The 71,864-nt window shown below is 45.4% G+C and overlaps 4 protein-coding genes across 5 annotated transcripts; 3 read left to right on the forward strand and 1 right to left on the reverse strand.

Moving 5' to 3' along the window:
* Positions 1-6,710: 6,710 nt before the first annotated feature.
* Positions 6,711-11,717, forward strand: LOC144121381 (uncharacterized). Its single transcript, XM_077654577.1, has 3 exons — positions 6,711-6,768; positions 7,855-11,161; positions 11,573-11,717. Coding segments are annotated over exons 1-3 (3,312 nt in total). The 5' UTR covers positions 6,711-6,765; the 3' UTR covers positions 11,575-11,717.
* Positions 11,718-31,768: 20,051 nt separating this feature from the next.
* Positions 31,769-34,224, forward strand: LOC144121384 (uncharacterized). The gene is made up of 3 exons (XM_077654580.1): positions 31,769-31,925; positions 32,765-33,770; positions 34,106-34,224. Coding segments are annotated over exons 1-3 (1,011 nt in total). The 5' UTR covers positions 31,769-31,922; the 3' UTR covers positions 34,108-34,224.
* A 13,776-nt stretch (positions 34,225-48,000) lies between these two features.
* On the reverse strand, positions 48,001-51,093 carry LOC144121383 (uncharacterized). The gene is made up of 2 exons (XM_077654579.1): positions 50,989-51,093; positions 48,001-49,468 (listed from the first exon to the last, which is right to left on the reverse strand). The coding sequence occupies exons 1-2, from the start codon at positions 50,989-50,991 to the stop codon at positions 48,272-48,274; spliced, it is 1,200 nt and encodes a 399-aa protein (XP_077510705.1). The 5' UTR covers positions 50,992-51,093; the 3' UTR covers positions 48,001-48,271.
* An 818-nt stretch (positions 51,094-51,911) lies between these two features.
* Positions 51,912-61,146, forward strand: LOC144121380 (uncharacterized). Of its 2 annotated transcripts, none has more exons than XM_077654576.1 (4): positions 51,912-52,174; positions 52,621-52,713; positions 56,528-59,674; positions 60,794-61,146. In XM_077654576.1, the coding sequence occupies exons 2-4, from the start codon at positions 52,678-52,680 to the stop codon at positions 60,980-60,982; spliced, it is 3,372 nt and encodes a 1,123-aa protein (XP_077510702.1). In that variant the 5' UTR covers positions 51,912-52,174; positions 52,621-52,677; the 3' UTR covers positions 60,983-61,146. The 2 variants fall into 2 exon arrangements, with proteins under 2 accessions (XP_077510702.1, XP_077510701.1); XM_077654575.1 differs by lacking the exon at positions 51,912-52,174 and adding an exon at positions 52,285-52,449.
* The last annotated feature ends 10,718 nt before the right edge of the window (positions 61,147-71,864 follow it).

The following is a 71,864-nucleotide window of genomic DNA, read 5'->3' on the forward strand; positions in this document are numbered from 1 at the left end:
GCAGCCTCAGGGTGGTAGCGCAGTCACCACCAAGGTGCCGCCACGATGAAGGCTCGAAATGCTACCATAATGTAGCTATCACTACAAAAAAGGAACAAAGAGATGCCGTTTTGGATGTCTCCGGATAATTTAGACCACCTTGGGATGTTTAATGTGCACAGATATCGCACCGCACACGGACTACCGATTTCGGCGATCTTTGTCTGAATCCTGCTTGACCTTGAAAACCAAGTTTCTAATCGAAACCGAAGTGAAAACCGAATTGCTAGCGCACCTGTTTCGCATCTGCCGTAGCCAGGCTAAATTGTCCGTCAATTTCTTTTTACATCCCACTTTTTACCCTGAATAATGTTTTTGCACACAGAGTTGTTAATCTCTAAATGTTTAGGTGACCTTAAAACTTTCGGAACCCGGAAGACTAAAAAATGTCTTACTTTCTCGAGGACGTGAATCGTGGCCCGAGACTTCCGAGTACGCTCTGCAGTTAGTGCTGGAAAGTGCAGTGCGCAAACACTTCAGTTCTTGACTGCATGTTTCAGAGCAGCCAGATTAAACTATTCCTGACTTCCATGTTCCAGAACCTTTAATCCGATACCAACACCAAAATTTATTGAAATTATGTATAGGCTTGCCTAGCGGCTGTTGTCCTCCAAAAAGAAACTGTGAAAATCACAACCAGGAGGCTTGCCATGCCAGGCGACACCATCTTACCGCTGTTCTTCACCTTGTGTTTACATTATTTATTTATAAAATAGAAGTGGGGATACTAGAGGCTGAAAGGTAATGCAGAATACATTAGCGACCACTTATTTTCGATTACGTTGCCCTCTTGAATTACTCAAGAGAAGAATTGCAGATCATATCAAGGACCTGCAAAGGCAGAGTCTAAAAAGTAAAAATAAGAAAACTACGGTGCTGTTCACCTGGTGTCAAAATGAAAACCGTCTGCGGTAGGCAGCGAAGCGTTGAAGGTGGTAAATAAATACGGCTACTTAGGGCAAGCAGTTACGGCAGAACCGGGACACGAGAGTTAATGGCTGGAAGAATGGAATGGGGTGAATTGCATTTCATAGGCACTCTCATGCCATGAATAACGACTTACACGTATCCCTCAAATGTAAACCTTATAATTGTTGTATGTTACGTTTGCTTTAAAATGGAGCAGAAACATGAAGGTTAATGAACAGACTTGAAATCAAACTGACGATAGCCCACGGGCTATGAAAAAAAAAATGTTGGTGTAAAAAGGGAAAAGAAGAGATCACAAGGGGTTAGAGAAACACCGTGATTTATTGGCACCGCAGCTAACATCAGGAAGAAGAAACTGGGATCGACAGAGCACATGCATGTAATTCGGAGAGCACGTAACCGATGGTTGTTTAGGATAATGGAGTGGATTCCAAAGGAAGGGAAGTGCAGCCGCGGGCTAGAGAGGCTCTGGTATACTGTGATGATGACAAATATAAGAAAAACGGAGAAATTTAGTGCATCAACTAAGTGGTTTATTTTCAAATCCTTAAGAGCTTTTTAATTAGGAGGAGAACCATATTCAGGAAATAAAATTATTACATGATCTTTTGTTCTGTTATAAACGTGTATATGGAGGACTTGTGTTTTAAGCAGGGCTCTTTGAGCCTTTCGAGTTTCTTTTCAGGAAACCGTTCTCTTTAGGCCGCATTCTTCCAGCAGTAGACTTGTGACTAATAATGAAGATCATAACTGAAGTTCTGATATGTATGAAGTTCTGATATAAATTGGAAGCACAGCAACCAAACCCTAATATCAAAGCCGTTATAGTCGACCCAGAATAATTAATCGCCTGATTTCAAACCAGAGCGTCGCCCGTGTTACGGTATTACTGCACCCTGTGTCTTTTTTTTTTTCTATTTCGAACGTTAAGTCGGCCGTTCCTGGGAAGGAATATTGCCTGATATAGTGCAGTGTACCGGTGCGATTTCTTTCGGAACTTCAAACTAGCTGCATCTGTAGATTAAGCGCGCGTAGTCATACCAAGCAATTCTGGACAAAAGCATTTTTGAGCAGGAAATTGTTTATCATGCAATTTTTTCACACATTGTAAGATATCGCTATATCAATCAATATAGCGTCAGATAACCCGACGGCAGTAAAGAATTGATTTTCTACTAACATTTTTGCTATCGTCAAAAGCGTTCTCCATTGGTTTTCTCTGGCAGACTTAACAGTTCGATGCGATCGATGAAAACACTTAAAAAAAAATTGTTACATATCGGAATAATGGGAAATTACCTTCAATATTTCCACAACTATATCTTACCAATTTATAATTTCTAAAGTTTTTTTCCGCGATTGTTGGACATGAATAAAGCCTACTGCGGCGAAATATAACCCCACGGTTTTGCAAGAAATTTTTCAAGGCCCGAATCTGGGCCCCAGCGGGTTGGTACGTTGGTGTATGCGTGCGCACTGTTCTTGTTTACCTGTAGAGAAAGGACGAAAGTTCTTCACGGCGTACCACGCCATGCCATTCCGTTGCCGTCACAACTGTCCAAATATCAACTGTTTTCCCCATCTGAAGTTGCGTCCTCGGGCAACACCTGGAGAACATGGAAGATAGCAATGACGGAAGCTTCGTGCGAAGAGTCAGGCTTTCGTGCCTTTGTGTCTGTCGCGGTCTATGGATAGTCTGAGTGCTGGGGCAGCAATTAACGGCCTTGTGCCCGCCTCCAAGACCACAAGGCATGTCTGGAATATGTTAGCCCGAAAGTCATTTTATTTGGAGCCGCTGTGCATCTGTAGACGACCCCTAGGCACATCGGCAGCTTTATCTTTCATCTCGTTTCTATTCCGAGCTGCTAACACCGATTAGATTGCAAATAACTCTTGCAGGCGCAATGCGAGTCCCCTCAGCGATGTGGACAACCGATAGGGCTTCTTTCGGAGAAAAAAATTAGCCAGGCAAAAAAAAAGCCTTCCCTATAGGCCGCTTTCAAGATTTCGCGTGTGGTTTGGGTAAGTCTGGCACTGTACCCGGACGCTGAGCGATGAGAACTGCGCGATACGTGTGGCGCATCAGTAGTGTAGACACCACATGTTTGCTGGAGCAGGAAGCTACGACGGAGATAGACACCAGCGCTATCCAAAAAGTTTATTCTGGCGCGATCCTCTCATGTGAAGAGGAGAATGAGAATTTGAGACAAACGAAGCTTTAGGCCATGAAAACCCCAATGACCTTGTGTAGCTATCACAACACCGGTGTGCCTGGCGTCAAAAATAAAGTTTTTTCGTTGGTGTACAGAGCTGTAATGCAATAAGGCTAAATTGTTTTCTCTATTGTCTCACGTATATTAGAAGCACCGCACCAAACCCGCCCTTCACTCTCTTTTCGGGTTTTTAAAGCGTGTTTTGATGTTTGAGTTTTCTGATATGGCTTTTGGGGAGGCGGAATTAAGTGTGGTCGTCTGTTGCCTTCATACCACAATCAAGCTATCGCGCACGTGAGGGTACAACAACTGCGATTTTTTTTTTTGTATTGCTCAGGATCGAAGTCAACTGATAATATTTCAACCTCGCAGGTTAATCTTTAGGCTCTAAACATTGAAACAACTCCAATGTGCCTGCAAAGCAATTGCGCAACTCTAGGTTTTCTCTGCAGATTTTACATTTAAAAATATCGCACTTTATTTAATATTTGGATGTTAGCCAATTGGTTTTAGCAAATTAGGAACATTTAAAGGTATGCTGGCTTGGTGAAGATGCCTGCATAAACTCTGCATATGTAGAGTGCTCCTAAAGCGCATTGTCATTTCTTAAAGTTTCTTATAATGGACCGTCGCTTAGTTGCTTTCCTGCATGCGCTGCTAGAGTCGATTAATATGTTGTAAAAATGTCTCTATTAAAGTCAGTTAAACATATTATTCCTGAAGGCTGATGTGGCATGGCAAATTGTGCCATGGATGAGTAATCAAGCCAATGAGTGAGTAGGCACGTGCCTAGTTACGCATGTGTCACAGCCCATACACATTATATCAGAATTGATTCATGTTTTCTTTTTAGAAAGTGACATGGATACTGGTATCCACTTTATTTGTGTCAGTTGAATTCGAAGTGACTTGCAACGCGACGTGCTAATTGCGATGAAGTGCTTCACAGAGTGGTAGGAAGATATTTCAGAAGCAGGAACCATTCAGTAGAAAGCCAGCGACATTAATCATAACGAATCTGAATAGAACAGTAGCCAGTGAGAAGGAAGAGCATCAAAGAAGAATTAGAAGCGTCCCGAACGAGATAATGAAATAAAATCAAACGCGGACGCAAAAAAAATCGCCTTCATATAATATAAAACGCCCCACCTCCCTTTCATTTATTTGAAGAATATGAACCCTGTGAACCACAGACAAACTTACTTACGCACAGTGAAATAAAGGAAGCTCATCAAGTAATTTTCAGTAGTCGGAACTTGTATTTGTCCTGATGTGGAATGTAGCACAATGAAAAGCGTGACCGGGGGGCCAGCCTACTTCAGATTTCTCAGGAGCGGAAGAACTGGAACAATACAGAGTATACAGGCTCTTATCTTCGCGAAGAAACATGCCACGAATTCTTTAATACCTTTAGGACAATTTGCTTGGGTGCAGTCGCTAACCTAGCGTGCGTAGAATAACACGCCGTCTTGAGGCAAACTTCGCGCGAGCATATCCTGCATATCAAGCAATCACAGCAAACTGGTATTGAAAGATGCAACCACATTGCCAGTAATGGAAACTCGTTCAGTCAAGTGGCATGGTCCCTTCATCAACGCTACATTTTGTGGTTTGAAATATAAACGAATAACATTTTTAATGTGATGTGGTCCACAAATCTCAAAGCAAAAAGATGGCGTCTGGGGTAGCATTTGGCAACAGTACATAGAAAAGTCATTGAATATCTAAATAATTTTTCATTTTTGCTTAACGGGGTGGCAGAGGGGGGTGGGTATAATTTATTAGCGCTTTGTTTGGGGAAACGCTGGGTGCGGACTGCGTCCCGGAAACCTAACACTTCCGTGTAAATTCCGATCATGTATGTATATTACCGAAAATACAAATTTTGACTTTGCCATTTGATCGAATATTTAACGCAAAAAAATGAGCTGCCATGCACGAAGAATTAGTATGATCATACGGCACGAAAGCCGTTCGAGCATATGAGTGCGAATGTTTTACTTAGGTTGCTTCATTGACAAATCAAATGAAACCTTAGTATTTTCCTATTTGTGTAACCCTTTTCATTATGGGCGAAGGAATCAGAGGCGAATTAATTTCACTTCAATAGGCCCGTTCGAAACTGCTTACCAAAATGCCGTTAATATAAGTATTTGAACAGCATTGCCTTGCATGCCATGGACACCTTTCCAAACTGTATTTTGGGGCAGCTTAGTATCGAAAGGGGTCAGGACTCTTCTCATGCTTCTCAGCTCTTAAAGGTTTTAAGAAAGAGTTTTTTTTTCAAATATTTTCAGAACGAACGAGCAGATGTACACCAGTAACACCCATTTAATTATGTACAGAATATATGGGGTTCAGCTTTGTATTCAATCGAACTTTAAATAATAGCTCGGGGATTCCAATCTACGCAAGCAGGTTAAATTAATCTCCCACTAGTTGCCGCACAGCAGAAGGAAATCAATTCCTTCGGCCCATGCGCTATGGAGGATGAAAGGCTGTAGTATTGAAGAAAATAAAACAATAAACGGGAGATTCGAGCGTTACTGCAGCACCATCATAAATCATGAAAAAGCACGTTCGCGAAATGCACATGGACTAGTTGATTATACGGGCTATGTCTGGCATCCAGCATGTGACTCTGGACATTTCAATCTGCAGAGAGAAATTTTTGCCGGCCATGAACACACCCTACAAGCGTGCACATCTTTTATCAACATTCTTAAAACCGCTGGAATGTTTGACCGGCCTCTAAGCAGGATGTTTTTCCTCACAAAGTTCGAGGAATGCCTGTACACCCTCAGCCACGAACGAGCTTAGGCGAACAAAGGGCATCGCACATTCCTTAAATGAACCGGTGGAGTATTACGGAGAAAAATCTGCGCATGCCTGAACCAAGGCTTGGTCCATTGGCCTAGGATAGACAGGCACTGACTACTGCTTGCGAAAAATGGAGTGCAGGGAGAGTGTGAAGCGTGCATCCGCGTGTGTGCGTGAGCAGTTTTCCTGTAAGGACCGATTAAAATCGTGTTTCGGGCATTCTGTCTCACACTGTAATATCTTCTTTCCGCCTACAGTGTCAGCGGAGGCTCATTCCGAAAGCGTCATGCGAGTGCAGGAGAAATTATAAAGCTAGGCACTTGAATGGGAGGAAAAAAAACGCCTTTTAGCTGCCACATGTATAAAAAAACGAAGGCAATTCAACGCCAGCTACAGAATGTTAGCGCCGATGACCTTGAATCAATGAAGAGAAAAAAACTGGAGTTAAGGGCGTGCGCATCTTTCCATTCATTGCGCTGACTAGCGTTGCTTAAGGATTGGAAGTCTCTTAGCAGGCCGTTTTGAATCGATCACAGTGCGGGATAAACCTTCTAACCGGATGCTGGTCCGTTAAGCACGCAGTCTGCGTAGGGCGCATGTGTTGCTTACGTACCCGAGAGCGTTCGCGAAAATTCATGTCAGAAGACTCGCCCTCCCGGTGCGGTTCTTTCCTTTACGCCAAGAAGCGGTATAAAACGACGGCAAAAGTGTCGCACCCCTTCAGCAGGACCTGGTTCTCTCCACGGCTCTGCCAACAAAAGAAATGGTGAGTGCCCGGAGATTAAACCTAAGACGGAACAGTGCTTCATTGTTATACGTGACCGAGCTGGCACATAGAGTAATAACGACAAGGTTTTGGCTCGTGGTCTTCATGACGGATTTCGTTATTCTGTTGTCGCTACGTTCTCAAATTTCCTTTAAGCATGTGGGTGCCAGTGATATCCATCATATGTAAGTTAAATGAAAAGAGAATGCGGAGGGTTAATGTACTGAGAAAAATAAAGCAGAAGATAATAACTCATCTAGTATATTCTTGCTAAAAATCTATGTTACTAATTTAAGGAAAAAAATGCAGTATACACGTCAGGAACTTAACAAGGGGCGTTTATGCCTTACACCCTGAAAGTGCTGCACACATTCACGTCCGGCAGCAAGCCAGAAACATATATAACAAAACAGAAAATATCTAAGAAAGAATGAGATTGCGAGCAATGGGTACAACAATCAATTAAATGTCAGGAGCCCGTGTCTTTAAACGAAGGCACAATTTATGAAAAGTATGATCAGTCAGTCATTTACACGCTGCAGGTGGACTTATTCCGCATGTCTCTGGCTTTTGCAGGAATCATACAGCCATGTTTGCTTATTTTTTTGTCAATAAGCTACATAAAAACAGAGACGTAAGAGCCAAATGTATAAAAAAGAGCTTATTGTTCTAAAAACTTTACTAGCGCTGAACACTGATCTTTTTTTCCGCACAGATTCGTTACCCGGCGACAAATGTTTCAGCACAGCAAACATTTTATACCCGTCCAATTAAATAGCCTTAACAAACTTCAGTAAAGTTAGACTAATTTGGATTGTTAAACACAATATGTTCGTCCGAATGACCATCTTCACCTGTCCTCACTTAGCCTTGCACTGACGTCTCATGAATAAACACAAAGTACCGAAATGCACAAAGAAAGACGAGAAGCCTTAAAACTGTATACCAACTACAAAAATGAGCACAGTTGTCACCAGTAGTCATGCTGTCTATTCTGGACAATGCTCTCTCACTGCTACGGCCCTTTGAAATATTTATGCGCTGTTGCTGAAAAAATTTTATTTATTATCTTGCGCTTGCCCGTAGGTCCGCGCTTGTGTACTGCTGGCATTGGCCGCCAGCGCCATCGCTGGCTACGTCCCTGATGGCTACGGCCTCGGCTACAGTGGTTATGCCCTGAGTCATGGCATTGGCTACTCCGGCCTGACCGGTTTTGGCATTGGTCATGGATTGAGCTATGCCCCAACTGCCAGCTACGCTGTCGCTACCCCAGCCGTAAGCCGTACAATCTCCACTTCCTACCACGCTGCTCCAGCCGTGACTGCTGTTCACGCTGCTCCAGCCGTCGCCACCTACGCCGCTGCTCCAGCAGTTGCCTATGCTGCGGCCCCAGCGGTGGCTAAAGTTGCTACGACCTATCACACTGCCCCCGCTGTTGCCACATACTCGACTGCTCCAGTCGCTACCATCGCGGCTGCCCCAGCCGTTTCCCGTGTCACCACCTACCAGGCTGCTCCTGTTTTGACGAAAGTTTATCAATCTGCTCCCATTGTGGCGGCTGCCCCAGCTGCGGCCAAGGTAGCCACCACCTACCACGCTGCTCCAGCTGTGACCAGAGTTTATCAGTCTGCCCCAGTCGTGTCTGCTGCCCCTGCCTTCACCACGTATGCGGCTCCAGCTGTAGCTAAGGTTGCCACAACATACACCACAGCCCCAGCTGTCACAAGAGTCTACCAATCTGCCCCAGCCGTGACCAGGATATATCAGTCTGCTCCAGTTGTGGCTGCCGCCCCAGCTGTAACCTCTTACTCGGCTCCAGCTATCTCTAAGCTTGCCACCACCACCTACCACGCGGCCCCAGCCGTGACCAGGGTGTACCAGTCAGCTCCAGTTGTGGCCACCGCCCCGGCTGTTACAGCCTATACGGCTCCAGCCATAGCAAAGGTTGCAACTACTTACGCAGCAGCCCCAGCCGTCACCAGGGTGTACCAGACGGCCCCTGCCCTGACGAGGGTCTACCAGTCTGCTCCAGTGGTTGCGGCCGCTCCAGCTATTACCAGCTACGCCGCTCCAGCTGTCTCTAAGGTCGCTACCACAACCTACCACGCAGCCCCAGCAGTGACAAGGGTGTACCAGTCTGCTCCAGTTGTGGCTGCCGCCCCTGCTGTCACTACCTATACGGCTCCAGCAGCCGCCAAGGTTGCCACTACCTACTCCGCAACCCCAGCTATCACCAGAGTGTACCAGTCTGCCCCGGCCTTTACTAGGGTCTACCAGTCTGCTCCAGTGGTTGCTGCCGCTCCGGCTGTTGCCACTTACGCCGCCCCAGCCATCTCTAAGGTCTCCACTACCACCTACCACGCAGCCCCAGCCGTGACCAGGGTCTACCAGTCTGCACCAGTTCTGGCCACCGGCCCAGCCGTTACGACTTACGCGGCTCCGGCCATTTCCAAGATTCCGGCCACCTACGCAGCCGCTCCTGCTATCACCAGAGTCTACCAGTCAGCACCAGCCTTTTCCAGGATCTACCACTCTCCTCCAGTGGTTGCTGCCACTCCAGCTGTTACCACCTACGCCGCTCCAGCCGTCTCTAAGGTTGCCACTACCACCTACCACGCTACCCCAGCAGTTACCAGGGTGTACCAGTCAGCTCCAGTTGTGGCCGCCGCCCCAGCCGTCACGACTTACGCGGCTCCAGCTATTGCCAAGATTCCGGCCACCTACGCAGCCGCCCCTGCTATCACCAGGGTCTACCAGTCAGCACCAGCCTTTTCCAGGATCTACCACTCTCCTCCAGTGGTTGCTGCCGCTCCGGCTGTTACCACCTACGCCGCTCCAGCCGTCTCTAAGGTTGCCACTACCACCTACCACGCTACCCCCGCAGTGACCAGGGTGTACCAGTCAGCTCCAGTTGTGGCCGTACCCCCGGCCGTCACGACTTACGCGGCTCCAGCTATTGCGAAGATACCGGCCACCTACGCAGCCGCTCCTGCTATCACCCGGGTCTACCAGTCAGCACCAGCCTTTTCCAGGATCTACCACTCCACTCCAGTTGTTGCTGCCGCTCCGGCTGTTACCACCTACGCAGCTCCATCCGTCTCAAAGGTTGCCACTACCACATACCACGCCACCCCAGCCGTGACCAGGGTCTACCAGCCTGCTCCAGTTGTGGCCGCCGCCCCAGCCGTCACGACTTACGCGGCACCAGCCATTGCCAAGATTCCGGCCACCTACGCAACCGCTCCTGCTATAACTAGGGTGTACCAGTCATCACCAGCCTTTTCTAGGATCTACCACTCCGCTCCGGTGGTGGCTGCCGCTCCGGCTGTTGCCGCCTACGCCTCTCCGGCTGTCTCTAAGGTTTCTACCACCACCACCTACCACGCCACACCAGCTGTTGCCACAGTTGCTGCTCCAGTAGCCACTGTTTCCGCGACGCCAGCTGTCTCTACCACCACTTACCACGCCGCCCCGGCTGTCACCACCTACGCGGCTCCAACCGTCGCCAAGATTCCAGCGGTTTACGCAGCTGCTCCAGCTATCACGAGGGTATACCAATCAGCTCCAGCCTTTGGTAGGTTCTACCAGAGTGCCCCAGTGATTGCTGCAGCTCCGGCTGTTGCCACCTACGTCGCTCCGTCTGTCTCTAAGGTGTCCACCACCACTTACCACGCCGCCCCAGCTGTTGCCACCGTTCCTGCTGCTCCAGTAGCCACTGTTTCCACGGCGCCAGCTGTCTCCACAGCCACTTACCACGCCGCGCCAGCTGTTAGCACAGTGGCTGCTGCTCCAGTCGCCACGGTTGCCACGGCGCCAGCTGTCTCCACCACCACTTACCACGCCGCACCGGCTGTCACCGCCTACGCGGCCCCAGTCGTCTCCAGGATCCCTTCCATCTATGCAACTGCCCCAGCTATCACCAGGGTGTACCAGTCAGCTCCCGCATTTTCTAGGATCTACCAGTCTGCTCCCGTCGTTGCCGCCGCTCCGGCTGTTGCCGCCTACGCCGCTCCATCCGTCTCTAAGGTCTCCACCATTACTTATCACGCTACCCCAGCTGTTTCCACCGTTGCTGCTGCTCCAGTAGCCACTGTTGCCACGGCACCAGGTGTATCCACCACCACTTACCACGCCACTCCAGCTATTGCCGCTGCCACCCCAGCTGTCACGGCTGTTCACGCTGCCCCTGCCGTTTCCACCACCACTGTGCACCACGCCCCAGCTTTTGCCACCTTAGCCGAAGGCGCTCCAGTTTACGGTTATGGCGTTGGCGCCCTCGGCTACGGTGTTGGCCACTACGACTTCGGTCACGGTCTTGGCGCTTACGGTCTCAACTACGGCTATGGCCTGGGCACACCCTTCGACTACGCCACTCTGCTTCGAAAGAAGAAATGTAAGTATTCCTTGGTGCATAGCAGGGTGTGAAAAGGGAGTTGTACGGGTGGTCAGGTAGAGCTTGCTTAGTGACGGACAGCAGGTGTGAAAAAGAGGTATAGATCGTGCGAATACATACTCGGATAGATGGTCCCGTGTTGAGTATGGTAAAAAAATGCCGAACTGATTTCACCAAAAAAACTGGTGTAATTTTAGCAAACAGTATTTCGAAAAATAGACTGCATGGTTTTGCGTAACTCAAGCAGGAAGCAAACCTTTTATTGAATGTTGTCATTTATTAGCATACAGTGTGCCACCTCACACTGGCGACAACTTTTCGCGCATCATAGATAGCAATATTAAGCTGACAAATATACATTTACAAATTAATGAGAAGCACTCATGTATTTGCTGTTTTCTTTTTTTGCAGGAACTCCTTTTCTAGTCTAGAAATTCAAGAGCTACCACCTCGCGACCGTCGTCGACAAGAAATAGCTGGATTTATTTCTAGCGACGATGACACTTCTTGTATATTAAACCATATTTCCCACATATGCCTGAATTTCTCATAATACCCCGCGGTTCTACCGAGCAAGACACTCGCGACTCCGAAAGCGCCGTTTCTGAAATTTGCTCTGAGCGGAAAAGAAACATTTGAGCAAACTACTCTTAGTGCAGTTGAATAAAAATTGCACTTTTACAGAAACCACCATTTAAGATTTGCTCTCTTTGTGATCAAATTCTTAGCTATGCATTTAAACATAATGAAGTTTTTTGGCGCTCTTAATACAAAAAAACCCTTCAAATAATAAGTCATAAACCATTTCTTCTGATCTGTTTAATAATAGTAATTTTAGTTTCCAAGTGTTTCCAAGTGGTAATTAAAGTGTCTCAAAAATTGTACATGTGTGTTCAACTGCACCAACGGAGTCATCTAAGGATTAACCGTTTCAGAAGGTGTGCATTTTTCCTGTAGCCCGCAAGCGGCCACTATTCGGCACAGATTCGACAAATTCCCGCCAGGTGACTGAAAATATAAAACGTGCTGCAGTATATGAGGTCAATTGTTTGATTTTTTTCTGCGGATGATGTTCTGGTGCCTAAGGCCTTCAGCGAAGCTTGGCAGTATTTGTGAAATAAATAAATAAACAAATAAATAAATGAATATATACATAAATAAATAGTGTAATTAATAATTAATGACGCCGGTGAGTTTATAGTTCGAGCAATGTGTTTATGCAGCAGATTGCAGATTTGTTTTTCTATTTTGAACAGTTACAAAGGAAAGGTAAAAATCTATCAGGCTCTTCGCCGTAGGGAAAATAATTCTTTCAATATAATTGTTCCGAAATCCGCAACCCCTTAAGTCTGTTGATTCACAACTCAAGATGCGATATAGATAAGTAGCGTCAAATTAAAACACTACTTACGACTCTTACAGTGAAGAAAGTACGGCCACGAAAAAGAATGCATGTGCTTTCGATAAGTTGTTTCGCCGCTCTCGACCCTGCATAAATTCAAGCTGAGAGCGAACTTTCCAGATAAAGCATGGAAAGTTACTAGAACATTCCGGAACAACGTAGAATCAGCTCCTCCTGGCTGGGATCAATTGAGATAGATCCGGTCGCGTCTTGCATCGCAAACAAAGCGATAAAGCAGCGTGCCGGCAGCTTTGAAGAAAGAACAAAGAAACAATGCAAAGATTCGCGCAAATATTACTTAACCAGAATTCTAGTCAGTTCGTCTTAACTGTATACTGATGCGCTACACCACTGACAGTGCTATGCCCAAAAAAGCGCCCTCTTAACGTTAAAAGCCTGTTATCGTAAGTAAAGCACCCGGTGCAAACTTCCACAGAATTGATCAAGACACTCTGGCTTCTGCAGTGCTCAAATCCCAAACTTCCCAGAATAGCCACGGTCTCAGCCAGTGTTACCTATGCCAATGATATAACCGCACATGCATCTTGATAAATTGAAAGTGTCGACTCGCACATAGCCACGTTCGAAGTGTCGTTATTTTGTTTATTAAAAACCGCTTTCTGAGCCTATAGATCGCAAAGAGGTTCCTCCAGATCATGAGACGGGAAGTAGCTATGGCTGGGTCTTCCACGTTCTAGGCGCGTTATCAAATGTGCGTTACAAATTTCCATGTACTATAAAGTAATGCGAATCACTCTGCAACGGCTCCTCTGGCAGCTCATGCTCTCCTGTCGGTGCTTAAAAGCCATATTCCCGCACCATTGCTTCATTGTTCTACGCGTCCTTATATGCCAGTAGAAGCGAAAACTGTTAGTCAGCTACTCTTTGAATATCTTCTCATTTTAATTCATGAGCAGCGCCATTTTCACTCCGCGAAAGCGCCAGTATGTGTGATTGAAGCCACTCACCTCTGTCGTCACCCTCGGTCCACCTGCTCCTTCCCTGCACGTCCTCCATCCACCCAACTCTATCCTCCGGAAGCGCCATACACCGCCAGCCTACCGACGCCCTTCATCCTCAAGGCCCCCATTTAATAGAAGCCCACACACCAGGGAAACAAACAAGCGGTGGGAAATCTAATTAGAAATGGCAGTGCGAAATTGAGATGCCCTCCAGAAGCACCAAACACCTCCCCACCTCACACTCCTAGCGGTAGTTGGCTGGCCACTTCACTTCCGCCCCTGCACGATGTCCCCCCTATGCAGCAAATGCAAGAAAATCTAAAAACATGTAAGTATTTGCTGGCCATGAAAGCCAGCCAATATAAAACTGATATTATTGGGCAAAACATTCAGAGAATCTATAAGCGGGAACGGAGTAAGATCGAAAAGCATAAAAGCTAAAAGCACCTTCCTAAAAATTCAACTTGTTTGCGCAGTTAATCGCGTCAGACCCTCTTAGGGTCTATCACTATTTGTTGACATTCTAAGAGCACTTGCTGCTGGGCTAGTTGGTTTTGGTTCTCTAATCTGGTTAGTAAGGGTTGAATCCCTTCTAAAGTCGGGTTATCCGGACACCACAAGAAACAAGGGAATGTCGACGGAAGCCATTGTGTCGTACTGCAGAAGAAATCAACTGCGTCTACTACAAGCAGATAAGGAGGGCGGATTTGTAGTTATCTCGGACGATGACTACTCAGCGAGAACAACTCAAGTGGTTAGAAAGAATTTCGTTCCAATATCTAAAAAATCTACAAAAGTGAAATCGGCCTCGATGGCCTTGTGTGATGGTCTGGGGTTGAGCACCCTTACTAACCAGATTAGAGATAGCAAAAAGAGCGCGCTCAAAGTTTTCTTTTCTGTCAAAACTCACAAGCAAAGCATGCCGTTTAGAACTATCGTAACCGAAAAACGCACGTGGCAGAAAAATCTTAGCATGTATTTGACTAAGCACCTGTCCAAGCTGCATGTAAATGGTCCTTTTTGGCAAAACGGTCAAATGATATTTGTGAATTTTTTGAAACCAACCCTGATGTTGGGAGTGCTTTTTCAGTAGATGTTGTAGATTTGTTCTATTCAGTCCCTCATGGCCCCTTGTTCTCCGCTGTTAGGGAATGTATTGAGGAAAATGACCCGATTTCTTTTCAGAACTCAGCCGGTATTTCCTTAGATGACTTTTTAACCTTATTACAGTTTTACCTGGAATCTACTTTTATCACTTTTGACCAGCAGTTTTTTTCTGCAGAAATCAGGCATATGCATTGGGTCCTGTGTGGCACCGGTGCTATGTTACATCTTTTTATCTCATACTGACCAAGCTCTGCAGCAAGTTTTACCCATTGACAAGGTTTTTAAAGTATTTAGGTATGTTGATGATTTTATGATTGTTTTAACTATAGAAGGTTTTTACAACCTTAAGAAAACGGTGGACAGTGTTTTATCTGCCTTTAGAGAGCATAGAAAAGGTCTGGAGTTCCCACACGAACTACCTGCTCATGATTCATTACAGTTTTTAGACTTGAAAATTTAGTTCTGTGGTGATCGGGTCTGTTGGTCTTACTTTCCGCGTGCAAAGAAGCAGCTGCTACCTTTTGACTCCTGCCATTCCAAACTTGTTAAACGCGGGATTGCTTCGCTTTGCCTTGAATCCGCTCTCAAAAAGTCATGCCCTCACAAAATACGGGACAGTTTTTATAACCAATTGGCTAGGCTTTTTGCAGCCGGGTTCCCCCGTTCGCTCGTGACTGCGGTGGTTGAATGTCTCCTAAACAAGACAAAGAATGGTACTGGTAGAGCTAGGCCAGAGGTCCCTCGAGAAGAGTTAAGACCAGTGGTGGTGCCATACGTGCATCGTGTGGCCCATAATTTGAAAAAGGTTGCCAGCCGCCATGCTGTACGGCTCGCCTTTTCGGCACCGAGAAAGCTAGGTGGCCTTTGCTCCCGTACTGATAAAGAGAACAACAAGGAACGAGGCTGCGGAACAAAGCACAGGAGACCGTTCGTAAAATGTGCTGAAGGGGTGGTCTACGAAATCCCCCTGTCTTGCGGGCACTCCTACATAGGCCAGACTGGCAGGTGCCTGAATGAGCGAACGAGGGAACATGAGAGAAACGTAGAGCAGAAAAAGGAAGGCACACATCTAACTAAGCACCTTAGTAAGTGCCCGTCCTGCAATTGTGAGCCTTGCTTCACTGATGTGCGCATTCTGGGCAAAAGCTGGAATACTAATGCTAGGGAGTTGATAGAAGCGTTTTTAATCAAAAAGAAAGGCGACCTGTGCGTAAGTGACACATCGATAGTATTGTACGACTGTGAAAAGAAATTCCTGGAGCGCGCCTTATCAAGTTGTACTTGAGCTTTAGGTGACCCATCTGCACATGTGACGACAAGCTATTTAAGTACGTTTCACGCATGCAATAAAATCAGTTGGAAGTTGGCGCTTCGTCCTGTCACCTACCCTATGTGTCTTGTCCTTTTTTGCGCCTAAGAACTATTGTTGACATTGTTCGATATTCAGTCCGCTGCCAATAATAATTACGACGACCGGTAAAAAAAAGCAAGAAACACTGGCTGGCTGATGTGACCGCTCCGTGGGACAAGTTAACGTGCTCACTAAAGAGAGGAGATAGCCAAACTTAGCTTGGATTCGTTATTTTTTTTTTCCAGCGTCCATCTGAAACGCGCGAGATTAGTCCGGCACATGGGTGAACTGCTGCTTTCTACTCCTTCCACGGTAACCACCATCTGGTTGTGCACTTCTCAAACTCACCATACCCTCCTCCTTCTAAGGTAACCACCCTTCGGATGGTTTCAGGGGTAACCAGCCACCGGTTACGTTTACCTCCGATATCGTCATGCCCTCCTCCTTCAACGCTAAACACTCTTCAGCTGGTTCCCGTGGTGAGCGTCTTCCCGTTACGCATAATTTCTCGCTCTTCATACCCTCGTTTTCTCCATGGAAACCACTCGCTGGTTGGAGATTCCTCCGATCTCGTGATACTCTCCTTCTTCCACGGTAACTACACTCCTGGTGGTTTGCATGGCCACCACCCCTCTGTTGCGCTGTGAAACAGAGGAATAGGTGCTTAACAGCTTTCCTTTAAAAAACGATTTGCAAAAACAATATTAACAATATAACAGAACTGTGAACAACCATTACGATCATCGTGCGGAGATGACGGGCCGCACGCTATTTTTGCGCCCCGCAGATTGCACTTAGCCAGTCACCATATACAATCGCTGAGCAGACTTTCTAAGGAACGTGAGTAATCAATGTGCGTCTAATCAAGGCCCTTTTATGGCCGTTTTAAAAGATAAAAACGGCTCTGTGCTCCTGTTACGCATCACTGCACACTGCACTCCCGTTCTTGCTCCCGATGCCCAGATTCTTCACTTACCACCTGCTGCCTTTTTATCCTGAAAACAAGGACGCTTCGGCCCCCGCCTATGCTCGGTTTGACGCAGCTGTGACGCGTACTACACTGCGTCTTGATGGATGGAGTGTCACGCATTCTGAAGCACGTTCTGCGCCTTCGAATAAAGTATCGCACTTTGCACACCGGGAAGCATTCTTCTAAAGTTATCATCAACCAAACGAATACCTCTGGAACCACAAGAAAGTAAAGGGATACTCGACATTTCAATAACTTTCCTTATCTGTGCGGCCTCCTGAAGCACTGGATCCGCGCTGTACTCTTCATAACCAGAATAATTTACCGGCGCCGTTCTGGCATGTTTACTGTCTGCTTCATTATTTTTATGTTTTCGGCTATATTTCTAGTTTTCCTTCGTTTCTTTGAGGTACATTGCCTTTTCGCTAGTCCCAGATGCTACAAATCCCCGTAATTTGCTTCCGGAACAGCATTGAAAACTATCTTCGCGGTACGACTACTAAAAGCCGAGTTGAGCCAAAAGCCAATATGTTAAGGCAAGAATTCTGCGCCATTTATAAATAAACCTAAAGTGTATGAAATACGAGAACGTGTTCAAGAGAAATCCCTAGAATGTAAATAACATGTGCAATTTTATGTCGCACAGCAAAACTTAGGTTGAATTTCTTTGACTGAACGTGGGCATAGTGTGACACAGCTGACTATCAGAGTCTGGATTTCTCAAATATTTCAGAAAACCATTGACACAGACATTGTTGTTTTGCACGTATGTTTTAAAGAATGGAGGGCAAAACAATATTTAATTATTGGCGTCTTTCTCCTAATTACAAACATCAACAGTGCACTTATTTTACATTATTTTACATTTTACATTTGCATTACGTGCGAAACTCGGACGTGGTCAAATTCGCGGACTATTTTATGTGGCAGAATATTCTTCGAACGCGCCCGCCGCGATGCCGTAATGACTATGTTGTTCAGCCGCTAAGACGAAGATTACAATACTGTATCTTGACGCCAGCAGCCGGATTTAGCAGCAGCAGAAATGCAAAATCGCCCCTGTGTTGCGTGATGCCTGCGGGTGTAATGAACACCAAGTGGTCGAACTAATCTTTGACCCTCTACTGCGGTGCTTATCATTTTCTTTGTGCCGTTTTTTTTGGAATGTTAGACCCCACAAGCCGTCCCACAGTACTCCTGGTAAGCTATTGTTCTGACACACTGGTCTCCAGATCTCTAACCAAAGCTGCGTAGTTACGCATGGAAAGCGGTGATGATCGGTGACGAAATATAACATCTTGTTACGAAGTTGAGGCGTATGACTTTTCTAAATGATTAAAACTAGAAAAGGAAGCTGTAATGAAATAGCACTTGCCGAGTAAAACAATACAAAAAATCTTAAGCAGCACCTGCGCAGGTAGAGCACTCATCGTAAATCATCTTTCGCGTTACGATATACCGTCAAGGGCTTGCAACTAAGACGCTTCTGTAAATATATTCTCGAATAGCTTTCATATAATCATCTTGAAACGATGAAATCTTCATGTAAAACCGAAATATCACAGTACGAGTTCGTATAGTTACAAGGTCATGCTGGGTGACCGCATGAGCAAAACCGCTTGAGACAAGGTAAGGAGAGAGATTCGTGAGATGGGCGATATATTGCCGAGTGTGCGCGTGCACTGGTGATCCCTCAACTTCTTCGCCCATTGCCTGGCCAGGCGAGAGAAGACGAGGGTAAGCATTTCTATATATCCAAGGTCCCCTTTCTACGGGCACCCGCGCGAATCTTAAGGCTTCGGTGTAGCCGTCCAGCGAAGTCATCAAGGGTCCATTCGTAAAAATGCTACGGGCACATGGCAGGAGCCCGTTTATGTGTGTCGTCGCATGCTTCGTCAACTGCACATGTAGACTCCTGTCCGTGGGGAGGTAACTACCTTTCTTCACTAGGTGGCGGTGAGCAATTAACAGTAAAAACAATACTGCTGTGCTCTGGAAATCTACTTGTTCAGCTAAGGTTCGATTCCGGGCTCAAACATCTGCTTTGCTTGGTTTCCGTTGAACGCTGAGATACATGCGACGTTCATTCTGATGATGTTTTAGCGCAGGGAACGTCACGGCGACGCGACGCCCGGACTGGAGATACACGGAGCAAAGGAGTGGCGGCGCTCCTCTGCGCCCCTCTTGGCGAAAGTAAATGTGATCAACAAGTTGCAAATAGCACTGATCGAGGAGTTCCTTCGAACCAATGCTGACCGTTATAATCACTGAAGTACGTGCTCACTTCCACACCACTGTGCCAATTTTAGCGCGCGTGCATGTATGTATCAATAAGGTAGCGCTCTCACATGCATGTAGTCGTGAACCTTGGTATGTCCGGTCAGCCACGGATACCAGCGGCGTGGTTTCCTTCGAAACTTTTCGCTTCAGGCAGGAAACACAAGCATTTAAATACAAAATTAAGTCGTCCCAAGCAGTACCAGTAATCAGCCCAATATTGAAAATGGACGGTTTCGCTCTGGTAATTTGTAGGAGAGGCCTCTGCCAATATGTGCCCAATACTGGGCCGATTACCTGCACTGCTTGGGGTGTTCTCTAAAAAAGGGGGCTCTTGATGCTTGTTGAAGGGCTTGTTTTAACGCTAATGAAAATTTCAAGCCAAGATCACTGCGTAGCTCACCGTCCATGGCGGCCATGATGACAGCGACAGGCACAAGCAGTCAAACCGGAAAAGCGGGCTGTCGGCGTTGTTAATTGTCGTGTCAGCCCTAGTTTCCGGTTTCGGCAGACGGCGCGCGTCAAATACTGGCTATTCAAGATCGGTGGCGGCGAGCGTTTTTCTCGACGCCGGGCGTCCAGCGCGTGCCGTCCGGTTCGAAGATCACCGACATACCGCCGTAAAAAACACTCCATGTATAAAAAAATTGATGCGCGACTATTAAAAACCGTATTATGAGCCCCCGCCGGTATGGGCGTATGTAAGGATGGGCACATGATAGACCCAAACTGCCATATGCCACAGTTTGCAGGTAGAAAAGTGGAGAGAGTAAATACTCCTTTCCACTTGCCAGGGTGAAGACAGAGCGGCCGGTATGGGGCTCTTCTAAAAATGACTAGGAATGAGTAAGGAAAATAAAAATGACGATGAGTGTTAAAGAAAAAAAAATAACGGTAAATGACTAGGAAAAATGAGTACTAAAAATGAAAGGATGACTTAGAAGAAGAATGAAGTTTCGTGACCACTCAATATTATGCCTCGTGCGGTGTAAGAGTTGTTGCTGTCGTCTGTTGTAGTGGCACATACCCACAGTGGGGGATTAGAGTTTAAACTATAATGTGACCCGATTATTCCTGCACCTTCTTCAAGTGCTTCTTCTTCCACGACAAAGAATCGGGAGCAGAAGACTGCTGAAGCGATGCATCGGGAAAGTTCCTTAGAGATTGAAGAGCAGTGTCAAAGTCGTCTAGTAGCAGTAGCTGAAGCCCATTGACAAAAGCGTGAAGTGGTGACCAAGAAAAGAAGCGGCCACGTTAGTCGGCAGCGGCTTAAGCAGAACGGTAGAGAGAAGCGGCAAATTTTTCTGACAAAAATTCGAATGCTGCCAGAAACTTCGCAGCTACACAAATCACTACATAGCGCTAGAAGGCTCATATTGCGAATGCATTGTAAACGCGCTATTAATGCAGTTAAGTGTCGTTGAAATTAATTTTTTACGATAACCGCGGAGTGGAGCAGTAAAGGACGCGTTTTATTTTTTATTCCTAAGGAACAGAATCTTCTGGACCATGCAAATCTCTCTTTAACGTCTCCTGATGCCCGATATTAGCTTTCCATAAGGTGACATACATAGGTGACTTCTGAAAGCAACCGCAGGGAATGCTGCGCGCTTTTATTTTCCCAAGCTGTGCGGTGCCTCGATACAAGCTCTGAAAAGTAATGAGAGAGCAGGTACTCTACAGCCATCTGGTGCGTTTGCAGTGAATTACACATTTTCTGTATGAATCTCGCGCACATCTCAGTCATGAGGCTTGCCAGCAATTGCACAAAAATAGCGAACAGATTCAAAGCACGTCCCTTACGCTGCGGCTCATTAGCGACTCTGATGACTTGCAATTACGCCAAGTGAGATACGCTACAGTCATTCCACGTCCCAACATTCAGCATATGTGAAACCCGACCTTAGCTCATCGCTTGTTTACAAATTCTTTGCAGGCAGTAAAACAGAACGTAAAGTTTGAAGCAGTAAGGCAAATAAAGTAACAAACTGCACAACTCTGTTGCAGCTATGGCAGCCTTTTATGAAGATCAGACAAAGAAAGCTATATAGAAATACAGATGGCTGAAAAAAGATTCGATAACGAAGATCAGCACAATATCAATTTCTGGTCTGGTTTTAGAAAGGTTCTTTAAACATAACGAGAACGTTTGACCAATGATAACTAATTTTGCATGAACATCGACTTACTAAAGCAAAGAGGATTCGTTATTTCAAAAATACAATTAATTTAGCGACATTGTGTAGTGACTTAAAATTTACCATTTGTGATTCCAGACGGCTGCTCACAAGTTTAGCGGCAAGCTGAACTAATTGGTGCTGTTTCATTGTCAAGGAAAGCACAACACGCATTTTGCTTTGACTCACAAGTGGCTTTCTTTTGAATGAAAATGATACCAAACGAACCAAAAGAGCAGCACAAGCAAAAACCCAGCAACAGTAAAAAAAATGGTGGTGGTTTAGCTCTGGTTAAGGCTGGAGTGACGCGATAGCTACAGCTGGCCATGTGGAACTTGCTCAGTTGAGTTGCAAAGTCAGTCTTTCGCCGCTCTGTATCGCTGGCCGTTCCTTCTTCTTCGTCCCACTTGACACAGCGCATACGCAAAGCTGTTGCAGCTTGGTTTCGCCGGCGCGCCGCGCCGCTGGCAGCAGCAGCTGCTCCGCACCAGGTGACCAAACACGTGATCATCCACGTGCGGCCGCCACAGTGACGTGCCACCGCCAAGCTGAAGGCTAGAAATGCTACCGTAATGTAGCTATCGATACAAAAAAAGGAGCTGTCATAACGCTCCGTTATCTCTAGAAATCTCACCTCTCGCTCGTTGCTTACATAATTGCTTTCTGTCTTTTTGACACATATTTGTAGCAATTTTCGGTGAAGTGAGCCTAGTGGCCGTGTAAAATTTTAGACTGAAAAGTTGAAGGCAGCGGCAGCCCTCTATTTTTTTTTTCTTCAGTCAGTGTAAGACTCAGTACAGATACAATTTCCAGTGGATGGCAGGTTTCTAAAGTTCTCTTTTCGGCGAACGCTAAATCAGTATGGATTTCTTCACTGTTTGCAGCTTGACTCAGTGTGCGTGCGTGTTGGACTGTGCTGAGCATGCGCAGTAGATGCCTATTTGCAATCCGCCAATCAAAACGCTGCTAGCCGATGCCACTATAATTATGGCTGCGCTAAGAACCAAATTGTGAAAACATCTGTAGGCACATAATTTTCTTCGCTCAGTTTCTGCGCTGTAATGAGTGTTAAAGCATTAATATGCATATGCCACCCCGTGGCATTTAACTACTACGGATAAATCGATTTTGACTGAATAATTTTTCTGATTCCTTCTGGGTTTCTATAACGGAACAGTGGATTAGACGTCAAATGTGGGCGTATGACATGTCAGGCATGAAAAAAAAAACTGCAGTAAAATCGTAGGTACGTTGGTTTTTTCTTGCCGAAGCGTTGTTCTGAATTAATGTGAGGTAACAGCGATTATAATGCAGTTTTTTGTCATCCCTCACGTTTCCAAAACTGACCTCTCACGTCTCTGCTGTACCGCTGCTGTGATGTAGCTTGGCTGTCAGCGTCTGAGAAGAAATTCGATTGTAGACTAGTTTGCAGTTTCAGGGAAACATCTCGGAGTGATCTATCGAAATTATTGTCTGAGGCATATTTAAAAACAGGAAAGCACAAAAGAAGCTTGCTGTTTACACTCATTACCAAACCGACCCTTGTGACCGAAATAAACTTTACTGCAGGAAAAAGGAAACTTGCAGACTGCGGCACGCAAAGCAAAACACACACCGTGTCTCATGGTACACTTGTCATAACAAGATACTGTAGCTAGGTATCGGGATTGTTGGAGGCATATATTATCATGAAAAAAGCAAGAAATATATAAGAGAGCCGCGGGTATATCTTGCTGATTACTAAACGAGATTTTCAGGCGTGACTTCAAGGCCTTACACCAGCATTTCGAAAAGTGTTGATGACTTCCGTGCATGCTTTTCCTTTGGTTCAGTGCAACACATCGCCCTGTTTTATAATACAACAGATAAGAGTTAAGAAACGAAAAAAAAACAACTACGCGCGTTCTCTCCACTTCTCACTTCTTGTTTGTCATGTGTTTTACAGCAGTTGAGTTTTTTTCAACAATGTTCACAAGTTTGGCAGAAACTTACATGCGGAGTCACAGCCAAGCGTTAAAATTTTAATGATTAGCTGAACAGCACAAATTTTTGTTGTGTTGCTAAATTAAATGTGGGTGTCTCAAACAAGCACATACGCATCGAAATTGTAAAGAGGTATTGCCCGCTTTTTGCCGCTGCACTTACGTGACCAGAGCGTATAAGTTACAAAATGATCACGCCCAGCCAAATTTTGTTGTCCCACAAGGATAAAAAAAGCATAAGCAGATTAAAAGATCAGAAGACATTGCACCCCCTTCGCTCCCTTTGTGAGACGAATAGCCGCAACGCATTCATCTTTGATTGCCTGCATGCAGCTAAACCTTGATACTGAAGCAGCACAACTGCACACGGACATAAAAAGAAGGAAAGTTAGCACCAGGATGCTTACAGCAGACGTTCATTTGGAACGGCATAGTTGAAGTACTCAGGAGCAAATAGGATATAAAGAGAGTGTAGCTAAAACCGCGCATTGCATAAGCACACGCTTTGAGCAATTGGGAAGACAGAAAAAAACATTACGAAGCAGGAATAAAAAATATATTCTTTTTCTGAGGTTGAAACAAAAGGAACGCTCACGCAGCTGCCATCACAAGCTCCTTGCTTTCTGGTCTGGAGAATATTTGAGTTTGAGTTTACGGGGGTTTAACGTCGCAAAGCAACTCAAGCTAGTAGAGGCGCCGTAGGGAAGGGTTTCTCAAATATCGACCACCTGGGGTTATTTAACGTGCACATACATCGTACAGTTCGCGCCCGTATAGAATTTTGCTCCCATCGAATTTTGACTGCAGCGGCCAGGACCGAACACGCGTATTTCTGATCAGCAACCGAGCGCCATAACCAGTGAGCCAACGCGGCTGCTTCAAGAAAGCCGCTCTGACAAGATGCAAAATCAATTTAAAATAATGTTCCACTCGGTGCCTGCTTGTGAAACTTGCTAGAAGGCATGTCCTTATGCGCATAAAACAAATAATATTATTTGTTTTCGTTGTAAGTTTTGATTCTGCACCCATTTAAGCTTCTCTTTATTTATCACACTAATTTGGCACTTTTCAAACGAAGATACTAAATAGCAGGTGTGCCAGCAGCTAGGTTGCGGGAATCACCGTTCTTAACAACCTTGGAATGATTCCTGAGCTTGTCTTTCAAACTGCGACCGATTTGTCCAGTACAAAAGTCACTGCAAGACAGGCGAATACACCAGGATGTCCTGATACCCTACAATGTTTTGAAATGCATTCTGAGCACTCTGACACTTTTTTTTTTAGTTTATTCATACTGACGCTGAAGGTTGCCAACCATTAACAAGCTGCAAAGACAACTTTTACCCAGACTTTTTTACGAGCTTTTTTTCCGATTAGGTAAAACGACATGAAAGTGCACTGTAATGACCTAGAGATTTTTCAATCACAAGCTGGACTGAGATAATATTTCGGAATGTTCCCACTTTTTTGGATACCACTCCGAAACCGTGAATTGAACGTGTGGTGGGTGGCCTGAAGGGACATGCCTATCTAACTGATGTTAAGAGATGCGTTCAGTCTTATAGAGGAGACATCGTGCGGGCACTTTTGATGCAAGAAAGGACAATTCCTTGGTATACCAGTTTTGAATGGAGCTGTACGGTAAAATGGCTTATCTCATCTGGGTTGGAAAGACAGAGACATGGCCGAAAATACATTGCGAGATCACGTCAAGGAATTTAGCGGGGCCATTAACAGGATCTTTGTAGGTTTGGTACAGTGCTGCAGGAACATAAAAGGAAAGACCATGATAGTTATCTACGTTGTAAGCTTCAAGGTGACAGACGATTAAAACGAGATAATTGTCAACGAAACGGAATCCCTCTCTTACTTATGAGTACTGAATGCGCGCTTTGAGGAGTGCGCGTTGATTTCATAAATAATATTCCCTAGTACCAGTGCCGGTGGGACTGATCCTGCAGCCAATATTTTTGACATCATCGTCAATGCAGCCCAACTTCAATGCATCGACAGAGCGCGGAAGGCAGGTGCGTGCACAGCGGGGTTCTCTTAGTCACAAAACTTTTTCTCTATTCGCCCTCCCCTTTCGACCTCTTTACTTTCCTCATTTCTTTTGAACGTTTCTTAAGCCGATGCTGCCAAGCCGATGCTGCCTGTCAAGGTCTTTTTTTTTATTGCCAGCTGCCGGTGCTGGAGTGTTCAGCTCGAAGACAATGAAAAATAAATTAAGAAAAGGCTGTCGACTGTTTACGCCTGTTTTCTGAGCTGCACTGCTGGTGGCAATTGTTTTTAGAACTCCAGGGAGTTTGTGTACTAAGCTCTTGCACACTTTCCGCATAGTTCAAAACCAGCTGTCTTGACAGCCGTGGAATGGTGTAGAGTGAAGTCTCGGTACACCGATTATTAAGAAACCGCAAAAACTATTGTGTGCACAGAGGTAATACTACTGCCGAAGCCCAAATATTTTCACTAATAACTGAACACGACACAAACTTTGCATCACATAAAGATCTGAACACGCGGATCTCGAGTCGAAAGCAACGACAATAAAGAAATCACGTATGTTAACTCTAACTGCACACCTTGAACCAACGCCCAAATCTCGCCAGACCTGCGTGAACTTCACGCACTCTTGCAGTTCGTGCCTCCCTCAGCAACGTTCCCAAAACGATGCTCCACCTCACGTGCAACCACGGCTTCCAAAAATGTGGTTTATGAGCTGCGTCACTGCTGCCTATTTTATTTGTTCAAACGGATACGCGGCTACTTTGCTTCGCGCCCACAACTGCTAATCACAGGTGGTCACAGCAAATCGGGGCACACTAAGAATTTCAAGTTTGTATTCGAGAAAGCCACTAAGAGGTGTTTTATGTCGTTTCGTTGCTACAGCGCGACCCATTCAACGATAATGAAGGCACCATAAGGGCACCATGACACAATGAATGAAGGCACCGCAAGGTTCATGGCGAGTGCAGGGCCAAGTGCAAAAGATAGTCAATTGGCGGTCCACACGAAAACTGCGAAGGCGGCGCGAGGCATGAACCACAAGACGCCACGCGGACGCAACTACATCGACATCAAAGAGGACTACGATAAACAACGGGTAACGAATTGAACGACGCAAATGCGACAGTAAGCGAATTATTAAAGTTACTTTCCTCCGAACTCATCGTCTGAGGGAGCATATGAAGGTCATGAGTAGACAGAACAGCCAACCGACCGCCGGCGAAGGGTCTAAGCGAGCTCTAACAGTGAAAAGTCTCAGTTCTGCTAGGACTGTTACTAGAGTTTCGCCCATAACTTGTATACAAATGATATTAATAACAGAAAGGCGGATATAAGTAGAGCATCATGTTTCGGCTTTGTATGTTGGCAAAATTTCCACAAACTTTTGCAACCGAGTAGAGAGAAAGACGGAGAGGCTCTGTCTTTGGTGAACAGAGAATTTAGCCGGCATTTAAATCCGCTGACATGCTACTCTGCGTGAGGAAGGAATTTATGGCGAGAAAGATGGAATGAGAGAGGTGTAGGAAATGGGATGACAAAGTTCGCGTTTACAGAGAATGCTGCGTAATAATAATGCATGAGCAGCGCCGATTACAGCGCTGCTTATCTGTAACCGGCACGGCACTTGCGGTTTTGTGCTCCATCTGCCCCTGTGTTTGCACCAGCCTCGAGCACTGCTTTTTTTTTATTGTACGGTGGCCACTCAGTGTTTTAATTTCTTGCATTTCGTGTCTGGCGAGCCTTTGTCCAAGAGGCTTTAAGTCTGCAGCACGCTTCACCAGATGCGTGTAAAAAACACCACGCTCTCTCGTTCTCCAATTTGAGCATATTTTCTGTTCTATTGGGCTTTATGGGACGTAAGAAAATAAGGTTATCACACGCCAAACCCGATGTTAGATATGTATGTTTCAAAACAGAAATAAAGAATTAAAAGCCACAGTTATTTTAAAGTTTTTTCTTCTGGAATCAAGAGATACATGACAAGTCTACCGCTGCGTTTTTACCTAAAAGTAAGCTCGAATGCAGTAAAGTGCAATTCTTGTTAAATACAGTAAGCTGCATTCATCGTAGTCGTTCTAATTTTGAGCATGAAATTGAAATCTGGCTTACAGTGACCCTCTTTTCGAATGCTTGACAGGTAGGTTAGTTTTATTTCGTTAGTGAAAATTTCTGTGTAAGGTGTGAGTGTCTCCAATGCAAACTTAGCATAGCACGACTTTCCTTATGTGCGCGCAACTTCTATCCTTCTAACATAGGCTTTACACGGTTTAATTCGTTATTTATTTCATTATTTCATGTAGATTACCAGTTACCTTGTACTTTGGGGTCTACTAACTTCATGCCATCTTTCCGATGTAGCAACTACCTTATATGTGGGAAATATAAGCAACCTGTTTTTCTTAGCGCTTGTCTTGGTGCTGCGTGAGTCACCTAAGGAAGATAGGTTTCCTCCGCATGATCGCGTTAAGATCGGTTAGCGCAAGCTTCCCGATTAGCGTACTGACAACATCGCAGCAGTTGCCAGCGCGCTTTCACGAGTACCGCCGAGTTTAGCCTCGCTGAAGGGCGACCCGCTCGCGCTAAGCTTAATCCGCAGTTCACCGAAGAGAATAATATAAGCAGATCACGATAAATAGCGCTCGTCCACAGAAAATGCTTCCCTATTTGCAAAATGCAAAACCTGGCACCAGTGGCCGATTGTCGGGTGTAATCATGGGATTAGTGCGAATCGGACTGCTAAGCCGTGCATGCCAAGGTTGGTGACGCCAAAAGCGATCTATCACCATATTAACATGGACATCAAGGCACCTGAACAGAAAGATGTAAGTGACCATATTCGTTTGAAAGAAATAACAAAGATGCGCACAACTCAATGAAACATTCTGTGAAACCTGTTTAAGTAAACAAAAAAAATAATGAATTCGAAGAAGACTTCCCTCAAACCTGGAGCCAACCCTTTTCCCTCTATACGCGCTGCCATTCGCTCTTTTTTTGTGGCGTGTCCGTAAGGAATTCTAGACACTTTTAACTTCAAATTTTTTTTTGTCGACGCGATAACTGTTGTGATTTTGCTACTTTGACATGGTACTTAAAATTAAGTTCTGTGATGAGCTGTGTATATCAGTTGCCAGAGGCGCTCGTCCAGTAACTGTAACAGGGCCGCCAATGTGTCCTATACGCTGGCGCCGTTTTACGTCAGCGGAAAGTTTAACTGATGCCAAGAGCACTGCTCGCATTCTTACAAAAATGATTGGAGGCTCGGAAGCTGTAGGAGCGTGTTGAAGCAACTGGGCTCAATGGCTGCCCGTCTCGATGCATCAGCTCAGTGTTATCAGCTTATGTGTGCTAAGTACACAAATTTGCAACTGCATCTGCTTTAAAAATGCAACAAGAACATCCAACTGCTTCCGGAGGGATACGTACAGGAGACTCAAATACACTGTATTCGTGAAGCGCAAGCACGCTTCATAAATGCACATAGATGAAGCATCTACGTGTCACCTTCCAGGCACAGCACCTGCATGAATAACTCTGCCTGCTTTTATTCCTGCACAACCTGCTAGGTAAAAACAGCCATAAAACAAGCAAACAAACAAAGAAATATCTGTAGACATTTTTTTAACTAGCATTTAAGAGAACACTGAGAGCTAGCCATAAGATGAGATTCTTTTGTGCAAGTCATGTCCACTTTAACGAGAGACTCCGCGGCCCACCGCTTAAGTGCACTCCTCGCCTCCTCTGGTCCGTTTGGAACCCTGTTGCTGTGCCGGCCGGAGGAGTCTGCCATTATTACTTTAGCTCTATTGTCTGACGAACTGCAAACCACTTTAAACTGAGTATTATTAGGTGAAAGCAGGCTTCTAAGTGGTTCCCTTAAGTTCGATCTCCACTTCATTCGTATAGTTTCTCTGCCGCATTTGAGTTCGATATGAATTTTGTTTTTCCTTTATTTCCTTGCTCAGCCGAAGATTCCACGGCCTCCACCCCGCCCTAAAACCGAGGTCTTCGTTTTATGCCGCTGACGCGTGCCCCCAATAGCTCATGACCTCTCAATGCCGTCAGTTGCAGATAGCTCCCCGATTCGCGAAGGAGGGCGCAGCACTGCATCGTTGCAGATGCAAGGATAAGTGCGCAAGTCGCTGAAGCTTCTTGCTTGTGCGCCGACATCGTTTTTGCACTGTGAAATAAAAAAAAAACGGTGTTGTCATTGCACGGGATTAAGTCTCGAGTTCTTACTTCTGTCAAAAAACAAACCAAAAACAACAGTTCGCGATATTGCGGACAGTATTGGACGATACGGTACTAGATTCTTTACGCAGCGTTCTCACGTATAGCACTCTTCAGATGGTACTCTACTTAGCACACTTAAGAAGAATTGCATGCCAGCTGCACATGTCGTCGCTTACTTTCTTTGTTTTGTTTGTTTAGCTACCTTAGATCGTTTACTTGTTTGAACAGTTGTAATCTGCAACCAAGATTTTATCTTCAAGGCTTGCTGGGTAGCTCTCTAGGCACAGCTCATTCAACGCTGTATTTTTCTTTGGTGTTCGACAATGTTCTGCCTAAAGAGGCGTTAAGTTGTAAGTTGTAGTTGACTTAGTGTTCCCCATCAAATACACTGCTACGTGGTGGCAGGTAAAAAAATAAAGTGGCATGACACAGTGAACCAACGATTTAATGGCTGACTGCATGCTCAAGTGCGAGCGCTGGATACCGTGCCATTTCCTTCCTAAATACATTCGCCTCTTACTAAATTTTCGTGTTCCTGGTTTGTGGTCTTCTGTTACAATTTGGTAGTCAAGTCATCAAATGGTTTCTATGCTATCAATTGACTCGGCTTCTGCTATATTTCACTTACTGCAATCAATTTGCAATTGCCATGTGCGTGGATTTTCTGGAGCTAGGCTCGAATTGCTGCGCCCTTTGCCTTTCATTCTACATTGTGACGCTACTTCGCAACAACCTAGAATGTTCTCCTGTGTGGTTTTGCCGTGTCATTTTTACTTTTTTGCAGCTCTCAGCGAAACCACAGTTCCAAGGTGCCTGTTAAAACCCAATCATTCGATTATAACAGTTTAAAGACCCAAGGCGCTTTGCAAGCGCCTGACTAAATGCGCACGGGAATTAGTTCTTTTACGAGCCACAGCCTGAGCAATCCAATACACATGCGCCTGATAAATTAAGAGTGCCAGTCTCTTTTCACATCAGGAGGCCCCGTATCTTTTATTAAAAAAACTTGCAAATTCTTTGTGAAAGTTCAAAGTTCTGCAGCAACTTTACGCAACTGTTACATATCATGGCGCTTAGGCTCTACGTTGTATCCGGCTGCAATTGGGCACAACAAGCACAAAATAAAACAAAAACCTGTGCTAGTAAATGCTTCTCGAATAGCCAAGTAGACAACGGCTGGGCTCAGGACATTAATTACACTAAATAACAAAGTTAATTTCTTTTAAAGTGGGGTTGTTTGTAATAAATTAACACTTTGCTCTAGCTAAAAAACGCTTTAGAAATAGAAAAAAAAGAGCTGGTAAGTAATGTATGTACCTTTGGAAAAAGTGGCTTGCAAACAGCCAGCCCAATGTCAGTTGCCAACTATTACGCATTCACGGCATGTGCATACATCGATGCTATTATTAGGTGTTAAAGGAGTCTAATAAAAATCTTGTGTACATAGGATTCTCGCCAGATACCAGCTTTTTACACTAGCTCTAATTTATTTTTCCACGCACGCTTTCAGCTCTTACAGGCCACTAAAATAAAAATAAGTAACTAAATTTACGTCTTGAGCCAAAAGCCAAGAGGAACTTTCCTTAAAGCCGAGTATACTCTCCTGTGCAAGCTTGCAGGTGCCACCACGACGCTTCGCACTGTCAACACCAGCTTCGATTCCACAGGCGACGACGCTGCGATATAGCTTCCAGCACAGCCGCTATCTGTGAAACCTTGGCTCTGCCATTTACCGCGCGCTCGACTACCGCGCGATCTCGCTGCGCGTGCTAGCGACCGCACGCGCTAGAATACTTAAAAGCTCTTCGGGAAGAGCGAGGCGCCGTGCGTTCACAAGGTGGGCATAAAAAAGAAGTCACGTAACGGATAGCCGAAACTAGAGAAAGGCCACGCTCGTTGACCTTCGGGGTGCGAGCCAGGATCCGCATCTCTCGTTGTGTTTCGCCCGTCTTCTTCGCGCCGCAAGGTCCTTGCCAGCCACCTTCATATCGATAGGCTGTTCTTCCGCTTACTCGAATGTTGTTTAGCTCCGCTGTGTCCACATTTCTTTAATTTTTTTTTCGCTGCTTGTTTAGTTTTTATCAGGCCTTGTTTTGGGTCGAACTGGCAGGAATCGCGACTAGAAAAAAAAACGCGAGAAAAGGCACAAATGCGATCGAAGTTGAATTGCATGCCCCAGACCACTTTCTCTCGTTCCCTCTCACCCTTCGTGTGTGTATAAAAACACGCTTACTCTTACATTGAGGCAGACTGGAAGCATTTTCGTCTTCTTCTCACCAGCGCTCCACAGCTAACCATGGTAAATATTGACATTCCAACCCTTCCAAATTCACTTATTCGTTTAGAGAAGAATGTCGTACCTGGAATAGACGACACAACGAGGGATATAGTTTCTTTAGGCTCGACAATATAGAACATGTTTTTGAAAGCCATCATTGAACAGCATACTGAGCGCAGCTCACTTTTATGGTAGACCTTGGAAAACGTTCTCTTAATGTTCCGCAAGGGAAGCGCTAAGATAGGTTACCTTTATTCCGCGTAAGTTACACTTACCTAGAAAATATAGCGAATGGGGTTTCGGTTCAAATTCGTAGGAGGATGGCTGGCTAAAATTCGCTGCAGCATTGCGCCGGAACGCAGCATTTATTATTTTGTAGGGATGCGTATAATTACATCATTGTCGTTTTTCGTGGAATAGCCATTCATTTTCTTCTAGATTTTATTAATTTACACTTTTGCAAAACATTTTCGCTAACCGCACTGGAAAGCTTTCCCGATTTAGATTTTTTCTTGTTGCATGCAAAAAGTTTCAAGTAAACGCGCCGTCTTTCCGCACCTGTATTACTCCAAAAGTGACACTTTGTGCAAAACACAACTCTAATAACATAAATTAGAAAACACGTCGAAAAAAATAAAGCAAAGCAAATATGTTAATGCCTCTCCCGTTTGCTCGTCTGAGATGAAGACTTCCTTCCAGAACGTATAAAGAACAGCAGGTTGACCATTCTATTGATGGTGCGAGAACTGTGTCTGCATAGCAGTGCACATGAATTAAATAGCGTAAGCCTATAACATAGTTATCGTAGGCCCGCTTCAACATTACATTTCTATGGTCATGGATGATTAATTTTTTTCCAGATTCGCATCTGCGTCTTCCTGGCCTTGGCCACTTCTGCCTTCGGCGCCGGTGTTGGCTACGGCCTGGGACTTAGCCACTACGGTCTCGCTCACGGAATTGGCTACTCCGGAGTCACCGGCTTTGGACTCGGCTACGCCCCAGCCGTGACCCGCACCGTCGCCGCATATCATGCTCCTGCCGTTGCTGCCGTTCACCATGCTCCAGCTGTCGCCACCTACGCCGCCCCAGCGGTTGCCACCGTTGCCCACGCTGCGCCTGCCGTGAGCGTCTACCGCTCCGCTCCAGTTGTGGCCGCTGCCCCAGCTGTAGCGACCGTCGCCCACGCTGCTCCAGCCGTCGCCTACGCTGCTCCGGCTGTTACCAGTGTCTATCGCTCCGCTCCGGTCGTTGCCGCTGCTCCAGCTCTTGCCACCGTCGCCCACGCTGCCCCGGCCGTCGCCTACGCTGCTCCGGCTGTTACCAGTGTATATCGGTCCGCTCCGGTCGTTGCCGCTGCCCCAGCTGTAGCCACTGTTGCCCACGCCGCTCCGGCCTTCTCTTACGCTGCTCCGGCCTATACCAGCGTTTACCGCTCTGCTCCTGCCTACAGCGTCTACCGTTCTGCTCCAGTGGTGGCTGCTGCCTCAGCTGTTGCTACCGTCGCCCACGCTGCTCCAGCCGTTGCCTACGCCGCCCCTGCCGTGACCAGTGTCTACCGCTCCGCTCCCGTTGTCGCTGCCGCTCCGGCCGTCGCCACCGTTCACGCTGCTCCAGCTGTTGCCACCGTTCATGCTGCTCCAGCTGTAGCCACTTATGCCCACGCTCCGGCTGTTGCCACTGTTCACCACGCACCTGCTGTTGCCGCCATCAGTCATGCCGTTCCTGCATACGGCTATGGCGTCAGCACGCTCGGCTACGGCGTTGGCCACTACGGATACGGCCACGGCCTCCTCGGCTACGGTCTCAACTACGGCTATGGCCTCGGCAGCCCATACCACTACGGCGCCCTCCTTCGCAAGAAGAAGTGTGAGTTGTTTTTTGTCAATAAGCGCCTTTTCAAGATTTAAAGTAGCTGCACACCAGATCATTCAAAGGTTTCAGAACATATATCTGCTCTCCAGGTTAGTCAAACTTTATTAGGCGCGGTGTCAATGCAAATCTTGCATAGCTAAATGATACACATTTCATGGCACGTCCGATGTTTTTCGCAGTAGTGAAGCGATATTTCCCATTCGAATAATAAGAAAAATTAGGGCATTGGATGGTTTACTTGCCCATAAATATTGCGCGCATATCTCATTGACCTGAGAATTGAGTGAACTCTCGTCTGTAAAAGTGAACTCTCTTCTTTCTCTTTGCAGAAACGAAGTACCTATACCCGACAAGGCAACAGAGTCTACTCGGCAAAGAATCTCAACAAAATCTGCCTTCATTGGATGGGGCGCTGGTTGCCTGCAAGAAATAAAATATTTTTCTTTTATTTCTGTTTCTTGTTAGTGCATATTGAAAATCTTGAAACCAAAATCATCACGAAATCATCTTCCAGTGAGTACCAGATCATAGTGGCATTGTTGGCAGCGACATAGCTGATGGTGCTGCTCGATCGGCTCACAATACAACCAACAATGTCCGCATACAACTAACAAGAGCTGACGCAGCAGGGCACCTTCAACTGCTCACCCGAAACCTGACTGTACCATTGTGGTCTACCCATGGAGGACAGACATCCTGCTCGCACCACTTCGACTCTTTACTTCAACATCAAATACCATTCGGCCTCTACCGCTGTGATACTACGCTGTTGTGCCACCTGTGGCTGAGAGAGGCGTTCACAAATGCCTATTCCCATACCATCTCATTGCAATGGCCGACACTCCAGCATGTGAGGATGCGGATGCAATGAAACGATCGGGCACTTAATCTGTGACTGCTGCGTTTTAAGCGAGAGCGTGCCTTCCTGGCTGCTATGCTCCGCCGCTTGGACTCTCGTCCTCGCATAGAAATAAAGATTATCGGGCCTTGGTATAAAACCTCAACACAAAAGAAAGCGGTGAAGGCATTTCTGATGTTTTTAAAGACATGGGGTTAAGTTCGTGATTATAAACTTTGCGCTTTAAGTGTGCGCCCTCCGGGGACAGACTCGATGGTCTCGTGATTAACTCGTTTCCTTTCCGCACTTTCTTTCTCTTTTATCCATTTGTTCGCCTCCCCACGTGTGGGGTAGCCTACTGTGCATCGCCTAGTTAAAGTCTTTGCCTTTTCCTCCTTCTGTTTTCCTCTCTCTTGAAACCAATATTTGTCCTTGTGACAAGCAAATGTCCGGACATGGATGTCGCGATTATACAAAGTTGTGAGACTGTTAGCGCACTATAGATGCTTCGCATTTGAACCGTTATGAAAAATCTGGTATGACATATATGCAGGATTAGGTATACCGGATTATGGAACGGAAGGTCACTGTATGAAACAGAATGACCCTTGGTACACCGGATGGCATAATGTAACGGGCGGCCCAGGTTTCGAGGAGAGAAAAGAAGATCTCGAAAAAGGTACCATCCATTAAATACCTAAGATACAATCTACAAAATTTTAAAACAGTATAGATCCTATAGGCAGGTCAGTTACAGAACTCCAGTCATTTACCTTCTCAGCCTCAGCTGAGCGTGATGACCACTAAGCCCCAGTGAGCACTGAAACCAAGTTTATTATTTTTGCTTGTTTATTGAAACTGTACTTTCGTTGTATCCGAATCTTTCTTAAATGCAGACATCACAGTTGTATGGTACCTGGTAGAGGAACCAGCAGAGCAGGACAGGTACACAAGAGAAGCAATTCACACTTACAACGCTGGATACGTTGTGTACGCGTCCTTTTCCGCTTGTTTCTGAGTTCATATTTTCAGTTTGTGCCATAATAACAAGCGTCATAATCTGCCTCAGCGGTCACACGTGATTGGTCAAACGCCGGAAGCGAATGTGGTGGTTAGGATACAGAGAAAATGGCCGAAAAAACTGTACGGTGACCTCAAACAGATAGCGTACGCAGCAGATGCTCAGGGACAACCAACATGGCTGCGCGCTCTGAAGCGGAGCCTCTCGCTTCTAAGTTAACCCGTCGGTGTTGCTGCGTTTTTCGGCACGTGAACTGGCTATAAACTGGGTACGGGGCTTTCGCTTCGTCTTTTCTAGCCTATAACAGATTGTATCGATGATAAATTTGGCCTGTTTTTATTTCGCTGGACGATCCGGTACTTCCTGGACCTAACGAGCACCAGTTTGCTGTAGAAACTGTTCTCTCCATTCAAATCGGATGGGGCCACTATCACCGGAATTACCTCGTCTTGAATGATGTAACATAAACCATAATGCCAAGCGAAATGCTAGCGTTTACAGCGCAAAAATATGCATTTCCTATTCTAGAACTCTGTATTAGTTGTTGAAGCGGCCTGCATCATGACCGTGTGTAATGCCTGGCAGCGTGAAACCGCTCATGTACACGGAAGGTCAGTCACCAGCGACGTGCTACTAGACCGACGCATTTGACATGCCAAAGAGGGTTTTTGAAGCGATAGCTTCACCACCCTAGGTAAGGCCGATTTCGCCGTGCGTTACCGGTTGACCTTGAAGTGAACCAGAGGTGAAGTGTAGCTATAGGCCTTATCATATGTGGTACACCATAGTGTCGCACCCCCAATGACTTTTGACCTTGACCTTTGACCTTTCGATTCGCCGGTAGAGGGCGGTAGAGTTGGCCACAGCGTTCATTGGAAGACCAATCTCTCGCGATGAACTATTAATTTAACTGCCGCCTTACAGTGTGGCAGGGTGGGCGCGCTGCCTATCAAGTGTGCGGAAAGCACACTAGATAGACGCCAAGCCGCGTCTACTGGCCCGATACACCACAGCTTTCGCTCTGTAACCAGGTTCAGCAGTAGTTAAACCGCAGCTAATTTACGATTCTCGATAGCCGCGGTGATGTGGTTCTCCACTGAGCTCGCGAGTCAGTCTGTAAGTTTTCAGACGTCAGTGTGGGAATGCGTGCGCTTCGTACCATGGCGAACCTATGAAAACTTCGTCTGCAAAGTCTTTCAGCGCATACATGAAGAGAAACACAGCAAGAAGATTTTTTGAGCTCATCCTTATTTATTAGCTGCAGAAAAATTAAAACCCTAAGATCGTGATCTCGCGCTTGTCGCAGTGCCTGCATGCATAAAAGGAATGAAAAATCTAAAATACCGTCGGAAGAACAGTCCGATCACAGCGTCAGCTTACGTTCTGCGATGTTGCAGACGGCAAGTTGTCACGGCGTCTTGGTTCAGCACGGCATGGAGAGCGCCCATTGTGCAGCTACAGTGAGTGCATGCCACAAATTTTCCTTTCCGCTGCTTCTTCACCTCGAGCTAAATGTAAAACGGCGCTTATTGCGAATAACCTGGCTGCCTTTTATTTAACATCGGCGGTCGGCGGCTGTAGCGCCCGCCTTCTGTCACTGAAAAGCCATGCGTAATTGCGTACAATATTTCCTTCTTTAAGTACATCTCCGGTCATTACGGCGCAGGAAAGAGTACCTGAACTATTGTTTCTATTTTTTGAAGTCCATTGGGTAATAAAGCAGCTTTGATATTAATCCTTTACTCTGGAATCCCATGCGCAACTAAACTTGTGGCTGAATTTCTCTTCTGTCGCATTGGTCGTTTCACATAGATCGGCAGAAAGCAATGACGCTGCTGGACGTTTCGCTGCGGCAACAGCAAAGCAGTGCACATCCTGCCGCCGCTCACAGTCGCAACCGAACTGACATCCGCATCCGGTATTTTGACCAACCAGGTGTGGCCGCTGCGGCAGGTTATGATGCTTTTTCTTATGACACCAACTCGGAATACGGCCCCTGGGGCATGTACCAACTGGCCCGGGCCAACAAGCTGCGCTTCTACAATTGCGGTTTATGTAGCCAATTCTGCTTTGAGTCAGCTGAAACTTCTTGCAAGCTATCCGAATGTGCTGCCAATATCCGGAATGTTAATAGGAATTGGTTTTTGATAGAAACATCTCAGAACAACTTAATTTTATAACTGCTGGCAGTTTTATTATGTGCCCAGTGCACATGTAATTCATGTAATCACAGAGCTATCTGGCTCATAACAATCTGGCATATTGCGTTATATTTAGCTTACCAGGCCACCAATGAAGCACTGACGGCGATAATTAACATCACAGTAAGATTTTATTGGTGCAAATGCGCTACTAGTCGCCTGAAAGGTATTAACCAAGGCAATCCCAACTAGAATCAGCACCAGTTTAGACTTCAGTGAGCTAAATGACCAGGTAAGATTTCGTAAATGCTGCAATAGACCATATTGACATTATCTGTCAAGTGATAGAGAAATGCGAAGAATAGAACCAACCCCTACATAGAGTCTTCATCAACAGCGACAACGCATTTTACTCAGTCGAAACCTAAGTAATCATGAATTGCCGAATCAAGGAGTAGAACATTGTTATGAAAGAATATTGGAATTTGCCAGGTGTTTCAGGGAAGCCGCCAACTATTGTTAAATTTAGGGCTTTTGGGGTAAAGGGAAGCTTTCTGCGGCATTGCGTTGCCAATCTTGGCGGATGTTAAAAAGCAGGCGAATCACGTTTAGTCGGAAAATGATAAACTAAATTCTTAAAGTTGACTTTGTAACTACTACACATAGCCACCTGAATGTAATTATGGACTTTTAGCCAGCCGTTACTCATATTCATATCAGCTTTAGATTTCGAAAACGCGATTAAATCTCCACTGTGGCTCAACAAATCCTGGCTAATTCTCGCGCCATTCTAAAACCGTGCGCTTGCGGTGAGCGCAAACTGACACTCATCAATTCGCTACGCTCCATGACGTAAGTCTTTGCCAAAATTAACCAGGCTGCGTGGCTTGCTTCTCCCTCATATAGTGGAGCCCCTACGGCTTTTCTAAAAACCAAAAGGTATTCGAAGGCAAGCAAAAGGGTTCTCCTTACCTGACAGTGATTTATATAGTCTCATGGGTGCGATAACTGTTCGGCTATACAACTGAGAAGCAAACCGGGCAGCCTGGCTACTTTTGGTAAAGAGCATATGTTCCACATTACTAACGGCTGGCTACAAGTTACAAGTGTCTAGTGTATATATATATATATATATATATATATATATATATATATATATATATATATATATATATATATATATATATATATATACCGAAAGTGATTTCTGGCAGCTGATTTGGTCAATATAATAACCAATCACTAAAATTGAGAAGCATAAGAGGATTTAATTCACGACGTTTCGGCTAGACGACCAGCCTTTTTCGAGTGTCAGGTCGAATGCTGGTCCTCCAGCCAAAACGTCGTGAATTAAATCCTCTTATGCTTTTAAATTTCTGGTGATTATATATATATATATATATATATATATATATATATATATATATATATATATATATATATATATATATATATATATATATATATATATATATATATATATACATGGAAATATACGCTTCGTTTAAGGAAACATTTTTATTTTACTCGACGTTTTGATCAGAGGACTGATCTTTTTCAAGAATGATAATAAAGTGTATGGGCGCGTTTTCTTATAGCTTGAGACTTGAAACACAGAAAGTCTTAAAAGAAGAGAAGTAAAAAAATAAAGAAAATGAATAAGGGGGGCGGGAGAACAGAACACAAGAGACACCTATGCCTTATTAGGGAAACAAAGGCGGCACGTCGCGTACCCGTGAACTCACTGCACACAAACACACGTACGCACGAGGTAAAAGAGGGAGGCCGGGCTGGGTGGGCACGCCGCTACTGCGAGAAAAAAACGAAAAAGAGAGAGATACAGAAGTAAAGAAAAACGAAAAAGCAAAGAAAAAAGAAAAACCTTGGTGGGGCTTAACAAAAGAAGGGAAGTGTCGGCCAATTGTGGGCGTCTGTACCCCTCTGGCTGCGTTCGTGCGGCCCCGTGCGACTACGAAATACGGCCGAACGATGTGGCACAGGTTAAGACTGCCCAAAGTGGCTCCACATGGTGACACGAGAGCCGCTAAAACCAGATGATCTTCCCATAGGAGGACCAGATGAAAAGGCTGGTTTACAGGCATGCAAAAAAGAAACATAGCACAGAGAAATTGGAGATAATATGAGTTGTTGAATTCGAAAGTGTTAAGTTTAAGGACCAAATTTGCAAGCGTCTCGATGGCACTTGGACTGGGAGAGTCTAGGATTCTGTGTTCTTCATAGGCTCCGTCCATGGCCTGGATTCCGTCGTCATGTGGGATGTTAGTGTAAAGTGACGCCACGTCCAGGGTAACTAGGAATGCGCCATGAGGAAAGGTGAAATCGGATAATTCTCTCAGGAAATGATTAGTATCACGTATGTAAGATACGTAAGACGTATGTAAGCTACGTAAGTTCATTTCCTGAGAGAATAATTCGATTTCGCTTTCCCTTATGTAACATTCGCCTACACCTATACTCCCGCCATGACACTGCCGGTTACTCCCATTTTTATCTTTTGGGCGGCTGTGAGTCCCTGCTGCCTCTGGACACGCTGCTTCCCGCTTCTACTGCTCCGCCATCTGGATACGCCCACGACGCCATTTCTCGCGCTGACCACGGCCGCCAACTTGCACGCTCCCGGCTACTCGTTTCCCAAACCTCTCAGCAGGAATTCTACAACCACCGTCACCGTATGGTCTTCTCCCCTGCCTCCCTCGTCCTGCTTTGGTCGCCGACTCGCCGCGTGGGGCTCTCTCAAAAACTTCTGTCCCGCTATATCGGCCCGTACTGTGTCCTGCGCCCAGTCACCGCAGTGACCTATGAGATCGCTCCTGCCTTCCCTGGTGCCACGTCCTCCAGCATCAGACTTATGTTTTGCACGTTTCTCGACTCAAACCTTACGTCCCGCAGTTCCCTTCACTGCCCTATGTACACCGAGACGGTGCGTTTTCGACCGGGGGGCCGTGCAACCAAAGACGACATGGAGGAAGTGTGCGGTATGTGTGCGCTATCCGCTTGGTGTTCGCTGTGATCTGTGCCCTGTGCTCCGGTCGTCCTTGTACCTGCCTAGTCTTCGGGCCACGTATATATATATATATATATATATATATATATATATATATATATATATATATATATATATATATATATATATATATATATATATATAGAGAGAGAGAGAGAGAGAGAGAGAGAGAGAGAGAGAGAGAGAGACAGAGAGAGAGAGAGAGAAAGTGTAGGATGAAGATGCGGACGACTTAGCACTGCCGCGCTTCATCGTCATCGCTGGTGGCTACAGCGAGAGTACGGCTGATGCTGCTGCCTGTGGCTGACTTTCCTCTCCTGCTGCGTCCTTACGCATTGGTCGAGTTGACGCATCAATAAATCCACTCTTCACTCATTTGGTGGAGGTGTCATAATCCTCACCTCCTACGTCGCCCTCGAACTCCGCACTCGCAAGGTGTCCGTTCCAAAGGCTAAGACGAAGCAGCAGCTCCCTGCCCCGCTTCCGCCTTTGACCAGGTCTGGCCCCTTACGTCAACGAGACCGCGCTTTCTTCAGTGGCAGCTGTGACCAGGATGTCGAGGACTGGTTGTCAGCCCACGAACGGGTGAGCGGACACAATTGAGATCATGATCTCAACCTTAACAACTTAATCTTCTACTCAACTTATGTTGCCAATCTGTGGTATCCGAACCATGAGTCGGACATCACCACCTGGCCTTCAAGACCACTTTTGCTTATGTATTCGGCTGTCCGGCCGTTCGAAAACTTCGTGCTGAGCAGCGTCTCCACTCGCGAGCGCAGCAGGTAGGAAAAAGCTTCGCCAGTTATATTGAGTACGTTGTGGACTTGTGCAAACGCATCAACCCGACTATCCCCTTGCTGTAGTACATCGTAGCGTACGACGAAGCAATTTGTGCTGTGAGAATTGTTAGTCCAAACTACAGATTTAAAGAAAGGTTTAGTGGGTTTTAGCGCGGAAACAAAAAGTGGAGGGTTCACTAAAGCTCAGCCTTCAATGCGTTAATGCCCATATTTGTTGAGAGGATCATTCGCTACTTCACATTGATAGATCACTGGGAGTCCTCATATCACTCCTGGAGCAGTAGTGCAGGGGTTAAGTGCTGCACCACTGCCCTGCAATGGCAGATGCTGCCACCAGTGGAGTTGTGAGATCCAGGTTGCTATTCTCACGCTTCTCGCGACCAATCATTAGGTTAACTGCCACCTGCCACGGTGGCCAGATTGCTTACAATCCAGTGGGCAGGTTGTGAAGACACCACAAGATAACGTGATCTAGGTCCCTTCACCTGCTTGCTTCTCTGGAGATTTTTGTGGATTTTTCGCGGATGGTCAGCGAGGCCGACATCGACGCCGATCACGGCGCCCACGCCGACGACGACGCCGAGTTCTTTGTACACAGGCTCCTTAACGCGAGTGCGTTAATGTTTACGGCAGTAGTTTTTGGGTGGCAGGATATTTTGCACGTGACAGACACACGATATTATGCGCACATTAAAGGCGCTCGCATTGTATATGTAATGTTAACAAAAAGAACAAGCAAATTTAACGGTTCAGTGACTGACAGGTATCTTGATGAAACCCATCCAAGCCGCGCTTCGCTTCGTGGGTCGCTTTGTTGATTTTGTCTGCCAGTAGCACCTGTTGCGTATATGCGTTGTGTTCTGCGAGACGGTCACGTCGTCATCAATGCGCAAACTTTTATACTCGGGCAAAACTGGTCCCCTGTTTCCGCAGGTGGAAGATTGGGCGAGAATAGGAATAAAACGAGAACTCGCCGTAGCGAACATCGACCGCCCTCGTGTCGGCTGACGAAATGCGGCAACTGCTCTGTCGTGCGCGCAGTCGAATGCGGCCACTAGGCGTCTATCAGTGGACAAGCACTGTACACGCCGTGCGCCGGTAGTACATGCTGTCTGTCAGCTCGGTATCGTCCCCTAAATGCACCTGGGTATCACTGAGCCTGAGAAAAGGGCACGGTGCACCGAAGTTTATCGAAAATGAGCGCCAGCTCACGTTCCATCCATATCTCGAACCGCCATTTCGTTGCGCTCGATATCGGTATGGTGAAACGGTGTCGAACCTCCTTGAAAGAGATGGCGGAAATGCGGTTCCTGGAGATATCAGCAACATTCTTCGATCTCAATGCATTGATCTTTACCGGTGGCCTAAGATCGTGACCCCTTGTAATGCCAACCGGAATGCGTACACTGCTCTAGCCCCTTTCACGCGAGATTCGTGCTGGGTTTCCGATGTGTGCGGTTCTCAGGTTGCAGAGCGGAGATGCCTAAACAATCAGGAAACGTGAGCTCTTGTTAGCGTTCCCCAAAAAAGATAAGCTATTCATAAGTAGATAACCACGCTCGTATAAAATAATGAATTGGTTAATGATGCTTATGTTACTTAAGTAGGAACGAATTAGCAATCGAGCGAAAGCGCAAATAATACGTTTATAACGAATGCTGAAAGCAAGAAAGGCTGCCTGGCTTTTCGCATTTTTTGTGTCTTTGGAAAGAAATTCAGTGTTGATGGAAGTCAGCTTGTATCAAGTATGCTTATATTGGAAAGCTCGGTGTTGTCATTTTTTCCTCAGCAGAATACAAACTTGTGGCCCCGACATCTTCACAGTTTGGTTAGAGGCGAGGTCCCAGGGTGCTACTTGGCGTCAGCTCTCGTTGGTCACTGTATATTAAGCGGAATATGGCCAGACACACAAGAAATTTTTTGTGCATAGAGACTTAATGTGAGCAACCACTGGGTGTTCATTTCTGACCGTGTCAAGACCCGTATGACGGAAACCAATGTCACCGAAACCAAGGAAAATAATGGATGTTTATAATTTGAGGTCTTCATCAATACGAAACTAATTGGGTGTTTATTCTAAAGACAATGAATTAGAAACCAGCAGGAAAAACAACAAGATGCTTTCGGTGGGATCTGAACTCACGTCCTCCGAATTCGTGTCCAGTGCTGCACCAGCTGAGCAACAATGGCGGCTGTCGAATCTTCTTCATTCAGGGGTATTTATGTGTAATGTAATCCAACCTTGAGGGTCTTCATCAGCTTCACCCTCGTCCATAGCGGCGGACGTAGTACGTTCTGTATTACTGCGAATGCCACGTGGGAACGTGACCGTACGGTGAAGGCGGCAGCTGTGCGAGAAGCCACTTATTTATGCTACCTTTGGCATCGATACAAAAAAGGGCACAAAAGAAACTTCATAGTTTCGCCGAGTAAAAAAAAAACCTTAATTCTTCGCACTTGCCAGCAAGTCTAATACCTTCAAAGTTTCGCAGAAACGTGCGACATTGTGTAAGACTCACGCAGCCACGAGTCATGGTGCGTCTCTAGTTTAGTATTAGTTGCCAAGACCTTGGCGAAAAAGTTTGACTTCAGAGCTCTAAACACGCGTCCGCTATTGCTTTACTCTTTACCGTGACTATTCTGAACCCTTCAAGCTTTCGTCGCGTTGCTAGCACTGCTTATGATTTGAATGTGTTGCGGCAGAGCGGAGCCAAGTCATTTAGAAACATTACGCCAGAAACATAGCGACGCTCATACGAAAGGCGTGGCACATTGCCATGGATAGCCCCAGGCGGATGATGAATCAGTGAAAGTCATGCGAGGAATTGGCGATGAGGACACGCAAACCGCTTGACCGGAGGAATGAATCGAACATAAATAACAAAAACCACGCAAGCATATACATGGCTATGGCGCAGCAGCATCTGAAAGGCTGTCTTGGGTGTTAGCTACCAGCCTTTCCACGTAATTAGCAAGCTGCTACGCAATGAGGACGGCGTTAGAGGATAAGAAGCTGCCAGCTTGGCGCTTCCGGGGAAGCAGGTGTCGCGTATTAGAGAACGAGTTTCCTGTCTACGAGAGAAGCGAAAGATCTGCCCTGAGCGCTTACAAGGGAGAGGGAAGGCGTTGAGTGCCTTGCTCGCTGGCCAGATATGTTAAGAAATGTGTCCTTATTACATGTTTGGCCAGTCCATTTGAAATTCAGTTCACCACACATCGCTTCCTAACCTCCAGAGAAGAAATATGGCCTGTACTCGTTAATGAGAGTTAGTAAAGTTGTTAATTAAACGCAGGTCGTCTGAAAACGATGGTAGAAACAATTATATGTAGACTGGGGCGCACATTTGGGAATTCTCTGCATTGAAACAATGCCGCGTAAACTAAGATGGAACACTCAACACTGGTGCGAGAGAACACAGTCAGCATTTATAGAGTGCATGGTATGGGTGTACGTACTGCTTTCTAACAAAATATGCGCAGGCGATGATATCCAACTTTCCTCGAGAGTTTTTTTTTTTACTGGAGACAAAGTTTTTTTACGTACTGGTTCAGCGAGTTGTGCTTTGACCGGCATGCAGATTTCGCTGCGTACCAGAATTAATTCAATTTTTGCAGTGAGAGCTCGATACGCTCCTTCGGTTCTTTATTGTGCTCACCGCAGCGCTAAACCTCAACAACAAATGTTCAAGGTATTCTTCTAAAACCACCCACTTTGTTGACTTTAAAAATGTTCCCTTTTCCCGCGTCAGCCAGTGTAAGTAGGTCTCTAAGCCTATGAGGATATCCGTGGGAGGTCATCGACTCACGAGGAGCGTCATTGTTTAAAACAACTCATATCCACCAGAAAAAAAATGTGTCTTTTGACTGCAGTAATAAGTTTGTTCACTTTAGCAGAATATTTCCTCACCACTTCATGAACGTGCAGAAGTGCAGTACCTGCGGATAAAAGTGTTTTAGAAAAGCAGGAAGCACAAATGTGTATTAGGGGTTACCACGTCTGCGTAATGAATAAAATGCTATGGCACTCGACCCTCGAAGGGTGCAGCACACTCAAAACGGTCTATAATTGTTGCCAAGCGACAAGGTTTTGCCTATGCATCTACCTGGTTGATCCTGCCAGTAATCATATGCTTGTCTCAAAGATTAAGCCATGCATGTCTAAATACATGCCGAAATAAGGCGAAACCGCGAATTTCTCATTAAATCAGTTATGGTTCCTTAGATCGTTTCTTTCTACTTGGACAATTGTTGTAAACAGTGTTTTTTTAATCCTTGCTTTTTAAATCGAAGAGGCAGTCGAAAACATATTGCTGGCTTGTCTTCTACTGCTTTCCCAGCAATGAAGCAGTATTCCACGCATACCCATTTTTAGTAGCCGCTTCTCTTTCGCGTGATATTCCTAGACTTTGTTTGCAAATGGCCTGGTCGCTATTTTTCTGCAGACATAATACAGCTTATGGGAATAAGTAAGCTGCCATGATTTATGCAGTGGGTCCCCTACGTTTAATATAGGAATGTGCGCTGGTACCAAAGATTACGCACATCGCCATGTCGAGCTTTGGTTTTACCGCCTTTGAATATTGCTCGTGGCTTGTGCCAGTGCGCTAGTGCTGGGGGCTGTGAATCTTACGAAATATTCGCAGTACCCTAAACATTAAACACCCTGAAGAATGTGTATTGAAAATAATTGCAGGCCCCATTACAGGGTATATTGTGGCAAAATAGTAAGAAATAAATTTTAGACCGTTTGCCTCAGATATAGGAATTCACGAACACAGACGAAACAATTGACGATCATGAAGTTATTAAATCTATTCTTAACTGCGTACTAGCAACTAATTTGCATCAGAATTTGAAAAGGCATACCATTACTACGCGGAAATAAAAATTCCCAACAATTTTCATTCGCTTATTAAAATTACCTCGTAATGCTCGCGCCTGGACAGAGTTGAATGAAAGGTTGAGACTCTGTTTTATGCATGAGGGCTTGTGTTTTATTTTTAGACACGCCGCTCCTCGCAAAACATCTGCCTTCACCAGATCCTCCAAAATACTGAAGTTGCATCGCCAGTCACTCCTATAACCATGGAAAGCAAAGGTTATTCCGCGCGCTTTAAAATGCCAATCGTCGCCGTAAGCCTTCTGCGAGTAGGAAAATTGAATACTTGGAAGAAGTGCATGCCATTGTCGCAGTTATATGTCGAATGCCGATAAAAACAGTAGAACGCTTACGCGCTCCGCGAAATACTGGGAGATGCAAACAGATGTGAGCTATTCTCTTATTTTGCTCATCGGGGTCTTTGCGACATTAATTAAACTGTGCGTATAGTAAATAGGCCGGAAGGAGGCAACGTTACTTACCCCTTGCAACTTCTGCGTCGCATAATTTTTGAATCAGAATGTAATTAGCGTGCAGGAGCGAGTTTATTACATGTGATCGAAATGAGCTTTATGTTTTCTTCTCTTGTTAATGGTTTCAGCGCTAGTCCGCATCAAAGCTGTTTTCGATAAACGTAAGTAAATTGTTGTGAGAAGCGCAGAGCTAGTACTAGTGCTAGTGCTCCGTACTGTTCGGCCTCTATGCATCGCCAGTGTTCCAAATCTGTTGGTGGTGAGAGCAGCTACTGAACTGTTGCTCTAAAAAGCGCGAGACGTTTTCGGACTGATAGCTAGAAGCTAGATTTAGAAAACATTCACAAATAGCCAAATTAAGTTTTAATTGCGTTTTGCACTTTTCTTTATCACCTTATTGACAGCAAAGAGACCGCTACGAAAATTAAGACACCCAAGGGTCCCACAAAGTCCGCGCTACACGGCTAAAGGGTGGATCACATGTACCTACTACTTACGACAAAGAGCGCTCTCCTAATCTATTACAGACCTATGCCTCATATATATCAGTGATTAGTGAAGTGTCAGTGGTTTCGACAAGGAGTGCTCTCCTAATCCGTTACTAACCCATGCCTCACACATATCAGTGCTTAGTGGAGTGTCAGTGGTTTCTGTGGTGAACAGTCCGGTGTCAGCTTTTTGTAGGCGTTGTAATAAGCACTCCGAGCCTGTCCGTTAGCTATGGTGTGCTCCGGGCGCGGAGCATGAGTATTAGGCGGTCCCTTGTTTTAAAGCCATTCCGTGGAAAATGTGCGTATTCAATGTAAAATTGATACTGAAGCCCCGTCTATGCTCGGTACCACGTAGCTCTTCTCTGACTTAAGTTTCCGAAACTTGGGATCTATGGGAAAAAGGATTTGTTATCAAAAAACTCTTGAATATAATGGCCTCTAAGTGTGAGCAATGATTAAAAAAAAGTTCTTTGTCCTTGGGAGATATAGCAACGGCATGCAGAACATGCATCTCATACTGCCCGTAAGAGCTATTAAAATGATCACCACAGAGTTTCCGCAAGAAAAAAAGTGACTTTTTATTTCGGATAATTTACTTCTTCTCACCATAAAAATTTCCACGGAGAATAACGGGCACCTGTCTTGCTTTAGTACTCCGAAATCCAGAACTTTTCCAGCAGACAGGAAGAAAAAGGTTTTTTTTGTTCGCGCGGAATAAAAAGTTCTTGGAGGTCAGTTATACAAGCTTGATTAAAGTTTTACCAACATTCGACCTTGGAAGGTTTATAGTCGTTGAGAAGGTACACCTCCAGCCTTTGTGTCCATCAAAGCCCGATAGTGTACCCGTAAGGAAAGTAATTTACGTGACGCAACAAGGCAGAGGGGCTTGCAACTGAAGGAACAGCAACGTGGGCTGGGTAGACGTGGTGCACGGTGCCGAGTCCAGCAGCATAGCCATGCACAGCAACCTTGGCGGGTACAGCAGCGACGCTGGCCGAGTGCTCAGTCTTGTGCAACACGGTGGTGGCAGCGCCCACAGACCTCTGCACGGTGGTGGCAGCTACGCCAGGGGCTCGGAAAACGGTCGTTGTCACGGTCGGTCCAGCGGAGGCTTTGGTCACGACCGTGTCGTTATGAGCAGCCGCTGTTGTCGCGCTTGAACCTTGACTCACGGCAACCACAGGAGTTGGGACGCTGACAGAGGGTGGTGCTGTGACTACAGCGGGATGAATAGTGTGGGGAGGTGGCTTGACCACCACATTAGCCAATGCTGGTTGATGGGGAAGGACTGCCGCATGATGAACAGCTGTGTACGGGAAAATGGAGGGCGCCAGTGCTGGGTGGGAAGAGACGACTGCCGCATGGCGCACAGCTGCATAGGGGTAAACGGCGGGTGCCAAAGCTGTGTGAGGGGCAAGATATGCCGCTGCACGGTGAACTGCACCGTATGGGTAAAAGGCGGACGCCAGTGGTTGCCAATGCGGAGGCACGTATGCCGCTGCATGGTTAACAGAGCCATATGGGTAAAAGGCGGACGCCAGTGGTTGCCAGTGAGGAGGCACGTATGCCGCTGCATGGTGAACGGCACCGTATGGGTAAAAGGCGGGCGCCAGTGGTTGCCAGTGAGGAGGCACGTATGCCGCTGCATGGTGAACGGCACCGTATGGGTAAAAGGCGGGCGCCAAAGCTGCGTGAGATGGGAGGTATGACGCTGCATGGTGAACAGCAGCGTACGTGGTTCTAGGAAACACCGGACCCGCAAAGCTGGAGGCGGCGAATCCGAAAGAAGGAATGGACAGAGGCGCAACAAATGGGAGAACTGCATTAGGAAACGGAGGCACTGGAGGAACTGGAACAGTGCGCAGTAGGAAGGCTTTGGGCTTGACTGGAGGAATTATTGGAGGGGGATGGATTGGGGGCTTCTTAGCGGTCTTCAGGTAGGAAGCGTAGAGGGGAAATGTCGATGGGAACCCCCGGCCAACGGCGCAGGCGGCAAGCGCCAGGAGCATGGCGGCGCGGATCTGAAAAAGAGTTACAAAATTCAAAATCTCTCAGCAGTTAAAGCAGGAAGAATTTCATTGCTGTTCAAGTGCAGGCAGGCGCGCAACGAAATCAGCGTCTTAGACTGATCGCCTAAAAAAATCAAGAAAAGGGATCTACTAAACCGCGCTCAAGCAAGCCTGGCACCATCCCCTCGTAATGTTAAATCTTTCAGCACTTGACAATGTCTCAAAAATAAAATGACCAGTCATACGCCAGTCGTATGCTTGAGCCAGCCATATTTGAACAGCATCTGCTCTGCAAGTAGAGAATTCATTAGCAGCGCAAATTGTTTTTTTTTTCTTTGAATTAACCGACCGACTCACGCGTGGTTCTGGTTTACTTTTTACCGTGCGAAATTTCTTTCTGTCTGGGGCAGGCTAAAACTTCGGCAGGGCAGTCATCTCTGCGGAAAAGAGCCGTCGCCAAGTGACGTCGACGTAAAACGAGATGACAGGTTCAATATTTGCCCCTGCAAGTTTTGCGTTACTTTCCATTTAAATTACTGGTGTCTTCTTTTTTTCTTGAAAAACAGGGGGTGTTGCATATAGGTAGCATTCACACTGAAATAATAATTACATTTTCTTCGTGATCAAAGGAGTGACGCGCTTTTGTAGAAAAAGGCTGATGTGCAAATGATGGCTGTGTTTTTGCTCAGAAAGCGATTGTTGTCCGCTGCTGCTTAAAAACAAAAAAAAATATACATGATAAATGTAGTTTTATGGGCATGTTGGCGCGAGCGTTTCAGCTTATGGTGAATGTGGCGCAACTCATTTTGCGGTGTCCGAATTATGGCTTCTGAGTTAGGTGTGAATAACTAAATAAGTTAGCTAAAAAAAGCAGGAGCGGAGGGTAAGGATGCGCGATATGAACCCGCCTTCGAGAGGTCAAACTTTGAGTGATGGATGAATAGGAGGCTCAGTCTTTCACTGTTTCTATTCAATCTATATGAGCTTTGTTGGTATGGAGTCGAAATGGCAAATGCGTATTCAATCATCGATGTTCAGCGATTTCTAAACTATAAACGTCCCAATTGAAGCGTGTCGTAAAAATAATGTTTGGGGAAGCGGATCTTTTGTTGGTAAATGAATTTTAACTGCCAGATTTATCCATGAAGATAGTGATAGCTATTTACTTATTCGACTTGATGAGGTCAACTGGAAAATGCGAAATCTTACACGTAATAAATGGGATCTCGCAGGTGGAAAAAAATATTGACGTTCATTTTGTGGACCTAGCAGGATACAGTCTTTGAGAAGGCCAATAATGCCATCCTGGACAAATTCTTGGTGAGATTTGTCAATAACTAGCATATAAACATAACAGTCATCGACGCAGACACAAATATGGCAGGTTGAACAAATTGAACAGACTTTAGCATCAAACCACGCCGTGTCTCGGCAAGACAAAGCGTTTGATCAAACCGCGCTTCATCACCGGAGACATGAAAGCCACAAAACAACGTTAGGCGTTCATCAGGGAATGAATAAATAGGTCTTACCATGGCTCCTCTTGTGATGCCCCAACCTAGAGCAGACGGCCGATAAGAACGAGCTGCACGTCCAGGACACTCGGCCACTTATATTGACCTCTCTTTGAACCAAAAACTCTTTGTTGTCGGACCGAAGTTGCTTGACAGACAGTTTTCAGTAAGCAAAAAATGCGTTCGTTAAAAAAGTAAGCAAAAGAAATGTGTATTTAGCAGACTCCAGCACAACATCTCCCCATTGTGGACATTTAGGACCTCTCTGAGTGGCGGCTTCTTTTCCAGACCAAATAATATCGTTCTCTTTCGTTGTGTAGTCAGAGGATGAAAAAAGAACAGCTAATGGGTCAATTATTTTCATGATTTACTGATATTATAAGTCGGCTGGAGTGGAGGTAGTGGGCGGCAGTCTCTCTTTTAATGCTCGTAATATCCGCTACGACTTTTGTTCCCGTTTTTACTGTGGCTAAATATACTATCTTTTTTTTTTTTCTAGTGAACGACAATCCACACACCGGAGAGCCATTGTCTTCGTTGTTTTCGTACTAACGACACGGCGCACTCCCACACAGCACCGATTTGTTCCGGACATGAAACCTGCCTGACAGTTTTCTATCCCTCCTACATTGTCACCGTGATTGGCATAATATACCAATTCTATTTGTCGCAGTTTAACAATGGAGGCGTTCAAAACAAGCATACCAGACGAGAAAATTCCGGATTTTTTCATTTATCGTGCAGAAGAGAATATATATTATTCCTTTTTTTTTCTTTCGCGTTATGTCTGCACCATCAGGTTTACGAAAGAAAGGAGAGATTCTGCTCGGCGGTGAGATATACACGAGGAACTGGTGTTTTTATAGAATCAGGACCGTCAGAAGAAGCGTCTCGTACTCGCACAAAAGATGCCCGAAATAACGCGTGAGAAATCATCGAAGCCTCAATTTTATTGTCGTAAACACCCTCTTCCTCTCGATATCATTTTCCGGAAAGAAAGGTCTCGCAGAAAACTCGTCCGGTGTTTGCGAACCAAGCAACGTAAACAGTATTCCTGAAGCACAGGCTCATCTCTGCTAGTTTCTCTGCTTGTGCCCCGGACCAAACAAATAGCAAAAAGCTGCCACGTCATCCTCGCTGAGTCATTTCTAAAGTAAGCTGCACAGTGCGACTAGGGAACTCGGCGGTGGCGTTCGCAGTTGTGGTGAGCATTGTAAAGTCCTTTTCTTCGCCCTCGGATAGATGGGCTTATTACCCATCTATCGCCATCTCTTGCTCCCATCTTACATGCCTCTAAAACAGCACATGTCGGCTGATGTTCCCAACAAAGTCCTATCCTAGTTTTTCATACCCTATTGTTCTTCGACTCTATAGCTTACGTTTGTGTCTGTCACGAAAATAGAAGAATTTTTAATGGCCAATGTGTGGTCCTCTATTCACTTGGAGTCAGTAGTCTGATGTGTTAATACCTTCGTGATGGTAAGCTTGCTCTAACATCGTTTTCTCGTGGGACGCCATTTGCAATCCGGAAAATATATATTATGTACTACGTCTTGTTTCACGTGTGCGCTTTTCAAATGACCTTTCGTTAGTGCACTCATAGTTTATTTCCGCCTCTAGTGCACGCACTAAGGCCTTGTACTTTTCTAGGACTGTGAACAAGAGTGACAACATCTCCTGAACTTCATTAGTCCGTCCGCACGCATCATGCCTTCAATCAAGGGATGCGTGGTTGCCTTTTATGTAAGTGTAAGGTTTTTTTAGCACTTTATTTTGTAGCTTCCTATGATTCGGTAGGCTGAGTGGATGTTCCTAGGCGGGACCACAGCTATAAAGGACACTGATGTGGTACCGTCCTAACTATTTTTGATCATATGGGGTACATTATCTACCACTGTTTCGCACATCCGATCGAAATTCTCCGATCGAAATTCGGCCACCGCCAGCAAGATTAGGTACCATGATATTATGCACAGCTACCACCACGACAAGTCAAGTTGAAATGTGCCCGTGTCGGTCCAGTAACCTTATTTCCAATATAAATTTTATTGTGATCTCTGTCGGTTTCCAAAGTCAATGATTTCTCTACAGCAATTTCAATTCTGCGTTTAAACTCGCAGCAAAAAAAGATTCAAAGAGGTACACTTCAGTAATAGTTTTAAGATACCTCTTCGCTAACTTTGTTGCCCTTAGCGTGGCACATAATTTTTAGGACAGTTGTCTAAAGACAAAAAGAGAAGGTTTATCAGCGCCCCAAAACATGACCGGATGTGCGAATGAAGGGTGTAGGGGAGAAACTTACTGCTACTGACCGAAAGTAATTGGTCTGATTGCGACATCAAGTTTTATCTCTAGAAATGGGGCATTAATGCGAGTGCGTTACTAGTCCACTTGCGAGAAAAGCCGGCAGTGTGTATGTTGTACTCGCAGATAAGACAGAAAATCGTAGAGATGACAAGGAGAATAGTGTGACGTCATCAAGCGGCCATATGACGCGCAAAGCAAGCCAAGCACCTCCACTTCAGACAATCCTGTGCATGTCGTTCGTCTCGACAATGGCCACTCGACAATGGCCACTCTCTATATGGCGCCAGTTTTCCACTCATTCGAACCAAAGATTGGACGCAATCGTTTGTCGTACAACGTTTCGGGTGATTTCATACAATTTATCGTTGCATATAGCTTACTGGTGCAACTCAAATTGGAGGCTAGCTTACGAAAGGCATTAGAACCGACTACTTATGCACATTCAATTGTATGCTTCCCAGACTTCTGTATCAAAGTTGGGATGCAGACGCTTGTGGTACAGCGTTCTTTGTGGTCTCGAACGCACGTGTGTGTGTGTGGGGAAGGAGGCGGGGGACGTGGTGTCATCCATCGCGCCACCACTGTTCGCAAACCGCAACCAAGCGTTTACGTCACGTCCAATATATGCAAACTCCGCCAACCTCATCGCTGTCCAGTGAGAGGTGCTGAACGTTTGAGTTTTGGTGCACAACAAGTAGGCAAACATACTAACTCGTAGAAAAAAAACTGTAATGCATGTACAAACATTAGACGTAAACAATGCACCCAGGGACAGCAATGCTTTCGCATTCCCACGCGTATGTAGTCTTAAGTGCCTCTGTCGAATTTTTGCGTTAATAAAGCCCTAAAGTCCATTAGCTAGTAAGCACATGTCCCGTGTCTTCAGCGCGTTCAGTCTTCTTGCGCTGTTCGTCTGCTTGGTAGATGATCAGATACGAGGATGGAAAAACAAACAGCTCTATATGTGTACAGCTACCTAATCATCAGTTATTTAAGCTCTAGCAATGCGGTCATAATCTGGGTGTCAGTACTTCAGCAGAGTATATTGTGGTAGCTTTCTTCTCTTTAGTATAAGTGCAAAATTGGTATAAAATTGTTGCAATGATTTAGCGTTTCCTAAGCAGCAACTAATTATTTGCGTTTCCGTTGTGCGAAGAGATGCTGGGATTGCTAGCTTTCTATACGATTCAGCACGAAACTCACTTGCGCCAGCTATCTGCTCTTGACTGTTTCATGAAGTTTGAGTACAAGGGCCACAGAATGGTCTCCCGTGCATAGAGTTAACGTCGATAGAGTGAGAGTCACCACTTTTATGGGAGAACGTAACAATAAAATCAACGCATTAAGAAAAAATATGAATAAATAAAGATCTCTCAATCCCTGAATCTCACTCAGCAAAGAAATGAAATGGGGAGGGGAAATTTATTCCTACAGACGGGGCTCTTCATTGCTTGAGCATGATCTATGGAATGCTTCTCTCCAGTGATAATTTTCACAATGCTTATTTCTGCGTAGAAGTATAAGAAGCGATAATCAGGACACAGGCTCTTCGAAATGACTTGATCAACACAGAAGAGCCACCACAGATACCAGAACCCAATAGGTCTCTCTGTCCTCAGGTTGAAAGTCTCTCGTTCTTATAAGAATTTATGCGCACATTCGCTTGGGCATCGGTGTGGAAGCGGACACGGAGAGAAAAAATGGCAACATTATTTTGTAGTTTGAGCTGCAACGTGATTCCGACTTTCTACGCAAGAAATTTTCTTGCACACCCGACATCCACATATATTATAGTCCATTCCATAAGACGCAGCCGTTATGCATTAGCAAGCATTGGAACCCAAGACTTGCGCTGCAGTTCAGCCTGACCTATTGCGCTTCCGCTCATTCTGAAAATACGTACTTTACGCGTGCTTATGCGCCCATAAAAAAAGGGAACTTCGAGGCATTTTTCCATACGAATCTCTGTATATCTCTTCTATCATATATTTCCCAACAGAATGCCTGTCTCTATGGGTACAGAAGGAGTAGAAAACAGGTTCCAAGAGTACGACCGTGAAGTGCATTTCAAACCTACCTGTTAGACTAGTTGTGAAAGTTCATTGTTAGAACTGTTATTACCCGAAGAAAATGAAGCATAATTCAAAAATATACGAACGAGTCAAGAGCTAGAAAGTGTTAAGTCTTCCGCATTTGTTCTAAATTTAATGCGAAATCCCAATTACTATGGAAAAACACCATCAAGTTCTTGCAATGTTTGTGGGTTTGTGCAAAGTGAAATAACTAAATAAAAATGAATAAAAACATTATTCACGCCTGCAATTCGAACCCGCTGCTGCGCGAACAGGTCAGCTTCGCTAGCCACTGCGTGAGCATTCGGTTATCGCCGCAGCCAAACACACATCTTGTTAAACTGCAGCACACCTTCGCGCTTCTTCTTCTTCTCTATAGTAAGCATGGCACATACCCACGCAGGGGGATTGGCCAAGGTTCAGTAGATTGTTATCCCATTGAGGTATCTGCGAGAGGAAAAATAGGCTTGAGAAGACTAAATCAATATAAAAATTGGAACAGCCAAATGAATTAAAGAAATATGAATTACCAGGAATAGAATCGAGAATGTTTTGGACATGCGACAAAATTTTGTATATAATCGTTCAGTTGCACTTATGTAATCATGAAGGTAGCCGCAGACACTGCCTAACGGGAATCCCTTTGCGCTCGCACCGAACGAAGGAATAACTGGAACGCTGTGCAATGCACATCGTCTTCTTCATCAACTAATAGTACTATCAAACTATACTCGCGCTTTGAGCTATATGGCGGTAGTGACAGAGATTTGCGCTGTATGCGTTGGCGTGGACAACGCCATAGCAGAAACACGGCCCTAGAGCAATACACGTTGGCGTTGACAACAATGCTGCGGCGGGCGTGCATTGGCTTTGGCATTGGCAAATTGGCTTTGAAGATGAAAAAGTTGAAGTCGCGCAAAACTGGCTGCCCGGGTAGTGGACACCGCAATAGCGCTTTCTCTTACGCGGTGGTGGTGTACACCTGCAACGAATTTGTGCTTTCGCACAATATTTTGCACTTAGCATTCCTAAACCGCCAGAAATTCTATCTTGTACGGTGAAGCACTGATGTAGCTAGCGAAGACAACCTTTCAGAAGGTCGCCTTTTCAAACAAAGCCTTGAGGCTGCCTGCATTTCTAAATGCATACATTACAAAATAAAAAACCTTTTCTTTCAGATTTCCCCGTACCTCGCGCTGTCTGTAGCTACAGCCACCTGCTCCGATTCCATGGGACACGCCGAAATCTACTCCTACGTGCCCACGACTGTGAATATGCCATCCGTGCAAGAGGAAGTTCCTTCAGTTATTTCTTCGGGCACGATAGCCGACCCGACGCTTCCGTGGTTCCAAGTGCCGTACACGCCGGTTTCCGTTGGCCCTCCTGAGTCTCCGTCAATGACGGTCAACAGCGGAAACTCAGTAAAGACGGGAGTGACGCACGTTGTGCACGCACCTGTAGCAGTGGGCGCAGCGACAGCTTCCGCCGTCGTAGTAGGGGCTTCTGCTACTACCGGACTGCTCGGCTCCTCGACCCATGAACAGAAAACTCTCAACGCTGCTGTGCATGAAGCTTCACATCGAATTCACGCTAAAGATGCGACAAGAGAAGACAGCCACATTGCGTACCAGGTGCCCCATTACGTATACGGACCGGCCAGTACAGTAATGCACTATGTTCCGCCTTCACCGCTTGCCTCCAGACCACCACCCGATTCGCCACCCTTCTCACTCCACGCGCACCCCTCTCAAGAGGTGGTGAATGTAACCCACCACTTATTTGATGTGTCATCGCACGTCGTGCTGGCTTCTGTGCCCAGCGTAGTTGCCGCCGCTGCTCCTGTTGCCGTTCTGGCCAGACCGCCTCTTCAAAAACCCCCAAGAAAGCCACCGACTGTCAAGCACGGAAAAACAGTAACCCTGAGCGGTTACCATTCAAACTCCTTTATAGTTGCTCATGCTCCAACAGACGTACAGATCGCTCCACCTCCGCAAATTGTTGACAGACCTCCTGCACCGAAGCCGTCACCTAGACCAGTCCAGAAAAAGGCGACAAGCAAAGTGCGTCGACATAATCCTCCTCCACATCCCATCATGTTCCTTCCTTCGCCCACAATAGTCAACGTTAATGTCCATCAAGCACCAGTGATCAGAATGGGTCGTAAGGAAGCGTCCACTAAGCCTCCCGTAAAGATAGTGGTTAAGAACGCTACTCTCAATTCCGTTCCCCCGCCGTCCGTTGTGGCTGCCCCTGCCAAAACGCAAGTGAAATCCTTACCACCTCCCATGCCTGTGACTAGAGCCATTACTTTGAAACCCACAACTCGGCCCACTAAGAAAAGAGTAACGATGAAGGTGCGACGAAGAACTTCTCCGCCTTTTGTCCCAATCGCCACCCGTGGAACCAAAATGCAGAAACCTCAACCCTCACCTAAAACTACGAGGCCCGCTATCCCAAACGCATCTACTCGTCAACCGATAACTAAGCGAACAAAGAAAGTGACTCGGAAGGCGATTACTACACGTCCGACGCCAAAGCCAGTCACTAAGCGAAATGTCACTAACATTTCTCAAAAGCGAGTGACCCATAAACCTATTAAGAGCGGTCTCTCTGTGACTCCAGCCGTGGGTGCTGGTACTTCCACTATAGTCAAAGTGGGAATTAAAGGAAAAGTAAACGTCCAACCGGGTGGTGTAATTGAACAAACAAATATACAAGGAGCCCCCACGGTGGTGCACGTAGGAATGGCACGAAAAAGTGGCGTAAAAACGAGTATACTCAAACAGACAACTGTTCAAGGTACGCCTACTTCAGTCCATGTGGGAATGGATGGAAAAGGCAGCGTCCAATCGGGTATAACAAAAACGTCAGTTGTGCAAGGCACTCCCACTATGGTCGAGATTGGAATGACTCGAAAAGGTAGCGTCCAATCGACTGTAATAAAAAAATCAACGAGGGAAGGCACTCCCACTAAGGCCCAGTTCGGAATGACTGAAAAAGGCAGCGTGCAATCGGGTGTAATAACAAAATCAGCTGTGGAAGGTACTCCCACTAAGGTCGAGCTGGGAATGACTCGAAAAGGCGGCGTACAATCGGGTGTAGTAACAAAATACACTGTAGAAGGTATTCCCACTATGGCCCAGATGGGAATGACTGGAAAAGGCAGCGTCCTATCGGGTGTCATAACAAAATCAACTGTGGAAGGTTCTCCCACTATGGTCGAGCTGGGAATGACTCGAAAAGGCGGTGTACAATCGGGTGTAATAGCAAAATCAACGGTGGAAGGTACTCCCACTGCCGCTCAGTTGGGAATGACTCGAAAAGGCGGCGTACAATCGGGTGTAATAACAAAATCAACCGTGGAAGGTACTCCCACTATGGTCGAGCTGGGACTGACTCGAAAAGGCGGCGAACAATCGGGTGTAATAACAAAATCAACTGTGGAAGGAACTCCCACTACGGCCCAGTTGGGAATGACTGGAAAAGCGAGCATCCAATCGAGTGTAATAACAAAATCAACTGTGGAAGGTACTCCCACCATGGTCGAGCTGGGAATGACTCGAAAAGGCGGTGTACAATCGGATGTAATAACAAACTCAACCATAGAACGTACTCCCACTATATTCGAGCTGGGAATGACACGAAAAGGCAGTGTCCAATCGGGTGTAATAACAGAACCAACTGCAGAAGGTACTTCCACTATGGCTGAGCTGGGAATGACTGGAAAAGGCGGCGTCCATTCGAGTGTAATAGAAAAATCTACCGTGCATGGTATACCCACTATGTTCGGCCTGGGAATGACTCAAAAAGACAGTGTCGAATCAGGTGTAATAAAAAAATCGACTGCGGAAGGCACTGCCAATATGGCCGAGCTGGAAATGACTGGAAAAGGCGGCGTCCATTCTAGTGTAATAAAAAAATCAACCGTGCTAGGTACGCCCACTATTTTCGGCCTGGGAATGTCTGACAAAGATAGCGCCCAATCGGGTGTGCTGAAGGGATCAACTCTGCACGGTGGTGCCATAGTCCATGTGAATAAGCCTGGAAACGGAAGCATGCTCTCCGGCATGCTCAAGGGATCCATTCTCAACGAAGCAGTCAACGTTTCTGGGAATGTTAGCACTTCACACACTGGGATAATCACGCACTCTACCAGCGTACTGAAATCGGATGTGAAGGAGGAACATAAGAATGTCAGCTCACTAGCCGTCGGCCTTCCCCACCTGTCATCGCTGCATTCTTCACTTGCCGGGGATGAATTAGCAGAGGTGACCTCAGAGCCCACCGCAGCCGATAAGACCGACACACAAGTTGGGATGAACCCGGTGCGTAAAATATTACCACTTGCGTAGGAGCGGCACTTTGCGTGGGATTCGAATGTTTCATAGTTTGCTATTGCGATAAAGGACACACACTCCAGCCCTAAAAGAAGCCAGGAGCACTTTCAACAAAGAAACTGCTTTTAATTAAATAGATGGATGTGGCCCTTAGGTTTACGACGACGGCTACCTGTTTAAGAAGACTTCCTCTTTGTTTCATTTTGGCGGCAATAAAAAATCATCGGCTAATGAAGCGCAACTTTTTCAGAGCTTGTTTTCTTGCTGGTCATGTTAGAACTTTAGAAACTTGGCCAGTTTTAGACCAGGGCTAAACACGACGGCCGCCTATTAACCTGGAGCATGAAAAGACAAGCTTTTCTTTCTAGTGAAACGATCTAAGAATAAATAAAATCAGTTTTCATGTCTTCATTTTTACGTGGCAGAGAGGTCATGTTAGAACTTTAGAAACTTTGATAGTTTTCAGAACAATGCTAAGCACAGAGGACGCCGGTTTACATAGAGCATAAAAACAAATGCTCTTCATTCAAGTGAAATGATCTCAAATTGAATCAAATCAGTTTCCTTTCCTTCATTTCTCTGTCGTAAAGATTCCAACTACTTTTCTCGCCTACCTACATGACACATTTACACGATATCACTTTAGAGGAATATTTACCAAAAAAGAGAAGCGCTAACGACAGAAAAACACCCTGTAAAATTCTGAACATACGAATTAACAAAGGGGATACTAAGTGGTGGCAAACAAAACTGAACGCGTCAGTAATTTTTTTTTTCCTATTTGTCAGTGCAGTTCCACGAGATAGGCAACTCATGTCTTTCTAGAGGTGGAAACAATTGTCTCAAATCAAAAAGAATAATATCATTTGCTTGAACAATGATATGACAGCTGTGTTGGCGCCATTATAGCCGGTCAGTCTAGGCGTTAGCGCCGCCGTCTATTTCTTCAGAAGAAAAAGGTACAGTTCACAGTACAGATGGCAATCTCTCAGGCGCAATACGGTTCACACTTCATTCGGCACTAGGGACATTTTTTTTTCAAAAATAGCGCTGACAGGTACTGATGCAGTGCCCAGAAGCGCTTGAGAATGGCTTCCTCTCCTACAGGAAATTTTCAAGCTGGCAGCAGCATTGACCTCAACAGCCGTGGCCCAAGCAATGCAGGCGGCTGGAGCCGCTGCTTCCGCTGCTGTGGCGGGTCATCCACTGGGTCCACCGGCGGACATCGCTGCAACACCAACTGTAGCAACCTCGCCTTCCGTCCTTCACCACGTACCCCCGGGGGTCATTTTATGATGAGCCTTGTAAGGATTTTGCCTGTGCCAAGTGTCCAGGCCGAACAGCGCTTCGACTTCGAAAGCTGGTCACTCCCCCAGGAAGTGCTGCTTAATAGAGTTAATTCTTTATTTTATTGGGTTTGTGTGCTGCTGAATCTCACGATTTTATTGTACGCACACTTCTTCGCTCAGGAAAAAAAAATTATCAGCACATTTCTGTATTCACTCTTTCTGATCAATAAAGAAATAACGTGAACAAAACTGAGGTCTGAAGTGCCACAGCCTGCCCTTTCTAAGGGTAGGTGGGCTGCTCCCAACAAGTCTGGGTATGCGAGAACAAATTTGGGGCATGATAATCTTGAGTTATCGATTCTTTTATTTGGCCCAGATGTATGGCCTCTTGAAGACTATAAAGGTTTTCGAGACCACAAAATTTATTTTCTGTTGAAATTCTGAATTCTTAGGTGTATGTCTGAAGTTTAGATTCGTGGAAATCAAATGCTGGCTGGTGCGCATCAAAATGATGTAGCTTGCTTGTTCGCACTGCGTCCCTGTTACGAACGGAGGAATATCATTTGACCACAACATTTGCTCGTAGGGAGTAAGTACCGACGCTGACAATCAAGTGATGTTAATTTTAACAGTTTTGAGTGCGCTTTGCTCCCCTGAGTAATACAGACCACTTCTAGTTTTGATTTTACCCTTTTATTAACAGGTCACCTTCTTGAACCCCTCGGTCAAGTCGGACTGAAAAGAACGGTATAGGGCACAAGGCGGCGAAAGTCTCCAGAATGACGCCGCAAATTAATTCAAATACTGCACCTGCTCTTTGCATGTCAATTCGCACTGAGTGTGTGTGTGTCAGGAAGCGTTGTGGGGTACATACAACACGTTTTGCAAACTGGAGTTTGAAAGAACCGGTTGGTTTAAATAAGACGGCACCATGTGCACTTGAGACTGATTACTTTGGAGCCTGGAGGACATTGTTGGAGGCAGTCGTGAGTAGCTATATACTACCGCTAACCATGCACAGCTAAATATAATTACGTTTTAAAGCAGATAGACACCGCGCTCCACGTTTGGAGGGTTCACGTGTACAACGTGATGGCTTCAAGCCGGAATGCCGAATCACAGGCTCTATTTTCTTTATTCTTTCGTTGAAGTCATGAATTGCAACGCTGATGAATTCAGCAGTTATCTAAAGAGAATAAATAACATAGCATACTAGGAAGATTACAAAGGAAGTTTATTTAAGTCAAGTTTATTTTAGGAATGTGCCTACATGGCTGAGAAGAAAGGAAAAAAGGCAAAATATAGTGGCTTGATCGTGCCATATTTTGCTTTGACTGCTCCCTAGCTTCCCCTGAGCTACATCGGCGGCAGAGATAATGAAGAGCTACTTAGCTATATACGATGCATTTTTACAATTTACAATCTGGTCAAAACATCATATAATATGTATTCACAGCTAATCTGTAACTGATACGAGTGTAAACAATTACAGGATTGCACTTCAGTCTGCTTAAGAGCGGGAATGCGAAAGCCTTTCTCTTTGCTCTCTTTTTCCCCTCCATTTTTTTCATTTTTATTTTCGTTCATTCTTCATTTGAAAATCTGTCTGTTTTATTTTTTTACTTTTGTTAATTTTTTAATACATTCTTTGTTTTGATTTTCATGCTAAGTAAGCCTTCACACGCTTTTACACAAATTTCATCGAATCAGTCAGAAAAAAACCTGCTTCAAACGCAACATTTATTTTCATTAATTAAATTTAATAGTGAACTATTTAAAATTCATCAACTAACTTTCCCATTCCAGGATCCACTCACGCACTAACATAATCAAACTTTTTCACATTTATCCCCACAGAACGACATAATCGTGCGGACGATATTTGCGGACACTTTTTTCTCACGCGACAAAACCATATAATGATTTCGCTTTAATAAGTACAATATATTATTTTACATCACAAAAATATAGCCCAACACAAACAGCAGTCTAAACATCCAATGGGAAGAAAATGCTCCATACGGGGGACAACGCTGTTATAGAAACCAAGTTCTTGCCTGTTGGCAAAAAAGCAAAGGTTCAACTTTGATTTGTACCCTTCACAATGGCACGAGCGACAACCAAGGAGCTAGCTATAAGGAGGAGCAACCGGCCGTGAAACTTCACTCATCGAAGATGCCAGCAGTAGTGTTCATAAAAGTAGTCCTTTCTAGTAGGCGGAATGTTCTTCTTTTATTTGAAATGAAAATTGCATTTCGCTTCACTAGGATCATCATGAGAGCCCATAAATGTATTTTACGTTCCAAACAGTAAAACAAGTCCATTCCTTCTTTTTTTTATTAGTGCAAAAGTACAATTGCAACGAGTAAACCCCGTTCAAGATATTGCGATGTTTGTATGCTTACGGTGTTTGTGGGTTTATAGCAAGGGAAATGAAGAAATGAAAATAAGTCAAATAAATAGCTGCCACTAGGATTCCAGCCCGCGGCGGAACGAACAGATAAGCTTCACTGGCCACTGCCTGAGAGCACTAGGTTGTCATCCCAGCCGGAAAATATTGAAAATTCAAAAATGAAAAAAAAAACTGCAATATACTGCTATAGAAATAACAAAGGTAAAATTCCATTCTTCCAATGTGTAGCAAAACCTTTCTTTTAAAGTGTTTCCAGCGATCACATCGGAAAGTTAGGACTGCAGATATGCAGCTCTAAATTTATAAATCCTAACCTTTGAACATATATGCAGTCCTTACCTTTGGTTTTCTACAGAAAACCGAAGGGGAAGGCTTTTGACGATAAAAAAAAACATTATTAGCGAAAATTTGAGCCTGCCGACGGGGGATCTGCGAAAAAAATGGATGTTTTATTTAAAGCCTGCAATATATGACAAAATTGCGCTCATAAACTTTTTCAATCCCGTTCAATATGCTTTCGCCCAGAATTGTTGTCTATGCGCCTTGTGTTAAACTGCAACACACTCTCGTGCTGTGCCTTCCGCATTGACTTCGTCATCAACTAATAGTACTACAAAATAATAATCGCACTTTGAGTTCTGTGGCGATAGTGACTGAGAGATGTGCGCGGCGTGAGTTGACGTGGGACATGTTGTGGCAGAAACACGGCACAAGAGCAAAACGCGTTGGCCTTGACAACATTACTGCAGAAACGGCACACTGGAGCTTAGGCCGCCGGCGCACGTTCTATAAATTGGCATTGACGATGAAAAAGCTGAAGACGCGCGTAACTGGCACCCTGGGTAAGTGGACACCTCAATCGCGCTTTCAGGTACGTGGCGGAGGTGTCCACCTGCAAAAAGCTGTGGTTTCGCACAATATTTCCTGCTTAGCAGTCCTAATGTACCAGCAGTTTTTTTATTCTTATTCATAAACGCGACGCTGCATGCAACGTCGCATGTGCACCTAAAATAATCCATTGTGTTAAACTGCCAGCAATGCCTTGAAAAAGCACTCATAAACGTTTGTAAGAGTGGTCGATACCCTAATTTGCGCATTGTAACGAACAGAAGAAGTATGCCTAATAATTTCTGTAGCTGTAGCAAATGGAGCTAATAATAATAATAATAATAATAATAATAATAATAATAATAATAATAATAATAATAATAATAATAATAATAATAATAATAATAATAATAATAATAATAATAATATAGTTGGTTTTTTGAGGAAAGGAAATGGCGCAGTATTTGTCTCATATGTCGTTGGACACCTGAACCGCGCCGTAAGGGAACGAATAAAGGAGGGAATGAAAGAAGAAAGGAAGAAATAGGTGCCGTAGTGAAGGGCTCCGGCAAACTCAAAGCAACAAAATAACCGTGCTTGCTACTGGTGCTCCCCACTCGTAATATGCATTTTTTTTTCACATGGTTATATTGACGGTAGAATTATAACACTTGGAAACGTTATTACGCCAGTGAGAGGGGATGCAACATTGGCCTGAACAAAGGAAATAATAGTATATACTTGTTTTCTAATATAAGCGTGTAAAAGAATTTTGGTATGAGAAAAACAACTATGACCTTAACAGACGAAGACGGAGGGAGAACATACACGACATACAATACGCACACTTCAAAGATCATGAACTATTGAGCCCGTCAGAAAGTGTTAATCGCACTAGATTGAAAAAATTTACCGGTCAGTCGATGGAGCGTAATATATGAAGAAGTTTAGGAATCGAAAAAGGAATGGCGGATTTGCAAACATGGCGCTTTACATGTTTCTCATCGGCATCATGGCCATGTTTTCTCGGAAAGATCGTAAATACTAACATCCCGCTCTTGGCCTTGCAGCAAACTATTGACTACAAAATAGGTCTGTGTCGGCCCCGCCTATGGGTACTAAAGGAAATCTAGAAAGAGGCCAGAGTGACCATGTACCATTTTGAAACATTTACGGCCTGCATAACCTGAATGGATTATTTAGAAAAGACAAAATCTGATTCTTTCTTCCCAGGTGTTTCCAAAACCAACAGTTCCCAGAACTGCGATTCTGTAATGCTGTTGATTGTTCGGCGATTTTGTGCCGTACGCACGGACCGAACCTCTGGACACACAGACACCCACATGCATCCCCCCCCCCCCCTCCCTGACAACACACGTATATGTGCTACGATAGAACTTTTTTTGTTCATTTCGCCAGCAGTTTACGGATTAAAATTCTCCCCTTCAGTGAAAGTATGCAAGGTCCAGTTCGCGATTGTAATGGCACAGGTCTAGCGAGGAGGCATGTCCTCTCCCACGCAACACGGTTGATAATGAGGGAAACGGACCGCTACCAAACGACAGTAAATACAAGTTTGAATTTCTAAGTACCGCTTTTCTTCTATGCAGTCCTCGGGATTGGAGAGGTAAATAGTGGTCGTTGGTTACGGTTTCCATCAGAACGATCACAATTATATGTTGTTTAGTTATGAAGACCGTGTCAGTGGCAGGTGTTAAAAACGGCTTGCAAGTGATAATTGGCGGAATAATTACCCAGCATATGTTAATTAATCTTATAATTATGGCAATTAGGTGTCACGTTAAAGAGACAAAATTCAACGGCATCATTACTATATCTGTTATTTAGGCTGGGAAAATATAATTGCCTATGGCGCTACGGTACGAAGAATTTCAGCCCTCCAGACCTCCGGACCGAGTGGCCAACTGGCTCATAGCGATGTAGGGCCACTACCGGATTTTCAAGCGTCACGGCTGCCCCTGCTTGACGTTCGCAGCACTTGAATCCCATCTGTGGTTCCCTGTGTATTTTCTTTCGCAATGTAGGCATATCGAGTTATGAATTAAACTTGTGCGTAGTTGACACAGCTAACTTCGGAGATTGCGTGAATGGCCACTCAGGAAAACAAATGTCTACAAATGTCAAATGTCCTGTCTACCCGTCTTTTTGTGTCGTCTTTCTGTGCGCATAAAAGAAGTCTGAGTATGAACCAACTAGCCCCACAACGTATATTACTGGATGACCATAATTCATATAACTCGTTAAAGCAGCACCTTTTGCATGTATGCAGGCCTTAGAGTGACTCCCAGGGGCTTTGGAAGCCCCGCCGCTCTATGGAAAGTGCGTAGAAGCGCGGCGGCGCGGGGGAGCTTATCCAGTGACTTTAAGCTCTAGTGATGGCAAGTGTGTGCCGTGGCCAACATCTGCTGCTGCCTTCTCGGCCTGCCAGATCTGACTTGTGATCAACAGCGCAGCGAGGAAGTTACAAAATTTGGGGCATAGTTAAGGTCCGCCTCAGGGGTATAACGCGATAGCCTTAGTGGCTCGCTTCAATGGCTTGGAGTCATTTTTGCAACATGGACACTGTTGTAAAGACAGTAAATGCCTCCATTTAACCAAGTCGAACTAACGTGCCACGGTGACCACCTAGGTCACAAAAGTCTCTGTTCAGTGAATCGTGCGCCTTGGTGTGGTGGGCTTATGCTGCGCAGGACCGGCCGTCTGAATGGTTGCCGATTCTGGACGCATGTTTATGTTCCTCGCAATTTTGATGTGCTGGTAGAGTGCAGTGTACGAAGACATGAGGATGTGTGTCTGCACTGCGGAATAGTATGTGCGTACGTAAAGCATCTGGTAGCTCAGCGTGTTGGAATTCCATGCTATACAGAAAAAAAGTACCTTAGTGGCTAGGGGTAGCCTGTCTGACTCGGGATGCAAGTGGCACGGGTTCGATTCCTATCTCACCATGGTTTCTCTTGAGTGTATAGATATTACTTCACATTCGTACATGACAACGCAATTTCAGTCATGTTGCGAACATCTATTCGCAATTTATGTGATATTTTTAATCTGTATTGAATTCCGCCGCCTCACGTCTGGCATCACTACCGCTTCGATCAGTCTGCACTTTCACGCACGCCCTTAGTTTCGGGGCTGCCGGGTTCTCCGCTCAACGGCACTTTTAGGTGTGGAAACGTATCGCATGACACTCTTTTCGAGTGCAGTACGATCGACTGCTTTATTCTTTCTACCGAGTAACATGCCTCCAGCAGCGTGTGCCTTTTTTATGGGTGGCTAAGAAAGTCGACAAGGTAAATGCATACTTGAGCGAGAAAGGAAACCTCACTTAAGCCGCACGTTTGTATGCAGCAAGACACCACCATTCGAAGCCTGCCGCCACATCCTTCCTTGAAGACGATGTTTAACCGTTTTCGCGGCAGAGGAGCGGTAAACTCACAGAGAGGACTTCAAAAACGGCGTCCTGGCATACACCGACTGGAAGCCGCTGGTTAACGCACAAGAAGCCGCTGATGCATCTCAAGGCCGTGCCAATTCGGTTTGGAAAGTTAATTGTAAGCAACACTTTTGTCCCTGTCACGTGTCACCGGAACAGGGACTCACCGACAGCGACATGCAGCAGAGTGTAAACTCCCGCAACTAGTCTCACCCAGTGGAACCGGGATAAAGACTTCTTACATAATGTACTTTGAAGCGAAGAGGTTCAGCTCGACACAGATGCAGGATTGAAATCGCACACCGCGCATTACTGGACATTCAGAAACCCACACTGGCTGCCAGCACAAAGGCACCAGCGTCGATGGTGTGCAAAAGTGTGGCTCGCAGTTTCTTGGGGCTCTTTCAGTCGGGAATAGTTTTTTAATGAAACCTGATGGCCAAGGGCTGCACAGACTGCATTTTAAAAGTGGTAGCTGGCTTAGCGTCGGAGCTTACTTTCAAAATGGTGCGTGCGATATGGCACCCTGGCATTACGTCTTGCTGGGCTACATGTATCATCGTTTTAAATTGTCTGTGTCTTTCTTGAATATTAGCACAGCTTGTTGCACGTAAGCGCACATGATGCCAGCATGACGGAACACCACCAAATTCGTCTTCCGGTGTTGTGTGTGCGTCTCCGAGTGACATCGGCCAGTGGGTGTGGCTCTGGCAGCCGGGCGCCCGCTGTGCGGGTCCGGAGAGCTGGAATTCTGTGCACTGCAGCGCTGCAGGCGTTTTCCTGTCACATACGTCCGCCATGTTCAGGGCCATTATTGTGAAACGAAAGTGAAGTTTGCCTGAAAAAACGTATTTTTCGAATTCACAGTCTTCCCTGAAACGCCCTACTTACGTCTGCGGTGTGTGTGTGTGTGTGTGTGTGTGTGCGTGTGTGTGTGTGTGTGTGTGTGTGTGTGTGTGTGTGTGTGTGTGTGTGTGTGTGTGTGTGTGTGTGTGTGTGTGTGTGTGTGTGTGTGTGTGTGTGTGTGTGTGTGTGTGTGTGTGTGTGTGTGTGTGTGTGTGTGTGTGTGTGTGTGTGTGTGCGTGCGTGCGTGCGTGCGTGCGCGCGCGCGCTCATGCGGCGATTTATGCTTGGATAAGGTGTTTAATACGGTTCTCTGCTATTGTAATATTATAACGTTTCTTAAAAGTAACAAGAATTACGATTCACTGCCGTCTAGCACTCCAGCCGTTCCTTACACTAGCCTTTCTTTGCGCTTTTCCGCATTAAGGTGAGCAGGATTTGTTTTTAGACTCATTTTGTTTTTGTTGGCTTGCCTCCCTTCGACGATGGGCTCGCATGCATTACACGCCTGAAAGGGAAATTTTATATGCTCCGCCGCTATGGACGAGGTTCGAGGTTCGATTACAGGCAATAAACATAAATACTCACGAGAGCAGCAGAATGGAGAGCCGTCGCCGTAGATCATTTGGTAGAGCACCGGACGCGATATACGCAGCTCATGGATTCGGATAACACCGGCGGCATGACAGTTTTTTCTGCTGCTTTGTAGGTAGCTTTTTTTTAAGCGACAGATTAAGCGAAGTATTGTTATCCTACTAATCAGCACAACGAATAAAAAAAAGAAACATTCTCCTGAGCACCTTGGCTTCGGTGAGCGTTGGTTTCCTTCATATGTTTGTCAAACGAGCCCCTCATCATTTCATTTGCCTTGTCTGGTATTATATATATATATATATATATATATATATATATATATATATATATATATATATATATATATATATATATATATATATATATATATATATATATGTGTGTGTGTGTGTGTGTGTGTGTGTGTGTGTGTGTGTGTGTGTGTGTGTGTGTGTGTGTGTGTGTGTGTGTGTGTGTGTGTGTGTGTGTGTGTCCTTTCGCCTTAAAACTTCGCACTAAGCTTTATTTCAAAGGATCTTTCCTTCATTACGGGCTCCACTGCAAACACAGTATCGGACCACTTCATCGTCCTCCCGCGCATTGATCACTTTCAAAAAATCAGTATCGATCTTTGTAGCTGAAAATCCTGTTCCTGTCGTTTATTCCTTTTTTAGCCTCGGAATAGTAACCACGGTGCCGTTGACGTTATGTCAACCGATAATAACCAGCTATTTCTTAATTCCTTAGGCAATGTTTTTAGAATACGAGAAACTAGGGTGCGTATTGTTTCACTTATTTTCGTTAATGTTGTTTCACGGTGTAACCACTTCCCTTTGAAAATATTCGTTTTGAAAGTTTCTCTCAGATAACTTATTTCGAGAAGGCTCATTATGCGACTCGAAGGGCAGCTTCCAGTCTTACCATGTAAGGTCGCGCTTCACGCGTATCGTCGTTGCTGTTGCCACCATTGATGTTTGAGCACAATAGGGAAGTGCTTTGATTGCTGAGGCTTGCAGCTGCATTCAAGAGGACAGGCACTTACAACAATTGTGCACGCGTGATTGGTGGCGCAGGACTGGTTCATGAGCTTACCAGCCGCGATTGTGGGTGATACGCCACCGGCGAGTCAGCGCGTTTTTTCTACTTGAAGGGTTTTTGCGAAATGAGGTGCTAGTTTTGTCGGCGCAAGGAGTACCTTCCACCACGCAGGACGTCTTCACTCAGGCACTGCTTTTACACATCTATTCAGTCGCCTTTTCTTGTCGACGCCTAGAGTCCTCCACTTGTGGCCTTCGAAGTTAGATCACCGTCAGCGACTCTAGAGAACAGATTTTAGCATATTTACTATTTTAGTGCCTTTAGCCGCACTGACCGGACGTGTTCCACCCGCTATCGACTGTCTCTAGCCTTGATTTATCTATACTGCACAAAGTTTTACACCCTTGTAGAGAACACAGCACTGACAGATTATTACAGGAGACAAAATACAAGATTTTTTTTTACGCATATACCCAGCTTGCACATCATGATTCAGCTTGCGCCATCAGGTGCGTATGGTCGAAATATTCCTGACGCTGTTGCCAAGAGGGGATGTTTTTCATTCTGCATTCATTGCTTTTTTTGAGCAAAGGATCTCAAATTCCTGTTTAATAACGACCGCTTTAATGCAGAAAGTAGAACAGTGCTCGTACCTATAGGGCTCATGAATGTTACCCACTGGTCGATTTCTTATTCACAGTCATCTGAGTAAGGTGCCGCGAGGCCACGCCTCAAAATGTTGTAACGAAGAACCTCCTGTTGCGTAAAGAAGGAGATAGCTATGAATAAGATTAAATGACACGAAGCAGTATCTCGTTTTATTAAATTGTAAAAGAAGGCATGCCTCGTTTATGGCCCATTAAATAATGGAAATGCGCGCGTTAAATTGGAATGAATGCAACCAATATTATTGCGTGAACTAGGTACCCAGCCACTTCGGGAAAACTTGGTATGGTCATATGCTGATAAAACTTGGGATACATATTCATGAAGGAGGCGTAAGGCTTGCAATTAGAAATAAAGAAATCTGCATGAAAGCCTTCCTCAGAACAATTGCAAAAGATGAATCTCTCACTTATTAGGTTGCGATGACTTCCAGTTTACCGATATCCTAATGAATGCAAATGGTATGGGAGCCAACCGCGTAGTGAAACGCTCGTGGGATGAGCCTGGGCTCGCGCATGGGATAAAATAATATTTGAAATCTTTCGGCCCCGCGTATATAGTTTGTGTGTGTGTGTGTGTGTGTGTGTGTGTGTGTGTGTGTGTGTGTGTGTGTGTGTGTGTGTGTGTGTGTGTGTGTGTGTGTGTGTGTGTGTGTGTGTGTGTGTGTGTGTGTGTGTGTGTGTGTGTGTGTGTGTGTGTGCACGCGCGCGCGCGTGCGTGCGTGCGTGCGCATGCGTGCGTGCGTGCGTGTGTGTGTGTGTGTGTGTGTGTGTGTGTGTGTGTGTGTGTGTGTGTGTGTGTGTGTGCGCGTGTGTGCGTGCGTGCGTGCGTGCGTGCGTGCAAGAGTCATTGGCTGCTCAAGTTCCTAACTGCGTGGGTCAATAAGTGAGCGAAAGTGGCCTAGTCCACGTTGACAGCACCGATATCTCGCGCTGTTCCAGTATCACTTGTTCGCAGTAACTTGTTCTCTGCTCAAGCTTTCAGTTGGTATTCCACTCTTCTTACTAAAAAATTCATGAAGAAAATATTTTTTTATAGGTGCTATGGTTGCTACCACACCAAAAAAACGTTTTC

The sequence above is a fragment of the Amblyomma americanum genome, chromosome 2 (assembly GCF_052857255.1).
Source record: "Amblyomma americanum isolate KBUSLIRL-KWMA chromosome 2, ASM5285725v1, whole genome shotgun sequence".
NCBI classification, from domain to species: Eukaryota; Metazoa; Arthropoda; class Arachnida; order Ixodida; family Ixodidae; genus Amblyomma; species Amblyomma americanum.

What these genes read in the sequence shown, in the direction of transcription:
- LOC144121380 (XM_077654576.1), top strand. Translation starts at nt 52,678, where the DNA reads ATGCCTTCAATCAAGGGATGCGTGGTTGCCTTTTAT. An exon ending in GATGCGTGGTTGCCTTTTAT is followed by an intron (nt 52,714 to 56,527) that starts GTAAGTGTAAGG and finishes CTTTTCTTTCAG; the next exon opens with ATTTCCCCGTACCTCGCGCT. An exon ending in CACAAGTTGGGATGAACCCG is followed by an intron (nt 59,675 to 60,793) that starts GTGCGTAAAATA and finishes CCTCTCCTACAG; the next exon opens with GAAATTTTCAAGCTGGCAGC.